The sequence below is a fragment of the Balaenoptera borealis genome (genome assembly GCF_965194805.1).
Source record: "Balaenoptera borealis genome assembly, chromosome: 8".
NCBI lineage: Eukaryota > Metazoa > Chordata > Mammalia > Artiodactyla > Balaenopteridae > Balaenoptera > Balaenoptera borealis.
The window spans coordinates 59,542,041-59,614,129 of NC_138865.1; the positions used below are offsets into that span (position 1 = coordinate 59,542,041).

Consider the following 72,089-nt stretch of genomic DNA (forward strand, 5'->3'; position numbering starts at 1 on the left):
TGCCACTGAAATTGTGTGACGCATACCTGTGCATCTCTTCTGACACAGGATCCAGGATCCCAACATGCCCACGAAGACCTCTTCATTTTGAAAAATATAATGTAGCAGACTATAGACAACTGACCCAGGAATTCAGGTTTTGGTATTTAGTTTCTGTCAAAGGTTCCACTTCGGGTAATTCGTTCCAAAATTAGCAATGCTAAGTACTCCCATGCAGCAGACCCCAAATTAAGAACAGACCAAGTCTTGGCCTAACAGCAGTAGAAAGAACAGGACTAATAATTAGGGCAGATGGAAAAGCAGTATTTTGGAAGAACAACCAAGTCAACAATTAACTCTGTCACTGGCAGCAACCGTCAGTGCCCCAGACTGAGCAACACTGGCCTTATTTAAAACACTTGTAATCAAGGGAGAGGCTCACTGACCTCTCTTCTTCTTCCTCTTCTTGAGTGAGCTGGAAATTTTTTTTATACCTGAACTTTCTTATTAAGGATTTGAGGGTTTTCACTGAAACGTGTGCAAGTCCTGGAGGCTTTTGAAAAATTTGGTAACTAAAGACCAAATGCAAGCTTATCACTATAGCCACAAAGAGCAACTCCATGAATCATACTTTTTCTCATATTATTTGACTCCTCCAGTTTTTATATCTAGCTTATTTTCCTCTTGGTTATAGTTCTATGTTAGTTCTAATTTAATATTATTACAGAAAGACTTTATGAACACCATAATTTAATAGCTTTCAATTTATTATCTTCATTTTTTCAGAAGAAAAAAACTGAAGTTCAGAGAAACAGGAATTTGCCAAAAGTGATGTAACTAAGAAGTAGTAAAACTTGAAGGCAGATTTTTCTGATTTTAAGTCCATTGCTCTTTCCATGTACATGGCTTTGGGATACAGTGTGAAAATTGATTATATTAACTCCATCATGTTTGTAGAGATTCAAACTTGTTCTCAGTCTGTGGTCAGGGCTTAGTCTCATACATAAAAAAATCAATTAGTTTGAGAATAAATTTCTAAACAGAAACTGAATCAATTTGTTGTATATCCTTGTTATTGACATTGCCTGACTTCTTAACGCTATTCTTCTACCGGTATGCAATCCATCCCAAACAGAATATACCTATGTTACCCTAGCAAGAGGTGAAAAGATAGGATACTTCTAGAAGAGAATGTTAACTTCATTAGAGTCTACTTCCTAAAGTGAGTGAACAGAGATGAAAGATATTAATATCATCAAAATATAGCATAGTGAACTGTGTTATCTACATTGAATAATCTCAGAAGCTTGTTTAAAGCTAGATTGAATGTTTGCATATTTAATAAATGAAGGACAAATATATATTATCTGTTGCATCCACAATCTTCTATTAAGCACTGTAGAAACAAAAGCAGTTATAAAACATGGTCTGGAAATTAAAAACCTAATGATCAAGTTGATGCAACTGTGAATGTATAAAATATAAGGGATATATAAATTATAAGCCCACATACAATTATAAGCAATAATTTCAGGTATTATAAAAGTACAATCAGTGACACATAACTCATAAGTTTTCTGATAGAATTTAAACAGTCTATAAACACTTGGTTCATCTCATTCTAGTTTCCTTAATTAAATTACTATCTATAAATTAGGAATGTCCAGTTTTTTCTCATAACTTTCTAACCTATATGGCCAGCTGCTTACTGGACAGATCTATTTTGCTACCACATAGAAAACTCAAAGTCAGTGTGTTCAAAACTGGACTGGTTGTCTTACCCTCCAAAGCTACCCCTTCCTGTCTTGTAATTCCTTCCTCAGTGAATACACCACAGTCTAATTAATTGCTCAAGGTATTGCCTGGTTACTTAGCTTGATTAACTGAAGATTGTAACACCGGGGTAATATTTTAATTCTCCATCCAAATTCTTGACACTCTCAGAATTAACCAAATGCCTGTGCTGATGACCCGTTAGTACTATATACTTGCATGAGTTCTTGCTTTCTCACCTTCCATGGGCTTTTCCTCCAATTCAGAGAACCCACCTACTTCCATGATCATATTCTGACATTGTCATCAACTGAAACTGTTCCATCTCTGAAAATCATCATCCAAACATGCCATCGTCCTATCCTTCTGTCTTATTTACTGCAAAATTTTATGTCATGGTGGCCTCCAGTTTATCATCTTAATCACTTTCATCCTGTCTGTCCCCTCTTCTCACAACCCACGTTATTGGACTTAATTCCCATCAAATATTAGTAAAACCACTCATGCATATGTTTTCCACACTTTTGTCCCTTCTTCTTTTTGTTGTACCCCTTGGAAAACACTTAGCCCTGGATGAACAAAGCTATTAGGTTCCTATATATCTTCATCTTAAGACTGAGTATTGTTAGAAAAAAAAATACAACATGGCAAATTGATATCACTCACAAATTCATGGCTGCTAACCCGAACTGGATACTCAGTATTACTAAGTGATGTTGCAACTTTTCTTTGGTTTGATCATATTTCCATTCTTGTACCTTTTCACTTTCCTCAATACCTCTGTAAACTCCTCACTCATCCAGATGGTAGCTCCCCTAAAACAGCCCATTAGTCCTTCCACTTAGTTCTCTGAAATTACTCTGGTTTCTGTTCTCTTCTACATCTGATTCTTCATGTGTCAAGTTGATAAGGTGCATTTTGGAAAAAATTAATCAGTTTCTGTTTAGTCAATGAACTCCAATATGGAAAATTATAACTACACATAGGTATAAGTGACATGTGTAGAATTGACTGAGAAGGAGTTAGAGTGAAGGCTCTAGTATTCTAGACTGGAGAGTTGGTGGTTCTTCTAACATAGTAGTGAAGCAGCTGGTTCAATTGTCACTTATTTTTTGCTCACTGATATTAAAACATTAGGAAATTTGAAAAACATTTTCAGAAAATTGGAGTCGACGTTTTTGTGCTATTTCAGAAAGTCCTTTATTTTGCTATTTTCACTGAATATATCCACATCTGTTAAATGTAAATATTTTGAATTTTTGTGCCTTATAAAATAGCTAACTTAAATCTTACTTTCGTGGACTAAATAATGGAACACAAATATATTTTGGTCCTAATCCCTAGTATTTGTGAAAATTAACCTACATGGCAAAAGAGACTTTGCAAGTGTGATCAAGTCATGGAACTTGAGGTGGGAGATTATCTTGGATTATCCAGGTGGACCCTAAAGGTAATCACAGGTGTCCTTATAAAAGGGAAGCAGTGAGAAATTTGACTCCAGAAGAAGGCAGTGTGACAATGGAAACAGAGGGAGAAAAGGTGAAATGATGTGATGAATGGGACATGAACCAGAAGATAGAAAAGGCAAGGGAATGGATTCTGCCCTAGAGATTCCAGAGAAACCAGCCCTGACTACATCTTGATGTTAGCCTTGTGAGACTTGTTTTGGGCCCCTGACCTCCAAAACTACATGAGAATAAGTTGTGTCAATTTCATCCACTATATTTGTAGTAAATTGTAGCAAAGGTAAGTATATTCCCTTTGCCTTCTGTACTTCCTTTTTTACTCGAATATACTTTTGAAATGTTTCCAGGTTGACTATGTACACCTAATTAATTCTTTTGAACTGTCATCTAATATTGCAAATATAAATGAACTGCAGTTTGTTTTCCTTCTTAGAGACAGTTAGTTTTGTTCCAAGGATATCTTGCATATGTCTTCAGATACTTGAAGGTAGATATATAGAAATGGAAATACTAGAATGTATTGAATATTAGTTTTCAATTGCTGTAAACAAAGTACCACAAACTTTGTGGTTCAAAGCTACACAAAATTTTTATCTTCTGATTCTAAAGGTCAGAAGACTGAAATGAGTCTCACTGGGCTAAAATCAAGGTATTGTAGGGCTGTATTCCTTTTAGAGGCGAGGCTTCAGGGAAAAATCTATTTTCTGACCTTTTCCAGCCTTTGTAGGCAGCCCACATTCCTTGGCTTGTGGCCCCCTTTCATCTTTAAAGCTAGCAATTGAATCAGTCTGAACTCTGCTTCTGTCATCACATATCCTATTTCTCCTGCTCCCTTCTTTCACCTACAAGGACCTTTGTGATTACATTGAGTCCACCTGGATAATCCAGGAAGCTCTTCCTATAACAAGATCCTTAACCATATCTGCAAAGTCTCTTGCCATGTAAAGTAACATATTCACAGGTTCCAAAAATTAGGATGTGGATGTCTTTGGTGTACGATTATCATGCCTCACACATAGTCAATAACATATGTACACATACAATTTTACTAGCTATTGCAAACTTTCTTTACAAATTGGTTGTTCTAAATATTCTTACCCTAAAATTAGATGAATTTTACTCTTTCCACACATTTTGTGTTTACAGGATGTATAATTTTGCCCAGCTAATACATATAAATGAATTCTCATTATTTTAATTTGCATGCTTTCTGAATGCTAGTGAGGTTTGTCATCTTTATATATATATATATTTAACAACTTTATTGGAGTATAATTACTTTACAATAATGTGTTAGTTTCTGCTGTATAACAAAGTGAATCAGCTATACGTATACATATATCCCCATATCCCCTCCCTCTTGAGCTGCCCGCCCACCCTCCCTATCCCACCCCTCTAGGTGGTCACAAAGCACCAAGCTGATCTCCCTGTGCTATGCAGCTGCTTCCCACTAGCTATCTATTTTACATTTGGGAGTGTGTGTATGTTCATGCCACTCTCTAACTTTGTCCCACCTTACCCTTCCCCCTCCCCATGTCCTCAAGTCCATTCTCTACCTCTGCGTCTTTATTCCTGTCTTGCCCTTAGGTTCTTAAGAACCTTTTTTTTTGGATTCCATATATATGTGTTAGCATACGGTATTTGATTTTCTCTTCCTGACTTACTTCACTCTGTATGACAGAGTCTAGGCCCATCCACCTCACTACAAATAACTCAATTTAATTTCTTTTTATGGCTGAGTAATATTCCATTGTATATATGTGCCACATCTTCTTTATCCATTCATCCATTGATGGACACTTGGACTGATTCCATGTCCTGGCTATTGTAAATAGAGCTACAATGAACATTGTGGTATATGACTCTTTTTGAATTATGGTTTTCTCTGGGTATATGCCCAGTAGTGGGATTGCTGGGTCATATGGTAGTTCTCTTTTTAGTTTTTTAAGGAACCTCCATACTGTTCTCCATAGTGGCTGTATCAATTTACATTCCCACCAACAGTGCAGGAGGGTTCCCTTTTCTCCACACCCTCTCCAGCATTTATTGTGTGTAGATTTTTGGATGATGGCCATTCTGATTGGTGTGAGGTGATACCTCATTGTAGTTTTGATTTGCATTTCTGTAATGATTAGTGATGTTGACCATCCTTTCATGTGTTTGCTGGCAATCTGTATACCTTCTTTGGAGAAATGTCTATTTAGGTCTTCTGCCCATTTTTGGATTGGGTTGTTTGTTTTTCTGATATGGAGCTGCATGAGCTGCTTGTAAATTTTGGAGATAAATCCTTTGTCAGTTGCTTCATTTGCAAATATTTTCTCCCATTCTGAGGGTTGTCTTTACATCTTCTTTATGGTTTCCTTTGCTGTGCAAAAGCTTTTAAGTTTCATTAGGTCCCATTTGTTTATTTTTGTTTTTATTTCCCTTTCTCTAGCAGGTGGGTAAAAAAGGATCTTGCTCTGATTTACATCATAGAGTGTTCTGCCTATGTTTTCCTCAAAGAGTTTAATAGTGTCTGCCCTTGCATTTAGGTCTTTAATCCATTTTCAGTTTATATTTGTGTACAATGTTAGGAAGTGTTCTAATTTCATTCTTTTACATGTAGCTGTCCAGTTTCCCCAGCAGAACTTATTGAAGAGGCTGTCTTTTCTCCATTGTATGTTCTTGCCTCCTTTATCAAAGATAAGGTGACCATACGTGCGTGGGTTTATCTCTGGGCTTTCTATCCTGTTCCATTGTTCTATATTTCTGTTTTTGTACCAGTACCATAGTGTCTCAAATACTGTAGCTTTGTAGTATAGTCTGAAGTCCGGGGGCCTGATTCCTCCAGCTCTGTTTTTCTTTCTCAAGATTGCTTTGGCTAGTCGGGGTCTTTTGTGTTTCCATACATATTGTGAAATTTTTTGTTCTAGTTTTGTGAAAAATGCCAGTGGTAGTTTGATAGGGATTGCATTGAATCTGTAGATTGTTTTGGGTAGTATGGTCATTTTCACATTGTTGATTCTTTCAATCCAAGAACATGGTATATCTCTCCATCTGTTTGTATCATCTTTAATTTCTTTCATCAGTGTCTTATAGTTTTCTGCATACAGGTCTTTTGTCTCCTTAGGTAGGTTTACGCCTAGGTATTTTATTCTTTTTGTTGCAATGGTAAATGGGAGTGTTTCCTTAATTTCTCTTTCAGATTTTTCATCATTAGTGTATAGGAATGCAAGAGATTTCTGTGCCTTAATTTTGTATCCTGCTACTTTACCAAATTCATTGATTAGCTCTAGTTGTTTTCTGGTAGCATCTTTAGGACTCTGTATGTATAGTATCATGTCATCTGCAGTGACAGTTTTAATTCTTCTTTTCTGTATTGGATTCCTTTTATTTCTTTTTCTTCTCTAAATGCTGTGGCTAAAACTTCCAAAACTATGTTGAATAATAGTGGTGAGAGTGGGCCACCTTGTCTTGTTCCTGATCTTAGAGGAAATGGTTTCAGTTTTTCACCATTGAGAACGATGTTGGCTGTGGATTTGTCATATATGGCCTTATTATATTGAGGTAAGTTCCCTGTATGCCTACTTTCTGAAGGTTTTTTATCATAAATGGGTGTTGAATTTTGTCAAAAGCTTTCTCTGCCTCTACTGAGATGATCATATGGTTTTTCTCTTTCAATTTGTTAATATGGTGTATCACATTGATTGATTTGCATATATTGAAGAATCCTTGCACTCCTGGGATAAACCCCACTTGATCATGGTGTATGATCCTTTTAATGTGCTGTTGGATTCTGTTTGCTAGTATTTTGTTGAGGATTTTTATATCTATGTTCATCAGTGATATTGTCCTATAGTTTTCTTTCTTTATGACATCTTTGGTTTTGGTATCAGGGTGATGGTGGCCTCATACAATGAGTTTGGAGTGTTCCTCCCTCTGCTATATTTTGGAAGAGTTTGAGAAGGATGGGTGTTAGCTCTTGTCTAAATGTTTGATGGAATTCTCCTGTGAAGCCATCTGGTTCTGGGCTTTTGTTTATTGGAAGATTTCTAATCACAGTTTCAATTTCATTGCTTGTGATTGGTCTGTTTATATTTCCTATTTCTTCCTGGTTCAGTCTCAGAAGGTTGTGCTTTTCTAAGAATTTGTCCATTTCTTCCATGTTGTCCATTTTATTGGCATATAGTTGCTTGTAGTAATCTCTCATGATCCTGTGTATTTCTGCAGTGTCAGTTGTTACTTTTTTTTTCATTTCTGATTCTGTTGGTTTGAGTCTTCTCCCTTTTTCTCTTGATGAGTCTGACTAATGGTTTATCAATTTTGTTTATCTTCTCAAAGAACCATCTTTTAGTTTTATTGATCTTTGCTATCATTTCCTTCATTTTTTTTCATTTATTTCTGATCTGATCTTTATGATTTCTTTCCTTCTGCTAACTTTGGGGGTTTTTTGTTCTTCTTTCTCTAATTGCTGTAGATGTAATGTTAGGTTGTTTATTTGAGATGTTTCTTGTTTCTTGAGGTAGGACTGTATTGCTATAAACTTCCCTCTTAGAACTGCTTTTGCTGCATCCCATAGGTTTTGGATTGTTGTGTTTTCATTGTCATTTGTTTCTAGGTATATTTTGATTTCCTCTGATTTCTTCAGTGATCTCTTAGTTATTTAGTAGTGTTTTTTTTAGCCTGTATGTGTTTGTATTTTTTACAGATTTTTTCTGTAATTGATATATAGTCTCATAGCACTGTGGTCGGAAAAGATACTTGATACAGTTTCAATTTTCTTAAATTTACCAAGGCTTGATTTGTGACCCAAGATATGATCTATCCTGGAGAATGTTCCATGAGCACTTGAGAAGAAAGTGTATTCTGTTGTTTTTGGATGGAATGTCCTATAGATATCAATTAAGTCCATCTTGTTAAATGTATCATTTAAAGCTTATGTTTCCTTATTTATTTTCATTTTGGATGATCTGTCCCTTGGTGAAAGTGGGGTGTTAAAAATCCCCTACTATGTTTGTGTTACTGTCGATTTCCTCTTTTATAGCTGTTAGCATTTGCCTTATGTATTGAGGTGCTCCTATGTTGGGTGCATAAATATTTACAATTGTTATATCTTCTTCTTGGATTGATCCCTTGATCATTAGGTAGTGTCCTTCTTTGTCTCTTGTAATAGTCTTTATTTGAAAGTCTATTTTGTCTGATATGAGAATTGCTACTCCAGCTTTCTGTTGATTTCCATTTGCATGGAATATCTTTTTCCATCCCCTCACTTTCCGTCTGTATATGTCCCTAGGTCTGAAGTAGGTCTCTTTTAGACAGCATATATACGGGTCTTGTTTTTGCATCCATTCAGCCAGGCTATGTTTTTTGGTTGGAGAATTTAATCCATTTACATTTAAGGTAATTATCAATATGTATGTTCCTATCACCATTTTCTTAATTGTTTTGGATTTGTTATTGTAGGTGTTTTCCTTCTCTTGTGTTTACTGCCTAAAGAAGTTCCTTTAGCATTTGTTGTAAAGCTGGTTTTGTGGTGCTGAATTCTCTTAGCTTTTGCTTGTCTGTAAAGGTTTTAATTTCTCTATCAAATCTGAATGAGATCCTTGCTTGGTAGAGTAATCTTGGTTGTAGGTTTTTCCCTTTCATCCCTTTCAGTATGTTCTGCCACTCCCTCCTGGCTTGCAGAGTTTCTGCTGAAAGATCAGCTGTTAACCTTATGCGCATTCCCTTGTATGTTATTTGTTACTTTTCCCTTGATGCTTTGAATATTTTTTCTTTGTGTTTAATTTTTAATAGTTTGATTAATATGTGTCTTGGTGTGTTTCTCCTTGGATTTATCCTGTATGGGGCTCTCTGTGCTTCCTGGACTTGACTATTTCCTTTCCCATATTAGGGAAGTTTTCAACTATAATCTCTTCAAATATTTTCTCAGACCCTTTCTTTTTCTCTTCTTCTCCTGGGACCCCTATAATTCGATTGTTGGTGCATTTAATATAGTCCCAGAGGTCTCTGAGAGTGTCCTCAATTCTTTTCATTCTTTTTTCTTTACTCTGCTCTGTGGTAGTTATTTCCACTATTTTATCTTCCAGGTCACTTATCTGTTCTTCTGCCTCAGTTATTCTGCTATTGATTCCTTCTACAGAATTTTAAATTTTATTTACTCTGTTGTTCATCACTGTTTGTTTGCTCTTTAGTTCTTCTAGGTCCTTGTTAAACGTTTGTTTTATTTTCTCCATTTGATTTCCAAGATTTTGGATCATCTTTACTGTCATTATTCTGAGTTCTTTTTTAGGTAGATTGCCTATCTCCTCTTCATTTGTTTGGTCTGGTGGGTTTTTACCTTGCTCCTTCATCTGCTGTGTGTTTCTCTGTCTTCTCATTTTGCTTAACTTACTGTGTTTGGGGCCTCCTTTTCACAGGCTGCCGGTTCCTAGTTGTTTTTGGTGTCTGCTCCCAGTGGGTAAGGTTGGTTCAGTGGGTTGTGTAGGCTTCCTGGTGGAGGGTACTGGTGCCTGTGTTCTGGTGGATGAGGCTGGATGTTGTCTTTCTAGTGCACAGGACTACATCTGGTGGTGTTTTTTGGGGGGTCTGTGAACTTATTATGATTTTAGACAGCCCCTCTGCTAATGGGTGGTGATGTGTTCCTGTCTTGCTAGTTGTTTGGCATAGGGTGTACAGCACTGTAGCTTGCTGGTCGTTGAGTGGAGCTGGGTCTTAGTGTTGAGACGGAGATCTCTGGGAGAGCTTTTTCTGTTTGATATTATGTGGGGCCGGGAGGTCTCTGGTGGACCAATGTCCTGAACTCGGCTCTCCCACCTCAGAGGCTCAGGCCTGACACCCGGCTGGAGCACCAGGACCCTGTCAGCCACACAGCTCAGAAGGAAAAGGGGGGGAAAAAAGAAAGAGAGAAAAATAAAATAAAATAAAGTTATTAAAATAAAAAATAAAATAAAAGGAGAAAAAATAATTTAAAAAGAAAAGGGAAGAGAGCTGCTAAATCAATAAACAATTCTACCAATGATAATAAGCACTAAATACTAAACTCAGATAAACATAAAACTAGAAACAAATTAGACACAGAAAGCAATCCCCAAGTCTACAGTTTTCCCCAAAGTCCACCACCTCAATTTTTGGATAATTCATTGTCTATTCAGGTATTCCACAGATGCAGGGTACATCAAGTTGATTGTGAAGATTTAATCCGTTGCTCCTGAGCTGCTGGGAGAAATTTCCCTTTCTCTTCTTTGCTCACACAGCTCCTGGGGTTCAGGTTTGGATTTGGCCCCGCCTCTTCATGTAGGTCGCCTGAGGGTGTCTGTTCCCTGCCCAGATAGGAGGGGATTAAAGTATCAGCTGATTAGGGGGCTCTGGCTCACTCAGGCGGTGGGGGAGGATGGGGTACCAAATGCGGGGTGAGTCTGCGGTGGCAGAGGCTGGTGTGATGTTACAACAACCTGAGGCACGCCATGTGTTCTTCCGGGGAAGTTGTCCCTGGATCATGGGACCCTGGCAGTGGCGGGCTGCACAGGCTCTTGGGAGGAGAGGTGTGGAGAGTGACCTGTGCTTGCACACAGGCTTCTTGGCGGCTGCAGCAGCTGTCTTAGCATCTCGTGCCCATCTCTGGTGTCCATGCTGATAGCTGTGGCTCTTGCCCATCTCTGGAGCTCTTTTAGGCTGTGGTCTGAATCTCCTCTCCCCACACACCCTGAAACAATTGTCTCTTGCCTCTTAGGGAAGTCCACAGTTTTTCCCAGACTCCCTCCCAGCTAGCTGTGGTGCACTAGCCCCCTTCAGGCTGTGTTCACGCAGCCAACCCCAGTCCTCTCCCTGGGATCTGAACTCCGAAGCCTGAGCCTCAGCTCCCAGCCCCCACCTGCCCCAGTGGGTGAGCAGACAAACCTCTCAGGCTGGTGAGTGCTGGTCAGCACCGATCCTCTTTGTGGGAATCTCTCCACTTTGCCCTCCGCACCCCTGTTGCTGCGCTCTCCTCCGTGGCTCGAAGCTTCCCCCCTCCGCCACCCCCTGTCTCTGTCAGTGAAGGGTCTTCATAGTGTGTGGAAACTTTTCCTCTTTCACAGCTCCCTCCCAGGTCCCATCCCTATTCTTTTGTCTCTGTTTTTTCTTTTTTCTTTTGCCCTACCCAGGTACATGGGGAGTTTCTTGCCTTTTGGGAAGTCTGAGGTCTTCTGTCAGTGTTCAGTAGGTGTTCTGTAGGGGTTGTTACACATGTAGATGTAGTTCTGATGTATTTGTGGGGAGGAAGGTGATCTCCACGTCTTACTACTCCACCATCTTGAAGGTCCCCCCTCTTTTTTATGTTTCGATTAGGCATACACATGTAACTTTCCTTTATTTCCTTTCATATCCTTTGCCTCGTCCTTTTGGTGTAAGTAGTCTGTCTCTTTTGATATAGGTTTTAGGAGCTTTTAAAAACATAATTTAAAAATGAGTCCTTTGTTATAATACTTGAAAATATTTCTTCCCCATTGTGGCTATCAGCCACAATGATGATAAGTGAAGCTGATTTTCACTTATACTGTACATTTAATCATACTGCATTTTAAGTTACTCATTGATAATTTTTTCCTTGTGATTTCTGTTTTTATCTTGCTTAATAAATGTCCAAGGTATTTTCCACATATTATTCTAATATATTTAAAATTCTTCTTTTCATATTTTGCTGTTTTATCTATTTAGAAATATTTTTATATGATGTGAACTAGAAATAGCATGTTTATGGTTCTTCAATAAGGATAATTTGTATACAGAATACTTTTCCTCTCAGTCATATAATAAGCACTCATAAATACATTAATCCTGTATATACGTGAATTGTTGACTCTATTCAACTGGATGATTTTTTTTTCATTACCAATACCATAGTATCTTAATTACTATAGCTTTATAGTGATCTTCATATGTAGTAAATCAAATCCTCCTTTGACCTTGCTTATCTTCTCCATTTTTCTTCATGATTGCTTTTGCTTTACTTGGACTCTCTTTACTGTGAATTTTGAATGTTTGCTTTCAATCTTTTAACGATTTAAAGCAATTATGCTTCAGACTTTCTTATAAACAGAACATAGATGGATTATTTTATATTCCAATTTAAGAATATATTGTTACTGATGAATTTTGTCCATGTATATTTATTGTGATTATCTTGATTGTTTTCATTTTAAAATTGAGATATAACATGCAATTTTCAGTATAAAGTTTGATGATTTTTTTTAACATCTTTATTGTAGTATAATTGCTTTACAATGGTGTGTTAGTTTCTGCTTTATAACAAAGTGAATCAGCTCTACATATACGTATATCCCCATATCTCCTCCCTCTTAAGTTTGATGATTTTTAAAATATATCTTATGAGTTGTAGTTAATCACAAGATATGGCACATATGCAGAACCCCAGAAGACTCGTTCTTGTCTTATCTAAGCCTATAATTCCTTGTAGTGCTAACCACTAATCTGATTTTATGATTATCAATGAGTTTTGGCTACTCATAGTTTTTTATAAATGGAATCATAAAATATTCGATAGATACTCTTCTGTGCCTGGTTTCTTTTGTTCATTATAATACCTGTCAGATTTATCCACGTTGTGGCATGTACTAGTAGTTTTTTCGTTGTTTATTTTTGTTTGTTTTTTTAATGCTTTTTTGTATTTTATTGTGTGACTATATCACAGTTTATTCATTCTCCTATTTATGGGAATTTGGGCTGTTTCTATTTGAGGCCTTTTTGAATCAAACTGCCATGGACATCCTTCTTCATGTATTCTCATGGGCATTTCTTATTTCTTAATATACCTACGAGTGGAGTTGCTGAGTCTTATGAAAGCATATAATTACATTGAGTAGAAAATGCCGATTTTCCAAAATATTTTACCATTTTACACTCCCAGCGGTGATGTAGGAGAGCTTCAGTTGATTCACATCTTGCCAATACTTTCACATTTTAGTTATTCTGATGAATATGTAGTGTTGTCTCATTGTGAATTTTTTTTATTGAAGTATAGTTGATTTACAATGTTGTGCCAATCTGCTGTATAGTACAGTGACTCAGTTTTACACATATATACATTCTTTTTTTAATATTCTTTTCCATTATGGTTTATCCCAGGAGATTGGATATAGTTCCTTATGCTGTACAGTAAGACCTTGTTTTTTATCCATTCTAAATATAATAGCTTGCATCTACCAACTCCAAATTCCCAGTCCATCCCTCTCTCTTTCTGAGGAGTAATGATGTAAAGTATATCTTTGTATGCTTCTTGGCCATTTAGATAGTATCCTCTTAGTGACTGTTGCAAAGTGCCTGCTCAAGTCCTTTTCCTTTTAAAAACTCAGTCTTTTTCTTATTGAAGTTGTATATTCTGAAGACTAGTCCTTTATTAGATATATGTGTTTCTAACACCTTGTTTTAGTGTCTGGCTTCCCTTTTCACTTTCTCACTGGAGTCTTTTGATGACAGAATTTTTTGACATTTATAAAATCTAATTTATCTTTTTTAATTTTTATAATTAGTGCTTTATTTGTGTGGCATTTAAAAATCTTTGGTCACCCAAGTTTCTGAAAATATTTTATGTTTTCTTCCAGGAGCTTTATAATTTTTGCTTTTACATTTATGTGTATGGTCCATCTTGAATTGACTTTTGTGATTAGTGTGAAGAAGGAGTCAGGATTTATTTTTTTCCATATGGCTTCTATACTTCAGCATCATTTATTGAAAAGACCAATCTTTCATCAATAAATTTTATTAGTGTTTTTCTCATATATTAAGTGACCATTTAAGTGTGGGTCTGTTTCTGAGCTTTCTATTTTGTTCCATTAAAATATTTGTTCACTTTCTGACACTACCATTTTGTCATACTAATATAGTCAATCTTTGTAGTAAATCTTGAAATGGTATATAAGATCTAGAAATTCACTTTGATATGCCAAGATTGTTTTAGCCATTATTCTAGATCCTCTGCATCCCCACATAAATTTTAGAATCAACTCATCAATTTACCTACACACTCAAAACTTCTGGCATTCTGACTTGACCTTATTAAAGTTCTAGACTTGATGATATTAAGTCTACCAATCCATGAATATGCTGTATTGCTCCATTTAGTTAGATCTTTTATATTTTTTTCAATTACTTTCTGTTGTTTTCTTTAAAATTTAAATATTTAAAATTTAAATAGTTAAACTTATTTCTAAATATCTAATTTTTTCAATGCTATCATAAATGGACTTATTTAAATTTTTATTTTCTATTGTTTTTGTTATAGTATATAGAAATATAATTTAATTTTTATCTATTCTAATAGTTTATAGATTGTTTTGCATTTTCTTTTAAAAGTAAAAACACAGTTTTGTGTCCTCCTTCCAATCTTTATGCCTTTTATTTCATGCCATATTATTTGACTAGGACTTCTACAACTGTTTTAAACAGGAGTAAGAAAAAGAAGAAATCCTTGCCTTGTTTCCAACCTTAGGGTGAAATTCAATATCTCACCATTAAGTATAATGTTAGCTGAATTTTAAAAATAGAAACTATCAGATTAAAGAAAGTTCCTTTTACTCTTAGTTTGCTGATAAATTTGTCATGAACAGGTACTAAATTTCATCAAGTTTTTTTTCTGCATCTATAGAAACAATAATTTCTATATATAAAATTTTTTCTCCTTCATTATTTTAATGTGATAAATTACATGATTGATTTTTGAATGTTAAATCAACCTTTCATATCTGGAATAAACCTCCTTGATCATGATGTATATATCGCTGTGGTCTATTTTCCAATATTTTATTGAGACATTTTTGCATATATCTTTACAAGGAATATTGATCTGTAATTTTCTTTTTTATTAATCCATGTCAGTCATCAGCATCAAGGCTTCATAAAATCAATTGGGAAGTGTTCCTTCTTTTTCTCTTTCCTGAAGGAGTTTGATAACATTGATATTATTCCTAACTTAAATGTTTGGGAGAATTCATTAATAAAGCATCTTGGCCTGGAGTTTTCTTTGTGGGGAGGTTTTTAATTATACATTTAATTTCTTTAACAGATATGGCACCACTCAATTTTTTTCTTTTTACTTGTGTTAGTTTAGGAAGTTGTGCTTTTCAAATTATTAGTTTATTTCATTTAAATTGTTGAATTTATTTATTATCACTTTTAATATCTACAGAATCTATAGTGATGTCTCCTATTTCATTGCAGAGATTAACAATTTTATGTTTTCTTTATTCCTTGCAGTAAGATATCTTTTACTATGGATTTATTTTTACATTATTTATATTAATGAATTTATATCACATTTTCACCAAACCAACTTTTGATTTGTTGATCTTATAAGTGATCTCTAAAGTCAGTTATTTCTGCTCTTATATTTACTTCCTTCTAGTTATTTTTTGTTTAATCTGATGTTATTTCTCTAATTTAAGGTGGGAATTTGTATCATTGAATTTCTTTATTCTAATATCTACATTTAATAATACATTTTTCATAAGCACTCATTTATAAGCTTCATATTTTGATGTTTTCTATTTTTATTATTGTTCTGATCAAAATATTTTCTACTTTCCATTGTTATTTGTTTTCTGACCCTTGTATTATTTTTAGTGTGTTGTTTTAATTCAAAACATTTGTGGAGTTTTTACTTATCTTTTTTATAAATTATTTCTAATTTGTTTCAATGGATGTCATACTCAAATTGTCAATTTTTTGAAATTTGTTGAGACTTGCTTTAAATGTCATCCCATTGAGTTATGGCTTTTATAGTTACAGTTGTGAATTTGGACTTATAATAATTTTTGTTGATTGGAAGGTAATATATCTTTATTCTTTGGATGTTTTTATATTTTTATTGTTTTATTTATTTATTTATTTATTTTGGCTGTGTTGGGGTTTCGTTGCTGCATGCGGGCTTTCTTTAGTTGCGGCGAGCGGGGGCTACTCTTCGTTGTGGTGCGCGGGCTTCTCATTGCGGTGGCTTCTCTTGTTGTGGATCATGGGCTCTAGGCACATGGGCTCAGTAGTTGTGGTTCATGGGCTCTAGAGTGCAGGCTCAGTATCATATGGGCTTAGTTGCTCTGTGGCATTTGGGATCTTCCCAGACCAGGGATTGAACCCATGTCCCCTGCATTGGCAGGCGGATTCCTAACCACTGCGCCACCAAGGAAGTCCCTGTTTTATTTGGTTTTTAGTAATTTGTCTATGAGATGTCTAAGTGTAATTCTCTTTCTAATTATCCTGCTTAGGTCTCCCTGACTTTTTTGAATTTGTGTGTTGATTTCTGTAATCTGTTTTAGGAAATTCTCAACCATTATTGCTTCAAATATTTCTTCTGCTGCATTTTCTATGCTCTCCTTCTGGGATTCCAGTTCCATAAGTGTTAAGGCATTTGTCCATATTCTACATGTCTTTTAAGCTCTGTTCTGGTTTTTAATATTGTTGTCTCTCAATTGGATATTTTCTCTTTACCTGGATTCAGATGAGCTTGGAAAAGCTTATGGGCCAGAAAGTATGAAAGTGCTCAAAAATTTTTCAGGCATGTCTGAAGGATACTATAGCTGCCAGTGGCCAAATATGGGACACTTTGAGCAACAAAATAAGTAGTGATAGTGATGAATTAACTCATAAAATAAAATACATAACCTTGAGTTCATACTGATATACATAAATGGCTAAATCAATAAATAAATGATGAAATAGATAACTGTTCCAGGCAGCAGAGTTCCAGTTAATTAGTGCAGAAGGAATGATTGCAATAGAAATAAAATCCTCATTTGGCAAACAACACGGTAATAATTTTTGTAGATGAAATCATCAGTGGTTGATGAAATTCGTAGGTGAAAGTCTGATGAGAATCAGAATGTTTGCATGGTCTCAGAGTATTTCCCCACATGATACTTATTAATTACAAAGGGAAAATAATAACTTTATACTGGAGAAACCTGGTAGACACTCCTTTAATCAAGCAAAATTTACATCAGCAGTAATAAGGCATATTGACATCATGTCCCTACTGATATTATGCAAAGCACAGGGTACAAAACAACTTCAGCGATGTTTTTGCCATCAAAAGTATAGCCTCAATCCAATCATGACAAAGCATCAGACAAACACAAACTGGGGAACATTTTACAGAATAACTAGCCAGTATACTTCAAAAGTGTCAAGCTCATAAAAGACAAAAAATACTGAAAACTTGCTTTTGATTAGAAGAAACTAAGAGATGTAAAAAGTAAATGCAATGTGGGATCCTGGATTGGATCCTGAAACAGAAAAAGAAAATTAGTGGGACAGTTAATGAAATTCACATAAGGTCTGAGTTTAATAATATTACATCAATGTTAATTTTTTGATTTAGAAAATTATACGGTGATTATATAAGATGAGATGGTAACATTGAGGAAAGAGGAGTGAAGAGTAGAAGACAACTTTGATATACTATTTCTGCAAAATTTTGTAAGTCTATAATATTGCAAAATAAAAATAATTTTAAGAATTAAATACTTCTACTTAAAATATCTAAATCATGACAGAAACAAGATTTGTTTCTGTTGTAAATTGTTTTTCTTGATTTCCAGTCAATGTGCACTGTTTTAGCATGCCTTTTGATTTTTGATGTAGTGTCAATGTGCATGAAAAATTGTTAAGATTCTAGCAGATGTTATTTTCTTCCAGTGTAGGTCAATGTTTTTGCAGGCAAATGTAACACCAGTGTATCTATTAGCTCCTGTGCCAGAATTGGTCAATAAAAGGGTCAGATAGCAAATCTTGCAGGTTTCTGGGGAGGTAGAAGTTACAGGTACTCAACTCTGCTGCTGTAGCATGAAAGCAGCCATAGACAATGTATAAGCAATGGCTGTGTATAAGCTTCTCCCCGCTTATTTCAAGTCTCTATGGCAGCCCCAAATCCCTGGTCTTTTCAGTGCGGTTAGATGCCTTCCTGGCCCACAGAGAACTGGGAAGTGTCCTTAGAGGAAAGGCCAGGTAAATGTGGAGCTTACCTAGTAAACTTCCCTTCCTTCAAGAACTGTATTTCCTATAGTTTCTGCCTACTTTGGATGTTCTCTAATGCCTTCAAAGGATCAAGGGTTTTATTTGTTATATTGTGTTGTGGAGGTTTTTTCCCTTGGTTTTTTTTTTTTTTTTTTGGTTCAACTTTTATCATTTTTATCTGTAAATGATGAGTCTATTATAGGCTACTCCACCATGACCAGCACTGGGACTCTTGCTTAATTATTTTCTACAATGTTATTTTGTACTTTTTGTTTACCATTTTTTCCCCTCTCTTTTCCTGCATTTCATTGGATTGAGTTTTATCTTTTCATCTCCTTTATTTTCCTTTTCTTTGCAAGTTGATCATTCTCTTTCTATTCTTTTTGTGACTGCCATTAAGGTTTTCAAAGTGTAAATTTAATCAATACATTTGCCTTCTGTATCAGTCAAAAGTCAAAAGGAAAACAACAACTTTCAAACTAAGTTCATATGAAGAGGATTGATTCACCAAGGGGCTATTTACAAAGATGAGAGGGGTTATGGGTTTTATATTAGAGAGTGAAAGAACCTGGGTCAAGCAACAGTGGAAAGGTCATTATTTCTAGTCTCAGAACAAAGAGGGAAAATTGTTAGGAACCTGGAAGCATCTCTTTCCTTGAGTCCAGCAGTGACCTTATTGAAAGATACAGACAGTCCTAGGTGAACCCACAGGAAGAGAACAAGGGAAATAAATACACTTGACCTCCCTTTTCCCCTCCGTCTGATCTTTTGCCAGGATTACCAATTGGCTGAACTCAGCCAGAACCAGAGGACTTAGGGTCATGATGATGTAATACATTCAAGTCAGGCTTTAGGGCAGAGGGTAGGTAAAGAAGTGTGAAGACTGTATCACGTGGAGCAAACAGAAGATAGCAGCACAACCCCTTCTCAGCACAAAATGCTTCAATACTAATTACCTGTCTCCTGACATCTAGATTATTGTTTTTCATTATTTTCAGCTTTATTTTATTCCCCCAAATTAGTAGTAGTAGTAGTATTTTATATAGTCACTGCTTATTTAGGTTTATCCATATGCTTATCATTCTTTGCTATGTTACTATTGTTTCTTGTATCACACACCTTAACTGAGTTTACATTTCTCCTTTCTGACTTATATGGTATAGTAGTAGTTCTTTCAGCAAGGGTTTGAGAGCATTCCTCTCCTTCCTTGTATGAAAATATCTTTATTTCACCCTCTTTCTTAAATGATGGTTTAGCTGGGCATTCCAGGCTGGCAATTATTTCCTCTCAGCTCAAAAAAGAAATGATTCTATTGTTATTTGGCTTCTATTCTTGTTGTTGAGAAATCTCTATAATTTACGTTCCTTTGAAAATTATCTTTTTACACTCATTACATTTACAATTTTCTCTTTGTCATTCAGGTTCAGAAATTTTAATAAAATAGATGTGGATTTATTTTTACTTAGTCTATGTAACTTACTGTACTTCTTTTCTCTTGCTCCTTACTTCTCTTACTTACTCCTTTTCTCTCAAAGCCGTTTCTTGCCTTTCTTGATTTTATTCTGTATCTTAGAATGGCTGATTCCTGCAAGCTGCTTTTCTCAATTCCTTAATTTATATCTTTAATAATTTTAATATGGTTTTACTGTCATTTTTAAAATATATTTCTATTAACTGTAGTTCTTGGTCATCTGAATTTCATTTCTTTGAATCTGTCAATTCATATTCAAGTTGACTGGGCCCTTGTGTGCAATTTAAGAATGAAGCTTATACCTATACAACCCAGGTGGAGAGAGTGCCCCAGTAGAGAGGTTTTGTGTTTCATGTTTTGAAGTATGAATAAATAAAACAAAATCTGTTGGAAGATAATGGCTCTTGAAGATGGATGGTGGGTATTTAAAGGTTATACTGTTCTCTCTACTTTCATGTATATTTAAAATTTTTTAATGATATTAAGATAAAGTAATTTAGTTAGCTAGTTCACTTCTTCCTACTGCCATGGAAATTAATTTTTATCTACTAGGTAGTTTTTGCCTAATATATATCAATGAGTCACATTCTTAGGCTAATATACTGTATGGTAATAATAAGAACTTCTTATGCCTTCCTTCACTTGTATGTTCATTCAGTAAGTGCTCATTAACTGCATCATGCTAAGTGTGAGCAACATCAGCGCAGTTCTTCCCCTTGTAAAGTTTATCATCTGGGAAGGTCATTAGATTACAATCATTAAAGATTATATACCGAGGAGAGAGGAAGAAAGCTGCAATATAAAGCAGCAAGTCAGGGAAACTCAGTTATCGATTGAAAGGGAATATGAATTGAGAGACTGTTATGTTTTAAAAACCTTGTAAGATACTGTCATTAAGATGAGTTATGTAGAAGTATGAATGTCTTGCTGGCATTACTCAGTGAAGTCAATTCAAGCAATGAGGTAGAATAGTGCAGTTTTAATAAAGAGAAAACATCCATGTTGGTGTCCTTCTTGATTGCCACAATACTGTAGGCACTCTGCTAGGGCCTTTCCATCATCATGTCCAGTCCTCAAAAGACACGGCAAAGTAGGTGTTTTTAAATTGAGAAAACTCTAACTGAAAGAAGTAACTGCCCAAGTTTATGGAGCTATTTACTGTATGAGGTAGGATGGGAATTCAGGTCTATAAGCCTCTAAATTGTGTTCTTTCCACTACATCATGCGGCCTCCCAAGTAGATGAGTGCCTTCTCCATGGAAATAAGGGATCTTTAACTGCCCGGATATTTTAATATTGTGAATTGAAAGCCTGCTTGATGTAGGTACTGGGAAGCATTTAATCCATTACAATCATGTCTTTCTTCTTCAAACATATTTCTATTTTTCTGATTACTTGCCTTGATCCCATGTGAAGGACCTTTGGAAAGTGCCATGCTGGAGTGTCAACATCATAGCTAAATTCTAGGTTCTAAATTTTATGATGAAAATATTTGCCATATCACCAGAGTAACCATCCAGGTCTTGTCCTGGTTTTAGAATCTTGGGCTCTGAAGGCAAAGGAAGAAAGTAGAATAAACTTCCACTGTTTGATGACAGCATAACACGGCTAGGAAGTTTTTGCCCCTCTTACTGTCCAAGCGCTTACTTTCTTGACCAGAATGTAGTTGGTAACAACGTTGTGATACCCAACACCAGCCTCTCAGAACATACACCTGTAACTTACAACTTTCTTCTTGTCACATGACCACCTTTGACCTTGTCTCACTTTAACCCTACACTGACCACCTTTGGAGACAAAGGAATAGCCCATCAGTGTTTCCCCACAGAAAATAAGAAAAGTAATCACATACTTGAATGAAAAATCAAAACCTCTAACAGTTTAAATCTTTCTCCAAGCAAGAAGAGATTTCTGGAAAAGAAATAATCTACCAGATATTTTTTCCATAAACTCTCACTTCATTATCCCTGTAAAAGAGTTTAAATGGTTGAATTACCTCCTTCTGTGGTGTGTCTGTTTAATTCTGTCAGTGATGTTATATAGAAACTCTCAGTGTCCAAAGCTTGGAATTTATTAAAAAGTAGTTGAAAACAGTGCAAATCCTAGCCAATTACCAAAAATAGAGAAGTAAAAAAAAAAAATTCTTGTTCTGACCTAGCTCAGCCCTATAATTTAAACCATTTCTAAAAATCTCAAAAAGATTCAGTTTCAATAAGAGCTTATTCTGATGCAGTTTCCCTCAATTTTTCTTATCTGACACATGGAATTTTGGAGAATAACATATTTCTTTAGACTGTCAGATACATAAGGCATTACTCTATTTGCATAACATTTTGCTATTTTAATTAGAAAAAATGAAAATTCTCAATTATTTATATACATACATATATTCTTCATTGGGGCTGCTTTAAAGTCATTACCTAAGATATATGCCAATATGCATATAAGATATATGTATATATCTTAGAAATGATTTTAAAACAGCTTCAACAAAGGGATTACAAACTGATTTTATACATTCCCAGAAATTTTTATGTGAGCTTCCAGGATAACATGGTCTGTAGCTGAATAGCGTTCATGAAAAAAAAAAATTGCAGTAAAATTATTTTAAATTTGAGAACGTGCACATTTCATGATTTTGCTTTCACTTTTCAAGGAAAATTCTTAGTTTTGGTGCTTCATTGAGGCGATTTTTAAAATATTCTATTAAACTGATTAAGATGATTCACTGCTGCAGGTGTTACCCTTATACAGTCAACTGTTAATAACATAATCATTCACACTTGCAAAGTGATTCAGCATCTGGTTCAAAGCTCCTTCTTCTAGAGGGCCTGATAGGTGCTAGAGAATTATTCAAGGGAAAAATAAGTAATATTACTAATGGTATGTGCCACAGTTGTCATTGAATGTTTACTGTTTCCATCTCCACTTTGTTTAACTGCAGAGGCCCTTGTGAAATGTCAGTGGTGAAGCTGATGATAAGATATTGCAAGTCCCGTAGCCCCCTTCAGATCACATAGTGTCCTTTTGAGCACTGATTAGCAAAGTCACAGGAATAGTCAGGAAGATGGGGAGTGGGCATGGATTTGAAACACACTTCAGAGTGAGACTCAAAGCAGCAGTTTACAGCAGGAAGCAAAGAAGATTGTGTCTAATTAGAACTTCAGGGGTGATTTCAAAAGGCCTAGTGTAATTACCTGAGTGGGAAGGTAGCCAGATGGAGGGTAACACCTCTAGTCGGGAGAAAAAGTCCTATTTATATTCACGAACTCATTCAACTATAATTCTAAGTGCCCATGAAGGAAAATAAGATTTCTACCTTTCAAAATGTTGTGTTAAGTATATTTTAAGCTTCCATGAGCCATGATTTTTACTGGAACTTTACATCATTAAACAACAAATGACCTGTTAATTCAACATTAAATTTAGTCCCATTCTGAGTTAAAGGTACAAACTCTGAAATCTCTATTCTAAAGGGATCTTGCATGAAAACCTAATGAAAAATATCTACAAAGCCATTACACTGATCATGTTTTAATCAGTGCCTGTGTTAAAATGGTTTTCAGATTCAATTTTTATCTAAGCAAACTCAAAAACGTAGATTGTAGGAAACTATAGTATAAACTGGCAGATTTAATGTAAAATTTACAAATATGCTAATTTCCATTAATTCATGATAAAGGTAAAATATGCTTGAAGAGAAAATGAATATGGGATCAGTGATTAGTTTTAACTTTAAATAGCGGTGTGGTCAAGGTAATGTACATGCACGTTTTTGTTTTCTGGTAGACACACATGTATCATCTTCCATGTTTGTGCTTACAGGAAAGAAAAGCTTGCTTTGAAACTTAATAGAGCAATGCTGACAAGCAATAAAATGTTAGGTCTCTTGATACTTAACATATAAAGTATATTTAAATTCTAGGCAATTTGTTTCATATGCTAAGACTAAAGAGAGCAAATAATTAACATTTTAAAATGCTGTGCAGTGTAGGTGCCTGTTGCTTTTATATTCAAGGTGGAAACAATGGAGTCCTCTGCTTTTACTCTTGAGGTCCCTAATGTGGGGTGGCCAACTGTGATATGAGTTTTACTACTTTGTCTGGTTAGTGATTTAACTTGACACTAGGTCAAGGCCATGGGGCCACTCAGATCTCTTTGAGGAAGAGAGACATTAGCTTTGTTTACTAGTTTGTGCTTATTGTGTGAGGCAGCTTTACTACACGAACTACTATTGTCTACTAGTCATTGGAAAGTCTCCCTAATCAGCAGTGTTAAACATAGTTGCCCTGGGGAATGAAGAACAAGGACCAGGAGACCTGCAGGCAAAAGTGTGTCCTGCTGACCGGAAGCAGACATTTGGGCCTTGCAACAAGAGCTAATGTCACCTTGGAAGCTTAGAGAAGCATGGTAAGGGAAGCAAGATTAGTTATGGTAAGAAAGTGTCATGAAACAAGAGAAGGTAAGAAATAAGAGAGTCAGAGGTTTGCTCTCCCCTACCATGTCTTTGGCTTTAAAAGTCAAGAAAGTGACATTTCCAGGAAGGACCTTTGTCTTCGGGATTCTTTCTCCTGGTTGCAGTCTCTTTCCCTGCCTTACAGGAGGCTCACTACACAAAGAGATGGAAAGGAGCAAAGTTTAGAAAGTTCATTTCCAAGCATGACCCAAATTCCCAAGTCTAAGTCATTTGAGTAATAAAAGATGTAGATGTCTGATTCTGTGAGTTCTCGTGTCATGCTCCGCTCTCTTTCTGTTCAGATGCAGGCGTCACTGTCGGTCACCTTCCAGGAAGCTCCCACTCTTGACTTCTCAGCTGTCATAAAAAGAGCATTTGGTAGGCAGGCATAGGAAGGAACCCAAGAAGAAATGGTCAAAACATTTGGTAAGCGGTCATCTCAGGGTTTCATGAAACCAGCTCTTGCATCCATAGTCAGGCAAAATTTAAATTGCAATTGCTCTGACAAGGGCTTAGAATGAATGAGAATAATGAAAGTGGACATTCCATTATTCTGCATTTTAAGTCTCTTCTTTAAAGTGAGACCTTTGGCTTACTATTTCTGACTCTAATTCCCCTTTCTCTTAACTATAATGAAAGCATATATTGATCGGCCATTGAGTATGTAATAGCATTTCACTAAAATCGGCGTATCTAGGAAAGATTAGAAGTATTTACTGGAAAGCTAATTTGACTAAAAGCAAAGCATCTGGCAAGTTCCTGACTTCTTAGCATAAGATTTCTAGACCCAAAAGGCAGAGAAAGTATAATGATCTGAATATTTAGATCCTCTTTTTGGTGGATTGGGATAATGTGTCCAAGCAGTCTTTAGTAGCTTGATAATTAGGGAAGGGAAAGACTAAGCATGTTAAATGGGCCCTTTCGATGATATTAGGAAGGTAGGAATGAAAAAGTCAAAACAAACACACAATAAATACAGAAAAGGGCTACTTCCATGGCCTAAAAATATCTCAAAAATAAAACTGGCTATAATAGTAGAAAGATGTCAACATTTAAATCCTAATTATCTTATTACACCTGATCACGATGAGGAAGGAAAGTAGACGCATATAAAGCAGGAGGATTTCTCCAGTAAGTCCAAACTAGAAGAGTGTGTGTGAAAGGTGACCAGGAAGGCTTCTAGCCAGGAAGACTTTAGAAATGGCATATACCTTTAAGAGAGTGTCAGAATAGGCTAGATTCTGGCATGTGCTAAAGCATTGGAAAATTAGGGGAAACACATAGAAGAATGCTTTTAAACCAGTAAAATCATTTTCAGAGTTAGAACAAACTTTATAAGACAAAGCTATTTTATTTTTGATCATAGGAATATAGTGCAATCACTTTTTTTTTTAAAGATGTGGAAATTGAGACCCAGGAAACGAAGTTATAACCAACAGCACACAGCTGATATGTGGAAGAATCCAGGCCATACCCCAGTTCTTCTTTTCTCTTTTTTTTATTGAAGTACAGTTGATGTACAATGTTATATAAGTTGCAGGTGTGCAATATAGTGATCCACTATTTTTAAAGTTTATACTCCATTTATAGTTATTATAAAATACTGGCTATGTTCCCTGTGTTGTATACTATATCCTTGTAACTTACCTTATACAGAATAGTGTGTACCTCTTAATCCCCTACCCTTCTATTGTCCCTCCCCGCACTGGTAACCACTAGTTTGTTCTCCATATCTGTGAGTCTGCTTCTTTTTTGTTATATTCACTAGTTTGTTATATGGGAAAACATAGGCAGAACACTCCAACATACGTTGTAACAATACTTTTTTGGATCTGTCTCCTAAAGCAAAGGAAATAAAAGCAAAAGGAAACAAATGAGACCTAATTAAACAAAAGCTTTTGCAAAGCAAAAGAAACCATGGACAAAACAGAAAGAAAGCCTACTGAATGGGAGAACATATTTAAAATAATATGACCGATAAGGGGTTAATATCCAAAACATATAAACAGCTCATACAACTCAACATCAAAAAACAAACAACCAGATTTAAAAATGGGCAGAAGACCTGAATAGACATTTTCCCAAAGAGGACATGCAGATGGCCAACAGGCACATAAAAAGGTTCTCAACATCGCTAATTATCAGCAAATGCAAATCAAAACCGCTACAAGGTATCGACCCACACCTGTCAGAATGGCTATCATCAAAAAGAACACAAATAACAAGTGTTGGTGAGGATATGGAGAAAATTGAACCTTAATACACTGTTGGTGTGAATGTAAATTGGTGCAGCCACTGTGGAAAATAGTATGGCGATTTCTCAAAAAAACTAAAAATAGAACTACTATATGATCCAGCAATTACACTCCTGAGTATATAGTAGGAAAAACCAAAAACACTAATTCAAAAAATATGTACATTCCAATGTTCACAGCAGCATTATTTACAGTTGCCAAGATATGGGAGCAACCTAGGTGTCCATCAACAGCTTAATGGATGAAGAAGATGTGGTACATATATACAATGGAATACTACTCAGCTATAAAAAAGAATGAAACTTTGCCATTTGCAACAACATGGATGGACTTGGAGGGTATTACACTAAGTGAAATAAATCAGAGAAAGACAAATACTGTATGATATAATTTATATGTAGAATATAAAAAATACAACGAACTAGTGAATATAACCCCAGTTCTTCTGAATGTGCATCCTGTGCCCTCCTCACTGCTGAAATATGAGCATCTCACAGGTGACCTGCAGTATATAAGGGGCTGTTCTTAGGACTATAAACCAACTAGATAAGTACTGGATAAGGGAAACCTGGCTTAAGAGAAGAATGTTTGAAAATAGCTTTTATAGCAGACTTACTATTCTATTCCACACTCAGCTTAATATCATGTAAATAGTCCTTGACTATACTTCTCCTACTGGACTTTGGCTAGTCAACTTCGGGAACACTGTATTCATTTGTGGGTTACATTTAAAGTAAAGAGGGCTACGAACCTCATTCAGAAGAGAGACCAGAATTAAGATTTGAAACCACGTCCTCTGTGCAAGTTTTAAAGCAAGAGTTAACCATTCAGGCACTTACAGTAGCCAGGTCAATAATATTAAATAGCTGAAATGGAGTAGAAGCAGAGATATATTTTTCTACTCTAGGGGAAGAATCAGCATAAGCCTGATAGTGAAAGAAACTGGCAGCCTGCCTCGGGATATACCAGACAATGGAGAATGATGGGGACCGTGGTGCACTAGACAACTTAGGCCTGTTCTAAGGAAGACAAGCACCACCCACCTCTAGCTAATCATTGCTATGTAGGAATGCTGGCCCAGTGGTACCAGAACTCCTGATATTTTAAAGTGAAAACTGAATTTTGAATACTTATGCAAAATCACCCAATTCTTTTGTATTAGTCCAGTTGATAAAACATACTGCCAACAAGAACAACAAAAATCACTGTGTGAAATGAATAAGCTGTCTCCAAGCTTGATCAAGCCCACAAGCCAACAATTTGCTACCTCTGAAGTAAAGGACTGAGGGATATTTATTCTGAAGAAGGGAAAATTCTAATGGCAACCTCCATTTTTAAAAAGGGATATTAGGTGAAAAAGGGAATCAATTACTCTTTCTATATGCAAGTGAAGATTAACATTTCAGGGTGGTATCTAAGCCAGAACCTTCTAAAAGAGATGTCTGAAGATGTTCCCCAAAGGTGTTGCTTCAGTGAACTGCTGTTACTGCTGCTACTGAAAGGGATAATGCAATTTTGGTGACGATCAGGAAAGATCTATGAAACCACAGGAACATTGTCTTGTGCATGTACAAATCATGATGGACCTTCTCAAATAAGTATAGACCATCAACCGCTGAAATACAAAAGAATTTGTAATTTATCTGAAGAAGGAAAAGAGAAAAATAAAATACAATGATCAAGGAAAGGGTGCTACTCCTTTCAAAGAACAAACATAAAAGATAATGTTTAGTCTGTAAATAAGAAGTAGAGGGTACATAATTAATAATCAACACTTAATATGCTCACATGCAGCCTGCATTTCTTAAGGGGTTATGATGCTTTCCATTGCCCTGACTTATTTGCCCATGTCCATTGGCTCCTCTTACCCTTATGCTCTTTAGTGACATTTGTGGAATTTGTAATTCCATGGAAAACACTTGGGAAGCTCTGCCATAGATCATAATCTTAGAATATTTGGATTATAGGAACTCAGAGATCATCTAGTCCAATTTCTCTCTGATGAAGAGCTCTGTAGAATTAAGTGATTTTTTACCTGCTTCCCAGGTAGAGGCAAGGAAACTACAGTGCACAAATTCAACCCTACGCCATTACTTGATGCCGTATTTCCTCAGTCTTTAATCATCAACTAGGGGGCCAGCTGAATGTCAACTTCAAATCAATATAGTAGTAGGAGGCCACTTCTTGAGATTAAGAAAGAGAGACACAGAGAGAGTAGTATAAGATGGCAAAAGCACCAAGAACACTAATTAATGAGAGCATTAATTCATACTGACCCGATCGCCACGCTTGTCCACCCAGGACACCTGTCACCACAGATCTATTCAAGAGACTTCTTGTCCAGCCTCCTGATATCAGATATAACCTAAGTAAATAATAGCACTCCTGAGCTCAGGAAGATGTAAAAATGTTGAACAGAAAACATTGTAGTATTCATATTTCTGCTCAGTGGGAGATCAATTTACAGATTAGATGCTAAGCAGGAAATGAGTCTTCTCATTAAATGGTGTTTAAGTGCTCTTCCTTTTAGCATTTCCTGTGACTAAAACCTCCCATCTCACAGGAGAAAATATGTAGTGCAGAAAGAAGACAGACATAGAATGTGAAGGTAGGAAAAGTTATAGATGTACAATCACACAGATATGTTCATTAGCAAATTCAACAGGTACACAGCTTTTGTCAAGATGTTGGGAGGTAGGGAAATTTATTTGCTCATTCATTAAATATTTATTGAGCTGCTACTATGCGCCAGACACTCTGGGTATGTTAGAGCTAGCATAGTGGATAAAGCAGATATAGTTCCTGTTCTCATGGAGTTTTAATTCTTGTTGGGAGGGAGGAAAGGACCATACACAAATAGAAAAATAAATAATATGAAGTCAAGTAATAATAATTGTTAGAGAAAAATAATGTAAAAAAAGTGAAGCAGGAAGTATGCACTTTCAGACGTGATATTTGATCAGAGATCTAAACAACATAAGAGAGTCAATGAACAAATAAAAGGAGAAAGAATTTGTGGGAAGAGAAAACAGTGATTACAAAGGTATATTCTAGGAACAGCAAGGAGATTGGGGAAGTGAGCAAAGGAGAGAGTACTAACACTTGAAAACTGATAGATAAGACTGTATTTTTAACACATGTATAAAAAAACTCAGAAGTTAATAATAATATTCTCAAAGCAGGATTGAAACCCCAGATTAGAGCAGTTTATGGAGAAACAAGTTTCATGGAGCAAAGATAAGAAATGCCAGAATTAGAACTAGTTATTCATTGTTATTACTTGCAGATTATTAATGATTTCTTTATGTAGCAAGAATTGGAAGTTGCTATCATATACATACCCATGTATGATAAAAAAATGTATAGAATTTTAATACAGAGTATGAGTATAATAATTCTTGACCAATTCTTAATCTTCACAAAATTCAGGGTAAAGAATTCCTTTAGATACTTTTATTTGGTGATTCCTAAACTACCACAGCCATTGTTCCACTACCTACTTTCATATGCAGTTGGAGTGTAGATTGATATAAATATTCTGGCAAGCTATTAGACCTTAGCGTATAAAGAGCCTTGAAAAAATTTATGCCATTAGAAACAATAATTCCACTTCTAGGAATCCATCCTAAGGAAATAAACAAATACAGACAAAGATTTATGGGCAGGGATATTCACAATAAGAAAAAAATTAGAAACAGCCTAAATGTCCAACAACAGAAATTACTGTACATCCATATGATGGCATATTTTGCAACCATTGTAAGCTCTGATTGTAAAGATTTTTAATAAGAAGAGAGAATTCTAATGAGCAAAAATAAAATGAGAAAGCAGTTGAAAAGTTATATATACAAATATACAAAAGATGTACGTGTCCATAAATACCATGGAGAAAAGACTGAAAGAATTTATACCAAATAGCTTAGAAGTGGAAGGATGGATAATTTTTATTTCCTTTGTTCTACTTGTTTTTTAAATTTCCCACAGTGAGAACCTACCATTTCTATATATGGGAAAAAATGTTTTAAAAAGTATGTGAAGATTTGGCTATCCTTGGACAGCTCCCCTTTGATGGGGGGAAATTGACTACTTCTTTTAAGTCTCCAAGTTTTCTATAGAAGATATCCTGGCACATTTGTCTTGCTGATGTCTGTGTCCAGAAGTTGTACTTGTCTTGAGGCTAAGAATTTAGATTTTAAAAAATGCCTACATTCCAGCTAGAGTTTTCCACAGTTTGTCCCATTGTGTTTCTAGGAGATGCTCTTTGAAACAAATATTTCCTTGGTAAAATAAATTTGGGAAATGTTATGCAGTTTGTTCTCCTCTTAAAAGTCACGATGCATATTAAGATGTTAGAGTTTCCAGGATGTATATAATATAGAAAACTGACTGAACTTGTTTACCCAACATATAACAAACTTGATGAGAAAAAGGTTTTTTGTTTGTTTTTCCTCACATACTTTCTTTTAAACTTTTTCAGAACTAGCGTTCCATGGAAAACTCTCCATGAAGTACAGAACTAGATAATTTTGAGACAGGCGAATGGGTAAAGAACTGTTTTAGAAGATGGAGCACTTCGGGGAAAGGTTTGCAGAATTATTAAGACAAAAGGCTTTCAAGTTGATGGTAAAATGTACAAATATGGTTCAGTTCAGTGTTTCCATTGTGCTTCTATTAGAAACCTGATTCTCAGCAGGATCAAACCATATTGCCTGTTTTCTCATAGGCCTGACATATATACTGAGAATGATTCAGTTTATTTCAGTGAATTTGATTGCACTGTCTTGGAGAAAGGCAACACAATTTAGTTATAGACCCCCTTTCTCTATGTGCCTAAATATAGTGAAAGAGCAGCATAGTAATAATTTAACATTTGTCAATAGAATGAGTGAATTTAAAAATATGTTATTCTTATCCATCACCTTGAACACACCAAGAAGACCACAAACCTCATTTCATTTTTGTTATGATTTGATCACTGGAAAAATCTTAATGTGGTCTACTACAACCGTTTTGTCTCCAGTGACCAGAGTGTTTTTTGTTAACCTCATTTTCAAGTGAAAACCAAGGAGGTTAAGTGATGTGCTCAAGATCACACAGCTATGCTTAGTCTTCATCTAAGATTTCTTGGCTCTTTGCTTCTGAAAAGGAAGAAATGGAGGTGGCTATCTGAGGTGATATGACTGGGAGAATAGCCAGCCACTGGCCCCTGGAAAACATCTCATTTTCCATCACCCTGACAGTTACCAAGTCAGCCACTGAAGATGCAGAATTCAAACCCATTTCTCCAACATCCCCTTCTGCTCTGCTGTCCTTAAAACTAGTATTTCAAAAATGTTCAGGTTTTTATTTTATTTATTTATTTATTTATTTTTTAATGTTCAGGTTTTTAAATCAAGATTTATTCTGTCCTAAATAAAGCAAAAAAAAAAAAAAAAAAAAGGACGCAATCTGAGGGTGAAGGTAAGCACAGCCAAGATCTCCCCTCCCCATTTGGAAGTTACAACTCTCCCTCCTTCTTGGGTCAGAGTCACACTGGAGCAGGAAACACAGCTCTCAGGACTCCTCAGACCCTCCTTTTTTGGCAACTTACAGCTTCTAACCAGAAATCTCCCTCCCGCCTTCTTCGTCAGGATACCTCAGTGATATCTTGAATGGTGTTGACCTAAAACAAAGAGACTGCCAGTTATTGCTCCAGCAAAACTGGATTTAGTCGGGATCAACAAAGAATTGCAACTCAGGGTCTGCAACCATGGCCAGCCTTGGGCAAAGTTCCCCAACAGCGAGGAGAAGAGAACACTTTTTTTTTTTTCAACATCTTTATTGGACTATAATTGCTTTACAATGATGTGTCAGTTTCTGCTGTATAACAAAGTGAATCAGCTATACATATACATATATCCCTGTATCTCCTCCCACTTGCATCTCCCTCCCACCCTCCCTATCCCACCCCTCTAGGTGGTCACAAAGCACCCAGCTGATCTCCCTGTGCTATGCAGCTGCTTCTCACTAGCTATCTATTTTACATTTGGTAGTATTTATAAGTCCATGCCGCTCTCTCACTTTGTCCCAGCTTACACTTCCCCCTCCCCGTGTCCTCAAGTCCATTCTTTATGTCTGTGTCTTTATTCCTGTCCTGCCCCTAGGTTCTTTAGAACCCTTTTTTGTTTTTTTTTTTGATTCCATATGTATGTGTTAGCATACGGTATTTGTTTTTCTCTTTCTGACTTACTTCACTCTGTATGACAGACTCTAGGTCCATCCACCTCACTACAAATAACTCAATTTCGTTTCTTTATATGGCTGAGTAATATTCTGTTGTATATATGTGCCACGTCTTCTTTATCCATTCATCTGTCGATGGACACTTAGGTTGTTTCCATGTCCTGGCTATTGTAAATGGAGCTGCAATGAACATTGTGGTACATGACTCTTTTTGAATTATGGTTTTCTCTGGGTATATGCCCAGTAGTGGGATTGCTGGGTCATATGGTAGTTCTCTTTTTAGTTTTTTAAGGAACCTCCATACTGTTCTCCATAGTGGCTGTATCAATTTCCATTCCCACCAACAGTGCAAGAGGGTTCCCTTTTCTCCACACCCTCTCCAGCATTTATTGTGCGTAGATTTTTTGATGATGGCCATTCTGATTGGTGTGAGGTGATACCTCATTGTAGTTTTGATTTGCATTTCTCTAATGATTAGTGATATTGAGCATTCTTTCATGTGTTTGTTGGCAATCTGTATATGTTCTTCGGAGAAATGTCTATTTAGGTCTTCTGCCCATTTTTGATTGGGTTGTTTGTTTTTTTGATATTGAGCTGCATGAGCTGCTTGTAAATTTTGGAGATTAATCCTTTGTCAGTTGCTTCATTTGCAAATATTTTCTCCCATTCTGAGGGTTGTCTTTTCATCTTGTTTATGGTTTCCTTTGCTGTGCAAAAGGTTTTAAGTTTCATTAGGTCTATTTGTTTATTTTTGTTTTTATTTCCATTTCTCTAGGAGCTGGGTCAAAAAGGATCTTGCTGTGATTTATGTCATAGAGTGTTCTGCCTATGTTTTCCTCTAAGAGTTTGATAGTGTCTGGCCTTACATTTAGGTCTTTAATCCATTTTGAGTTTATTTTTGTGTATGGTGTTAGGGAGTGTTCTAATTTCATTCTTTTACATGTAGCTGTCCAGTTTTCCCAGCACCACTTATTGAAGAGGCTGTCTTTTCTCCATTGTATGTTCTTGCCTCCTTTATCAAAAATAAGGTGACCATGTGTGTGTGGGTTTATCTCTGGGCTTTCTGTCCTGTTCCATTGATCTATATTTCTGTTTTTGTGCCAGTACCATACTGTCTTGATTACTGTAGCTCTGTAGTATAGTCTGAAGTCAGGGAGCCTGATTCCACCAGCTCCGTTTTTCTTTCTCAAGATTGCTTTGCTGTTCGGGGTCTTTTGTGTTTCCATACAAATTGTGAAATCTTTTTCTCTAGTTCTGTGGAAAATGCCCTTGGTAGTTTGGTAGGGATTGCATTGAATCTGTAGATTGCTTTGGGTACTATGGTCATTTTCACAATGTTGATTCTTCCAATCCAAGAACATGGTATATCTCTCCATCTGTTTGTATCGTCTTTAATTTCTTTCACCAGTGTCTTATAGTTTTCTGAATACAGGTGTTTTTTCTCCACAGGTAGGTTTATTCCTAGGTATTTTATTCTTTTTGTTGCAGTGGTCAATGGGAGTGTTTCCTTAATTTCTCTTTCATATTTTTTCATCATTAGTGTATAGGAATGCAAGAGATTTCTATGCATTAATTTTGTATCCTGCTACTTTACCAAATTCATTGATTAGCTCTAGTAGTTTTCTGGTAGCATCTTTAGGATTCTCTATGTATAGTATCATGTCAACTGCAAGCAGTGACACTTTTGCTTCTTCTTTTCCAATTTGGATTCCTTTTATTTCTTTTTCTTCTCTGATTGCTGTGGCTAGAACTTCCAAAACTATGTTGAATAATAGTGGTGAGAGTGGACAACCTTGTCTTGTTCCTGATCTTAGAGGAAATGGTTTCAGTTTTTCACCATTGAGAACCATGTTGGCTGTGGGTTTGTCAGATATGGCCTTTATTATGTTGAGGTAAGTTCCCTCTATGCCTACTTTCTGGACGGTTTTTATCATATATGGGTGTTGAATTTTGTTGAAAGCTTTTTCTGCATCTATTGAGATTAAAATCATATGGTTTTTATCCTTCAATTTGTTAATATGGTTTATCACATTGATTGATTTGCATGTATTGAAGAATCCTTGCATTCCTGGGATAAATCCCACTTGATCATGGTGTATGATCCTTTTAATGTGCTGTTGGATTCTGTTTGCTAGGATTTTGTTGAGGATTTTTGCATCTATGTTCATCAGTTATATTGGCCTGTAGTTTTCTTTCTTTGTGACATCTTTGTCTGGTTTTGGTATCAGGGTGATGGTGGCCTCACAGAATGAGTTTGGGAGTGTTCCTCCCTCTGCTGTATTTTGGAAGAGTTTCAGAAGGATAGGTGTTAGCTCTTCTCTAAATGTTTGATACAATTCGCCTGTGAAGCCACCTGGTCCTGGGCTTTTGTTTGTTGGAAGATTTTTTATCACAGTCTCAATTTCAGTGCTTGTGATTGGTCTGTTTATATTTTCTATTTCTTCCTGGTTCAGCCTCGGAAGGTTGTGCTTTTCTGAGAATTTTTCCATTTCTTCCATGTTGTCCATTTTATTGGCATATAGTTGCTTGTAGGAATCTCTCATGATCCTTGAAGAGAACACTTTTAAAGAGGGAAAAAGGAAGTTGGGAGGGCTCTAGTAAAAACAGAGTCCATTGGAGGAAGTGAGAGTTAGAAGAATATTGGTTTTTCATTGGCTGAATTGTGGCAGTCTCTCATTGGTTAAGCTCTTGGCAGTCAAGAAGATAAAGTTTTTCTTCTCCCTGTTGGGCTCTGCTATCTGCTAGGGCATGAGAGCTCCCCCTTCTGGCCTCTGGACTCTATTTTAATTGAGATTTGTTTAATAATTTTTACAATGGGTTTAGACTCTACCCCAAAGAGGAAGAGCCATTGTCTTCAGGCTACTTCTCCCTTCAAAGCTTCCAAAAATTCCTAAGGTAGAAAATATAAAAGGTCAAATACCACTTGAAATTGGGGAGAGGAAAAATAAAGGGGGAATATTCAAAATAAATAGTAATAACAATAACCTACCCTGTACTGAGAGCCTTTTGTCAGTCACCTCAATAAACACTTTTCCACTATTTTATGTAAGCCTACCTTATGAGGTAGATGTTATAGATGACAAAAATGAGGCTTAAAGGAATAATAAATATCTAGCCCTACCTAAATCACCCAGCTAGTGAGATGGCAGTGCCGTTCTCTCTCCTAAGCTCACACACTTATTATCTGCATTACTCACTTCCAGGACTTCAGAATGGGACCCTCTCCTCAAAAGGTAAGGTGGCAGTATGTTTTGTATCAATAAAATTGGTTCGTTCTTAAATTAATGGCATCAATGGAGCCAGATATCAGAGGTCTAGTACATGTGTAGGCCTGTTGATTTTTCTCCTCTGGCCAAGATTGGGTCTCTAATCTTAGTCATTTGGCCACCATTTAAAATGTGCTATTAAGAGATTAGATAGTGAAACACTCTAGACGACTTTGTGAAATCCACCAAAACTACACAGAAAAACTACCTAAGGTGAAAGTACTGCTATTGTTGGCTGTATGATTACTGCCATACTGTATGATTGTTGCCATCATCTTTGTATGAGAAGGACAGGGTTATATAAAACCTTGAAGTTAAGTCCATCACTAAGGAACTCAACAGGCCAAGCACAAAGCTCTGTTTGTTTATGACGTGGCCTTAGTGGAATAGTCTGTTTCTCGTGGTTATCTGTCCAGTTTGGGAAAACTCCGATTGTTGCACTTTACCAGATGTGGTTACAGACACCAAGCATACTATAAGGAGATGCTGACTCATGCACTGATGGAAATGGGATGATTTCTTAAAATTTCCGCTAACAAATACATAGGAAATGGGCTTTTTTTTCCCTTTAGTTCCATGAATATTAAATCAGTGTTGGGAATAAGGATATATTAGTTTTCAGCCTAAGAGTGTAAAAGGTTCATATGAGGTGTTTTGGAGTCAAAATGTGGCAAACAAGAAATAGAAATGTTCTCTTTTTATTCATATAGAGATATAAAAGTAAATTGGAAATTGCCTGGAAATTACACTTGTTTTCAAAATGAAAAAAATTAGGCTTACCTGATATTACCTGAAATGTAATTGACACTAATCATATAGTACATAATATTTCTTCTCAAACTTTTAAAAATTTTATATTTGGTTGTAAGAATCTGCACAAACATAATGGAATCAAAGTAGCTTGACATCGTAAACACTTTGTGGGTTTTAACTTGAAAATACTTGAGCTTAAAATACTAGTTTGCAACGTACTTAGTTGAAAGTATGGTACACCTTGAAGGAAAACATGGACATAAGTTCATAACCAGCCTCTTTCCTTCTTGAATTTAGTGAGTGATATTGATTTCCACTCAGCCATTGGCCATGCACAGCCTCTAATGACATCTTTGCAGCTGTTGTAATCTAGTGGTCCAACAAGCCATGACTTTCAAATACTTTACCCAAATTGCCGTTCCATTTGAGCATCTCTTTTTTAATTAAAAGGTTTCAATGAAAATGAAGAATGTATTTCTGTGTGTTCGCAATGTTGAAAATAAAAAGGAAAAGGATTAAGCACAGAAAACTCCAAGCACAATTCATCAGATGACAAAGTTTTTGCCAAGTGCTTGAGAACCCAAAGCTTTTCTTTGCTAAATCTAAATTGACATTTGTCAGAGGCTTTTATTTCAGACACTGTACTTCTCATCCCCACCTTAACGTAATTTTTTTCCTTTAAACAACATTTCTCCATATCCACCTCTTCAATAGTTGGGAAAAGGCTGCCTCAGAATGTACAGAAGCACCTTAATGCTGGGTTAGAGTTAGCACTTCATCCGTAACTCACTTCACTGAGCCCTTCTAACCTTCCTTAACTTTGAATTTCCTGGCTTTTGTCACTTTCAACCAGATCCTTCATGTTAGTTAGATGTAAGCCCCCCTCCCACTTTTGGGGTAAGGGGTAGGGTAAAGAATTTAATGTTATTTTTAACTGAGCTATCTTGTTAACCTTAGGGGACATCCCTGGAGCTGAAACCCATTTGAGTAATAATAGCTCAGCATCTCATTCCCTGCAAACTGGCTCTGCAGAGTCAGTCTGGAAAAGCTCTTTAAAAGCACAGTCTGCCTGGCCCTTTTCTTTTGGTTTCTGTGGAATTTTTCTTAGTAACAGTTTTTAGCTGAGGGGGTTACCAAAGATTGTAAATGAAGGAGGACTGGGAGGGCTGCTTGCTGCACTCATTAAACAAAGTCTGCTTGTGTAAGCTGTGTCCCCTGGCTTGGTGCAAAGGGGCACACAGTTCTTGGAGTCGGCAGGGACTGAGATTTTAAAATACTGCGAAAAGTAATGCCCCTTTGTGGAGGATACTCGCCTTGCCATTTACTTTTAAATTTTGTGCGCTGAGCCACCTTCCAAATGCTGTTGGCCTCACAGAGGGCAGGGCAACCTGTTATTACCAGTCTACCGTGATTCTAGTAAGTTGCCCGGACAGTATTTCGAACGGATGCTGGTTCTGTGCCTGAACATATCAAGCCCGCAATCTGGTGCCTCTTTCCTCTTTAGGAGGGAGATAGATAGAATTGTTCTTGCCTCTTAATAGCGCACAAGATTGAAAGTGGAAAACAACAAAGCCAACTTCCCGGCCCTGTGTGTGCAAACAGCAGAGAGCATGTAGTTCAGCCCCGATCCAAAAAGACTTGTCAAATGAAAGAGAAATGCACAGACATGTCTGTGCTTTGTCCCCTGAATTTTAAAAGCATCTAATGTTTCAGAGCTCCTGTGAACCTTATTTAAAGCACAGCCATCCACAAAGTATTCACTTTATGGTTTTAGTGGCTGTCCTCTTTCCTTGCTGTTCACGACTGTGATTATTTTATACGCCCTTTTGTAGCTCGGCTTATTTGACTTCAACTTTTCAGTGTAGCGTTGCCTCTGACAGTACCAGAAGTATAATGCCAAAGGAAGACTCTGCATGAGGGGTTGATGCAGGAAGCAGGCACATGATTTGAAATAAGGTGTCTTGGGAAGACAGTCAACTTATTTGGTAGTTTCTCAGTTTTTCCAATGTGACTATCTATAAAGCTGAATGCCAAGTTTTGATTCCTAGGTTTTATGAGGTTGCAGAGGTACAAAACTAATCCTTGGCTAGGTGTTCTTTTTTTTTTTTTTTTTCTGATGAAAAATGCAGGCATGAAAAACAAGGTGCAGCATCCGTTTTCAATTTAAAAAAATGAAAATGTAAAACCTCTCCCTCTGGGCCTGGTGCTGAGCCAGGTGAGGGAATGGAATGGGTGTGGTCACTAAGAAAGTAATAAGATGAAAATACCCTTCTGCTTCGAGTAACTTTATATTTCAGAGGGTCCCCCCCCTCCATTTCAATAAAGGAAGTTACACTGTGCTATCATTTTATTTCAAATGTTTTTTCTTTAAAAATTCATTTACTTTGAAATTTTACTAATTCCCAAGGACACTAGATTTGATCTCTGTTTTCTCTGTCATCTCTGATTTCTATTCGATCCCACAGGGGTAAATATTTGACATGCAGCCATTCCCAGGGGGGGGCAGACCAGTGTACCAAACACAGAGTCATTCACTTCACCGAGAGATGAAGTCAGGCTCCAGGGGATAAACAGCCGTCCATAAATAACCTCTCAGAAATAGCCTAAGGAACATGTCCTGCAAAGAAATCCTGGCTCAGTACATTCTATTTTGTTTATTTTGCATAAAAGTTTTCTTTGTCTAGATCTGTACCAGCATAAAAGCACTTGCAGAAAAACATGCAGTTAAAACAAAACCAAGTGAAAAAAGAAAGTCCCACCTGAAAGAAAACGGACTGTCCCCTTTGAAATGTCAAGAGGAAACCAGCTTACCTGATGTTCTAATGACTAAAGGGGAGTGAGAAAAGGAAAAGGACATGGAGGGAGCTCCATGCCAAGTCTGGATATTCAGTCTCTTCCTGAAATCTAGGTTGTGTAGGCTACTTCTAGAGGCACATCTAACTATTGTCAGTAATGACACATGCTTCAAGACTTAACATTTGGCCAAGATAAAACTGACCCATCAGTACTGTGAGGTAGCTTGAGTTTCTTTTGGATAATCTGGAGGAAATTTACTAATTTACAATGTTCTTTGGGGACTTCAATCTGCATTTTAGTGAGATGGATTAAAGCAAAGGGACAGAATGGTGGGAAAGTGTCAGGTGAATCTGGACCATATATTTTATTCGCTTTGAGCATTGTCATTTAGCTCAGTTTCACTTTTAGCAGCTAAAGAAGTGATCCAATTTATATATTTGAATGACTTATGTATATATACTTAGCCAAATTCAGAGGATTTATAAAAATAGCATGAACTTCAAAGACCCCCACCCCAGGGGTCAATTAGTAAGTGCAATTTTTATATTAACAATTACCTCCTAGCTTTTCAGTAGTCAAATACTTGGATTCTCATGAATTTTAGTAATTTTCCTTCTCATTTCGTTGGTTTCTGTCTTTCATTTTTTATTATCACCATCCTAGGTCACATTCTTACCATTTCAGAAATGTATCATTAATATAGCCTTGAACTGGCTTGACTGCCTTCAAGCTTTCCCCACCACTATATCCCCATCTCCACCTCTGGATCAGTTATCTTAAAACCATGCTTTACATCATGAATTCACCCTGCTCAGAATTTGTGTTGGCACCCCATTTCTAAAGGAGAAAGTTACACCTCTAACTTTCCTCTGCCATTCTAATTTCATGCCTACTTACTTCTCTAACCAAACCCGATATGAGCTATCCTTTAAAATCTTTCATGTTCCATTGCCTTCGCTTTTATTTACATGCTGTCCCTGCTCAGAACGTCCCTTCTTCAATTTGACGTCTCAAGGTCTAATTTAAGCCTGACCTTCTTCCACAATGATCTCTACTTTTTCTGATGTGCTGTGAAATATTAACCACTTACTTTGGATTATTGGGTTATTTTGCTTATGTACCTCATAACCCTAACAGGAATGTAAATTTCTTGAGAACAAGAACTGGGTCTTGCAAAATCTTTTTATTCCTCAAGTATTGTTTGTCCACAGTTAGCATGAAGAAACAATTCTTCCTTTAGGAATGTGCGAACTACTTTATTAATATAGGGTTATCAAGAAGAACACTCTTTTGTTGAGATAATTTCAGTTTCCTAAAGAACAAGGTCATTCTCAGCTTCAATAACTCATGGAAGGGATGGGCTCTCCAACAGGAAGTATTCGTAGGGCAAAATCTGTGGAAATGGCAGAAAAAAAGCTTGTCCATTTTCTTGTGTTCTCCACTCTAAAGAGTCCTTTTATCCAAGAAGGAATTCTTACTTAGGATATCTGTCACATGAAGAACCCAACAAGGAAAGAACCTGTATAGTCGACAGCTGGCTTCAACAAAGTAGCCCTATTATATATCGCAGATTGTCTAGATTCTACTATTAGTTTCCTTTTGCTATCTTCAAGCCTTTAGTAAAGTTGTCAATACGTGGAGTGTCACAACCATGTGTTAGATAAGCTATGGGAAATTAAAGGAAGGGTCATCTGTCCATCTGTTAAAGGGAGAGTTTTTCCCATTTGTGGCCGATGTGATGGTGGCAACAGTGGATGGAGAGACAGATCAATCTGAGAAGTATGGTGTCCAGATCTCCTCCTCACTGGGAGGCATCAACATTAAGAGTTTTGGGATTTACACTATTTTTAATTTTATTAAGAAGAGTAGCATTTTCTCTTTAAATTCTTATTAAAAGGTGTATAATATTGATGACTTATAAACAGACATTATTATTATTCACATACTGGTTCACGTGTACCAGGTTTAAAATCTGTGACATATAATACAGACATATAGAGAGATATTTTCATTTTCTATAACAATATCTGTTCATAAGCTCCTATTGCCTAGTTATGGAAAGAATTTTAAATTTTCCCCATCAAGTAATTAGTCACTTTTGGTTTAAGTTTTGATTGAGACTTTTCCAATTTAAGTCAGCCTTTTAAGGTGAATACTCAGTTCAGCTTTTCTCCTCATCTTTTCCTTTCTCTCTGGGCAGTGTCTGGGCACAGAAGAAATCTCCTTAACTTCTTAGACATAAGGGGATGAGGTTGCATCACTGGTCTGTGATTCTTTACCTCATGTCATATAAAAAATTAACTCAGAAAACAGTCCCAAAATGTAAGTGCCTAAACTGAAAAGAAAACCTACTGAAAACATAGGAGAAAATCTTTGTGCTTTGGGATTAGGCAGAGATTTCTTAGAAAGGACATAAAATGCAGAAACTATTAAATAAAAATATTGATATATTAAATTTTATCAAAAATACAAAACTCTACAAAAGACAATTAGGAACATAAATAGACAAGTCATAAGGGAGATAATATATACAAAACACTTATGAAGACCTGTATCCTGAATATATAGAGAATTATTACAACTAAATAAGAAAAAAATAATTTAAAAAATGAAAGATTTGAAAAGAAAACTTACCAAAGAAGTGATACAGATGTCAAATAAGCATATAAAAAGATGCCCAACATCATTAGTCATTAGGAAAATCAACCTTAAAACCACAATGAGATACCACTTTTAAGAATGTCTAAAATCAGTGACAGGCGATATCAAGTGCTGTGAGCATGTTGGGAATGCACAATGGTACAGCCACTCTGGGAACTGTTTGTAGTTTCTTAAAAAGGAGACAGTTTCTTAAAAGTGGGGAGAGGCTACCAGTGTCTCCCCAGGTCTCCATTCTCCAATGCTCCCATAGTAATAGTTGGAAGTGGCAATAGGCTTGGTCAGAAGACCACATTCTGCAATCTCCCTTACTAGTTAGCCATGGAGCTGACTTCTTGTCGGTGAAATGTAAGCAGAAGTTGTTGGGTGGGAATTCCAAGGAAGCTGTTTAAATCATAGCATTCAACAGAAATAGAAGGCAAGCCACCAATGAGAGCCACATATGTTATTTACATTTTTCCAGTAGCTACATTAAAAAAAAAAAGAAACAGATGAAATTAATAATATACTTCAACCCAGTATAGCCAAAATATCATTTCAACACAAAACCAACACAAGAAATTATCAATGAGATAATTTACATGCTTTGGTTTTTTTTTAATTTTTTTGGTGGGAAGTCTTCAAATTCTGGTGCATATTTTGTGCTTTCAGAACATCTCGGTTCAGACTAGCCACATATCAAATGCTCAGTAGCCACATGCAGCTGGTGATTTCTGTATTAGCACAGTTTTAGATAAATAAGCATTTTTTGTCCTGCTTGTCTTCCTTCTACTGAAATGCAATGTATCTGTGTTGGCTGGAATTTCACCAGCTCTCCTGCATTATGAATCTTCCTTCAGGTTGCAAACTATGGAACAGAAAGATATAAGAAATCTGGTTCTGGATCCTTTGCAATTCCCTTACCAGCCATGGGCTGCCAAATTCTGGACTACTTTTACACGGCTACAGTAATATCAGACAATATAAACCATGGTAAAAGTTATTCTGAATGATAAAAAGGGTCGCTAGATAATAACAGAATATAGAAGACAGTATAGTATACCAGATAAAAGTACAATTTTGGGAGCATATATCTAGGTGCAGATCCTGACATTGCCATGTACTGATGGGTAAGTTATTTAAGCTCTCCAAAGTTAAACTGTTGCCTTAACTATATAATGGAGGTAATAATATATTTCTCCTAAAGTTATTGTAAGGACTGAAAAAGTTAATATATGTAACATACTTAGATTATGTGTAACACGTAGTAAGTTCAGACTCAGCTGTTATTCATTAGGAAAATATAATGATCCCTAACTTGTATGCACCTGAGTGTAAGCTCCAACTATATAAAGCAAAATTGACAAAATTATACAGGCTGGTGGATAAATCTACAATTCTAGTTCAAGAGTTTGACACATTTCCCTGTAACTGACAAATGGAGCAGACCAAAAAATGAAAAAGATTTGAATAAATGAATGTGATTAACATGCCTTGGATAAGCTTCAAATTTGGTAATCCTCACATTTGAATCTGAGCTTCCTGAAAACTCTTACAAATATGAAAACGTATCAGTTTGAATGATTTTTATTATTGGGAAAAGGAGAATGCTATTTCGTTAGGTTTACCATGTTACTTATATTTGAGTAATCATGGTGGGTGAAACATCTCTATGCTCTACTTTTTCCTTTCCTTCCATTATGTTCACACACTAAATATATAAAATATATATTTTAATTTGACATAAATCATTAATTTCATGATATATTTATCACATAAATGTGATGTTTCTGGTTGCAAATTCTTTAACTCACTCTGTATATCCCTTAGCAAAACAGCACGAGCAAATGAGTGGATAATGCTTTCTTTGGATGCTGATGAATGTTCTCTCCACTGGGAAATTTCTAGCACAGCTTTTTTTTCACCCTCTGGGCAGCTATTTCCTTAGACTGTCTCCTACTGAGACACAGCAGGTGGAAATAAACCCAGACTTCCTAAGTGTTAGGAAGGTGTTGCAACGATTCCTGTTTATAATATCTCCTTTAAAATTTGAGTGTTTTTTCCCCCAATTTTGGACTATATTTTAAAACATTACCATCTGTTTGTTTGTTTGTTTGTTTCAATGAGATAATTTTCATCATTTATGAAGAATCACATTGAATAGGATTTGTTATTTTAAAAAAAATAAGCATTGGCTAACTATTAGACTAGAGTCAGAGAGATGGAAAAAGAAACAAGATTCAGCTCAAACTTACTAAACAATCTCAATAGTACAGGAACTCCAGGCAACTAAAATACCCTCTGGAGAGTAACATTTCATGCATAGGAAGAAGTTATTTACTTCGTGCAGGAAAGTACTTTGGTCCAAAGAGGGGCCCTGGCTCACCATAATATTGGGTTTGGCCTATCATGGGACTAGACTTAAAATATTTTATGTTCTCAATTTATTTTCTCTCACATCTGGATTAAGAATAATTTTTCTAGACCTGAATTATGGAAAATTTCTCTTGTCAAATATATATGCCATATACTTGACTGTAAACATATTGGTCTAATTGCAAAACTTACCACTGGAAAAGCTAATTATTTAAGGTGTGGGTCCAAAGTAGAATTTCCCCACCTTTATGTAAACCACAAACACATATCTCTGGGAACTTAAAGTGTTGAACTCCACTGCCTGGCAAAGAGGCACTTCCTGCTGCGCCCTCCCATGGGGAGGCTTGGGCCTTTGGCTAGGGGCTGTTTCCACAGGCTGGAATCTATTTTCCTGGTTGTGGAGGTCCCCTTAAACACAGGGGAATTGTGGTGACCCTTTGAGGTTGCAGAGGGAATTATTTGAGTGCCTCCTTTCAGTTTCGCTCATATCCCTGAGTCTTGTTGGAACAGGGAGCCCATTCTCTTGTTAAGGGCTTCTTTGCCAGTGCCTTAAGGCGAGCTATTGCTGGACGGCCTCCCGTCTATACCCCCATGTTTGCTGGAGCCAAGAGGGCAGAAGGGAGGGATTCCCTTTTAACTCTGTGCCAGGTGCTTTTACAGTTCTGTCTTGTTTTTGTTTTTCCTAGCAGGCAAAAATTAGAAGCTTTTATTGTCTCAAAGTACTACTCCTCAAGCTCTAACTTTAAGGCATAAACGAAAATCATGCATATTACCAAAATAGAAATAATATAGCTTTCATTAAAAAGACAGTGCCAAAGCAGATAGCAAATATGAATGCTCATCAAAGATAGATTTCAATTATACCATATATGGAATGAAACTTTATATATATTATTTAGTATATAATATACTGTCACCCAGCAACTTTCATAGGGGCAAGGTAATTCCAAAGTAGAAGGTTTGGGTCTCATGATGAAGATCAAAGTTATCTTCAAAGGTTGTGTGCAGAGCACAGAGGAAGTATAATGTTTCTTGGATGTACTTCAGTTAGCAACATACATCCCTACAACCATGAGAGCACTTAACCACCACTTGTTTACAAAACTAGCTTCAGAGAATGCCACTCATGGACCAAAGCCAGTGTGCTCCTTTCTTTCTCCAGACAATATAAGGAATAATAGGCCAGCAGTTCTGTATCTCTCTACTTTTAAGACAGGGTTTCCAGCCTCAGCACTGTGGACATTTTGGGCCAGATGATTCTTTGTTTGGGGGACCATCCTGTGAATTGTAGAACGTTTAGCAAAACTCCTGGCCTCTACCCACTAGATTCCAGTAGCACTACCCCCTAGTTGTGGCAACCAAATTGTTTCCAGACACTGCCACATGTCTCTGAGGGGACAAAATCAGACCCAGTTCAGAACCACTTCATTAAGGTAACCTTATTTCAGGGTCCTGAGTAAAAGCCACACTCGTCTGTTCCACAGATTTTTATAATCGCAATCTCAAAGAGACAAGATTGAGATTTTATTGGGCCTCTCTCCTTATTCAGGTTTGCCTGTTTACTCCCCAGCAGGTTGTGTAACAGAACGAAGGGCTTATTTACTAAGTCAAACAAAAGGTCATATACATCTTTTTCCCAGGGCCAACAACCTGCTTCTCTTAACATTTACAAAACTAAGAAGGGTCAGTTAATATCTGCTCCAAATTGATGACCTTAACCCAGAACACATGGTTGCTTCTTGTAGGATAAAAAGAAAAAGAAAAGAAACTCTGGTAGGGCATCTCATTTCATTACAATTTTATTGAATATCATATTCCACCTAGCATTTTTCTAATTCAGCCCGTTATAAATGAATCACATAGAGGTTGTATTTTTATTTTTTATGTTTAAATATCATGCCTTGAGAGGTTGAATACACTTTTCAATGATAATCACTGATGAGGGAAGTATGCTGGCCCCTGCAGTGATTCTACAAATAGATTGCCCAATATCTCCTGTAGGAGTTGAGTAAGGAGAGGTAAGTAAACAGAAGGTAGTCTTCCTGTGTTTCTTGAAACGAACTTTGAGAGAACAAAGGTAGTAATTAGGATTCATTTTCTCTCCTCATCAAGACCCTCTGCTGAGCAAGCATTTGCGAGAGATGGCATTTTTAATCAGTGATTGATAGCATCCACAGCTTTCAGGCAGGAGAATGTTCTTAGTGACCTCTGCCGACTTGAGGTACTGAGTTATGTTTCAAAAGCATGACAGTGCTAAGATGTCCAAGCTTGGGAAGTTTCAAGATCAGCATTACCATGAATTGGTTGATGGTTTCAAAATGCAGATTAGCTCTGATGATGGATTGGAAGCTCCAGGAAGAAATTATGGGAAAACAGTAGTTCTGAGTTAAGAAAAGGCTTTTGATCCTGTTTTTAGAAAAAGCAACCAAGCTTCTTTCGTTGTCTGAAATCTTCTTTAAAGTGGTCCCATTGGATTTTCCCTGAGTTTCCCAAGTTCTGTCCTCGACCCCACATCTTTTCTCTCCACCTCTCTTTTCCCTTAGTGTTCCCGTATATTCCCATCTCTTAAAATACTAAACCCTTATATGCATGACTCCAAAATCTGTCTCTTTGGAAACCAGACTGTGCCTTTAACTGCCTACTGTATGCTCCCTCAGGTGTTAGGTACTTGAAACTCAACATGCCTAAAGCTAACTGAACGCCTTGCCTTCCAAATATCTTCCTCTTTGTCAATGTCATCATCTACTCCTCATCCATGCCCCAAGCCAAGGACTCACCCCCTTTTCCTTACACTATCAGGAACCATGTTTCCTCACGTTGCCAGGGACTGTAGTTCATTATCCAATCAGGGACAGTGTTCTGTGGATTCTACTTCCTAAATATCTTTCCAGAGTTTCCATCTCCATCCCACTTGCCACCTCAGCCGCAGCAGCATGCCTTGCCTGGATTATGGAATCTAAATTGGCCTTTCTGCCACAACTGTCTAATCTCTTTTTTCATCCTTTGCATTGCTGCAGAAATTACCTTTCTAAGTGAAACCCGATCTGATTGTGTCCTTGCCCTGCTTTAATATTTTATGTTTCCTTTGACTGCCAGTCTAGTCCTTGGCACCTATGTATTGTTGGTGAAGCTTTTACTGACTTAAGGGAAAATTCTCTTGCCATCAGTATTGCATCTTGACACACACAGGGTTGTTTCCCTCTCTCTTCTTTGTATTGCCATCAACATTACAACGCTTCTTTTAATTTTTTTTTTACATTATCACCTAACCTTCATTTATTTTATTTATTTAAGAAAAATTTACCATATACCATGTGCTCTCCTAAGCACTTTAGAAATACTAACTCGTTAAGTCTGAAACAACGTAAAACAAATTTTCCTGAAACTAAGTTGAAATAAGTATGAATGGCACTGCATAGAGACACCCACAAAAACATATTTTACTACCAGATATTATTCATCACCTAAGCAAGAGTTCTTAGAAGCCCTGAGAGGTTGGGATGATGTCAGGACTTAATCTTGGGATTTGAAATTCCTTCTATTAATGTACTGTCCTTCCTTTTTCCCATCTGGCAGACTTTTGCTTACTAACTGTATCGAGGATACTGAGCTCAATGGATTATACACATAAATCGGTCATATATTTTCTGAACATTTGGTGGCATGTGATTTGGGGCATGGAATTTAACCTCTCTGTGCCTTGGTTTCCCTTCTGAAAGACAGAACAAATCATGTTACCTACCTCATAGAGTTGTTTTACAGCTCGAATGTGTTAACACATATAAAATGTCTAAAGCAGTACCTGGCACATAGTAAGCACTCAATAAAAGTTGACCATAACTTTTATGCTCCTGTTTCCTTCTCTAGACCACAAGCTCTTTGACTCCCAAGAGCTTAGATAGCGTCTGGCACATAGTAGGTGTCTCTAAAATATTGGTATAATAATGGATAAAAAGTCATCAAAATAAGGATTCTAGGAATTAAACAGAACTGAAGTTGATTTGAACACATAATACCTTTTACCCTGAGGATTTCAAAATGCATTCAGACAATACTTGATTCTCTTAGGAGACAATGACTATAGCCAATATCTCCATAACAGAGGGTATAATATAGCTAAATTCAATCACAGAGAGATTAAACTTCCTGGGACTAATAGAAGAATTTGAAACAGCTACTTCACTGGTAGACAGTGAGAATTCTAAATAGTTTAAGATGGCAGAATTAACCTTTGTATATTTCCTTTACTGGTTTATCCCGGACATTTTTTTAAAGAGTGGCAATGGAATAGACTTTAAAGATAATAATTGCACTGAGCTCTGCAGGCTTTTATAAGATGTTTCTTTTTATCAGGTGCTTTGGAAAGCAAGTAGATCATGTTACCTACTTCCCATAGGCATTTTCCAGGTACTCAGATGGCATCAGAGCCCAGCTGTATCACAACAGAAAAACAAAACAAAAAATAGGTTTGTGGGGTTTTTTTTTCCTACTGCATTCTAACAAATAAGCAGAACTGCTGGTTGGGTATAGTTTAATTTGTCATAAGTGTCCTCCATTACTGTTTCTCTAAAGGTCATGAAAACAAAACCAAAATTAAAAAGGAAAAGTGAAATCAATCATAGTTATCTTTCCAAATAGTCAAATATTGGTAATATATAGACTAAACATCTAGGTGATGGTTAAATTTTTCCCCACTTTTTATCTACATTTCTACCCAAAGATTGAACCCTGTATGGAAAAGCTCAACCATTAGCCTACAAAAGCTGAATCAACAGAGTTAATCATCACAGAAAGTATAGTTACTTATTGAATTAGAGGTGGTCATGGGGGTAGAAAATGAGGAAACCTTAGCCAAAGTCAATGGTTTTGTGGCTGGATTTTTCTGGATTTATACGAATGAAAAAAAAAAAAAAAGTGCTTCTGTCCAGAAGATCAATTCCAAAACAAATAAAAACACTGTCACACTAGCCTTAAAGAGATGCCCTCACTTTCAATAAGGGCCTGGGAGGAGGAAGGTCCTTGGAGAATTATCTAGGAGTGGATGACATACAATTTTGTTTGCTAAACATTCTTGACCTTACGTCCTCTATAAAAATAGTTTCTTTCATTGCAGCTGAGAAAGCTGTGATTTTTCTGTCTCGTCAGTCTAGGCTGGCCTCCTTCATCATGGTGAAGATGGGTGTGATTTTATAAAAGAAAAAGTTGGCAAGTTTAGCCATCTCCTATTCTAATGACTCAAATACACTGTTTCTTCCTGCCCCCATTTGGAATCCTTAACCAAGAAAGCACATCATATGATTCAAGCTCAAAGTTTTTGAGGGCGTCTGAGACCCAGAGCATAAGCTATTTCGTTGTTCCTGTCTTGTTTGACCCCCTTTCCCCACCCCTGACCTATTAGGTTCCACGCTGCCAGGAAGCCCTGTGGTATCAGGCCGAACATTTTGATGTAATCCCACCACTGTTGCTATAGCTATCTAAGCTGGAGGATTTATTAGTTGTGAACGTTCATTTTTGTTTTTTCTGGTCCAGTGCCAGTAAATAAGTCACCCAAACCATGGCTGAGTGTCATTTGATAGGAAAAGGCTGGGATCACAAGGAAGCTTTCTGTCTTTCAACCGAAAAAAAAAAAAAACAAAACTGCTGAGGTAAGCAGTGTCAAGCCCAGCTGCATCAACATGATGGTGGTAAGACAAATGTGAGCTTTCACTGCTGGATATGGGGCTAGAGGACAACCAACCTGTAAACCCTCTGCAAGCCCAAGAACAGCTGAATTAATGCAAGTAGCAAAGTAGCAAGGGATTGCTTTTTCAAACTACTAGCTCTGAGAAGGAAAATCCCCCGTCCATTGCCATCTCTCTAGTACATAAACACAGCTCATCTGAAAGGACTAGAGATGAAAATCTCCTACACACACACATATAAATACACACACATGCACATACATACACACACACACACACACATACACTGTTGTTTCAGCTCCATTAGAAGAATATGATGAAATCAATCCCGTCTGTGAGTTGGGGACCCGCTGGCTGGACGGTGTGGAGCAGGGAGGCCAGAAGTAGGACATGGCTTTGTAAGAGGCCATTAGGAGACCCAGGATGGGCGAAGCGGAGCAGGAGCGGGAGGAGGTCTGAATTTGGGAGGGGACCACTCTCTCGCCACAGGCGCGCCAGCTCCCTGTGACTGTTGCCCGGGCGATGGCTGGGGGATTATCAAGAATGCTTGGAGCCGGTATCCTTCTTTTGGACTCATGGATGGAGCAGAAGGGGGTGGATGGCTTTTCTCTTTCTGTTTCTTCCTTTCATATTCAGCAGATTAGAGCGGCGGGTTGCTGTGGCGACGACACGGAGGAGGGCTCCCCGCACACCTGCACCACCAACGGGAGCCCGCCAACGTGGACTTAGGCTCTCCCGGGGGGCAGGTTTTTTTTGCTGTGGGAAACACAACAACAACAGCAAAAAGAGTAAGGGAGAGAGAGGGAGATGGAGGAGGGAACGGAAAAAAGGGAGGGAGAGAAGAAAAAAAACACACTACCGGTTCAAGCAAGGGCACTCATGCTCTTTGATGAAACAGGATAGGAATCCATGAGATGAAGAGATGGTACCCCAGAACCCCTGCCCAAGTAGCCTTGTGGGACTGTTTAGGGATGACAATAAGTAGGGAGACAGACACCCACATCCTAGAACCACCAACTGCATACAGCATGGAGGAAAGAAATCCTAAAAGCACGGAGAGCTTGAAAGCTACAACTTAGTTAAGAGTTTACTTTACTCTTACCTAAGAGTAAAGGAGTAGAGGGCTAGTTGGAAAGTTACTCCATGACTATCCAGAACTAAAAGAGACTCACCATTTCTGCAGATCGACTTTCTAATGGAAAGGAGTGCTTTCTAATGTGGAAAAAAATAATATTATGTGCTTTCTTTTTAAGTTGAGAGAGAGAGAGAAGAGGCGAAGTGGGTGCTGGGGAGGGAGGGACTGATGGGCTCCCGAAGTCTCCAGTATAGTCCTTTGAAATGTTCTGGCATGGCTCCAGGTTCTGCTAATGAAGAAGTCAGCTCTACACAGTGTCCCTGCCTCACCTCCCTCCCGTACCCTGGGTTCTGCCTTCAGTCTGCCCTTCCTCATCTGTCTCCTCCTCTTCCTGTCTGGTGATGGCCTTCTGCATTATTGTCTCTGTTTCCATTAACAAAACATCACAACACTTTAGCCCATCCAAAGCGCTCTACAATGACAATATTTACAGAAGGTTAAATAAAATATGGATAGAGTGATTGATAGCGAATATGTCATGGACCTTTTGAACTTAGAGCATGCTGGCTTTGTTTGTTTTTTAAGCTCAATTCTCCAGGCAGTTTCAGCTATTTTAATATCTCTTAAACAATCCACTTACAGGAAGAGATGATTAGAGAGAAACATTCTTTTAATTTTTTATTCTCTTTTCCAAGCAACATGATTAGCAGACAGTGGACCTACGTCTTCCACTTTCTGCCTGGCTAAAACCAAGAGCATTTTCTTGGGAAACTGTGTCACAACAGATGGAGATGAGACAATTGACTGTCCCATCAGCACATACACAAATGACACTGTACTCTTGTTCCTGAAGTCTTTACTTATCCTCATATTGACTCCAGCTGAATGAATGTAGAAAGAGGATCTAATCTCAGAGTATAGCTTGCTTTCATGGAAGTATATATTTGTCCGTTTCTTTAATAGAGAGTTTATAAAATATTTTCACAAGAAAGATAGCTACATATTAGATCAGGGCTTGGCAAACGTTCTCTGTAAAGGGCTAAATATTTTAAGCTTTGTGGTCCATGAGGTCTGTAGCAACAAAACTCTGTTATTGACAACATGTTAATGAATGGCACGGCGATATTTCAATAAAGCTTTATTTACAAAAATAGGCAGCAGGCCCATTTGGCCTGTGTGCTATTGTTTGCCAACCCCTAGCACTAGGTCTGTCCTCTTCTAGGTGTAAGATACTGATTAGGTTAGAATCCTCTGTAGCTCTCTCAGAAAATGTCACTATTCCAGTACCATTCTTTTCAGTTCCTAATCTTATCCTGATATTCAGTAACCAAGAACAAATAAGCAGAACACTTGTCCAACTAAAGTAAGTATCCAACCTGCCCAGGGACTAGAATCTAGGGGCAGGACAGGAATAAAGACGCAAACGTAGAGAATGGACTTGAGGACACAGGGAGGGGGAAGGGTAAGCTGAGACGACGTGAGAGAGTGGCACTGACATATATACACTACCAAATGTAAAATAGATAGCTAGTGGGAAGCAGCCGCATAGCACAGGGAGATCAGCTCGGTGCTTTGTGACCACCTAGAGGGGTGGGATAGGGAGGGTGGGAGGGAGATGCAAGAGGGAGGGGATACGGGGATATATGTATACATATAGCTGATTCACTTTGTTATACAGCAGAAACTAACACATCATTGTAAAGCAATTATACTCCAATACAGATGTTAAAAAAAAAAAGAAAAAAAATCAATAAGAATACAGTGTAAAAGGACAAAACACATTTGAACTATTGCAGTATATGATTGTCTAGTCTTATAATGCTTGATCACTCATATATAAATGACTATTTAGAGTACATTTAAAAAGAGTAGAATTTGCCCTTCTTGATGGTCATGGATTTCAAAGGCCTATTTGGTGCCCGATTTTCTACAGAGTCTTATGCCAAAATGTCTATTATAACAGGGAGGCAAACAGTGCATTTAAACATGTTTTGTCGACTGGGCACCATATGTAAAAGTGACGGCCAGGACTCCTTGCCAGTTCTCTTTCAAAGGGGAGGATGGGTCTCCAAAGATTCAAGCATCTTGCAGTGTAACTCATGTTAGAGAAGTCAGCAGGTAAGGGCTTGCCTGTGTAATTCTACGTTTCATTCTGAAAATGATTTCTTTCCTAAATAAGGATTTTCATTATTACTATCTCTGAAATTTATCCTTTATTTTTAAGAGTTGTATATGTTATGTTTGCTGTAATTTTGCACAGAGACAGCAAAAGGAAGTGGGGACATATGTTCACCTCATTCCAGTGTATGAATTCCAATGTGGATTATAATGTTGAGGCCCCATATGTGGTGTTATTCAAGACTAAAGAGCCCATTCTTTGGAAATTACATTGATATCTGATCATGGATTTTTGAAAATTTGCCCTGTGGAAACCTGGAGAACAGTTACCTTTGTCCATAGGGTTGGAATTTGTCCAGAGAAACATTTCTACTGCCTATTACTGGGCAATAAATAAGGATTGGGAAGGCTGAATCCCAAGCAGAATAGTTATGATCAACAGCATTCCCACCAGACTTGGTGGTAAAAAACAACAAGTAAAGATTGGAAGAATGGATTTGAATTTCTTGAGAAACATCCCAGTAATACCTGGGGTAGAAACTTGAGGAAAATCTAGGGTTGTCTTTTATTTTTTTTTTTTAGCCAGTTTGGGATTCAAATTATGGCGATTTTTCCCAACCTTGTAAATCCAGGGACATCGAGTTATATTACTTATTATGGTCCTTCCTTAAGATGAACCAACTTAAATGTATTCCCTTGTTGCCACGCGAAGACCCAGGACTGCTTCATCTGGGACATCAATATAGACAAAGTAGCCATTCAGTCAATAAGACATGTGAAGATGAGGATTATATAGGAGAAAGGATGGGGTTCCGTTTTCTGAAAATAGTAAGTGTACAAAAAGGTTCAGAATGGGAGCTTCCCCTCCCCCAACTGACAGCTTGTAAAGAGGTGGAAAGATGCAAGAGCTCAATCCTACCCTTCCAGTCAATCAGTATTAAATGTAAGGTTGAACTAAGTTAACCAGAATATTATGCATAAAAACCAGAAACAACATGATGCTCTCATTTTTGATTTGTGATCAACACAAAATAATTTGGGATTAAGATTAGACCTAGATAATGCCTTTAATTTTATGTTAAAATGATGAGGAATTTTGAAATAGGACCCATTCCAAGAAGCCATTTTCCAGATGAACTTATAATGGCGAGGGCTTTGGACAGACACTTTTGATGTCATTGATAAAGTCATGTATCAGTAAAGTCTTACTCATGGAAATATTGTGGGCCTTCCAGAGACTTGGCCTTCCTTTTCAATAGTTAAGACTGATTTGGGAAGTGATGATCATGGCGCCATTTTAGCGCTTTTCTGAGAAAATTTTAAATTGTGTGTGGGGTAGGGAGGATTGCATCTAAAAGTTATCATTTATGGAAATAGATTATAAAAGAAAATACAGTGTTAGTGTTTCTTTTTTCTGTGTTGCTCCAGGTTAACTTTGGGGCAGATACTTGGTGAATCATTGTCTGATAGGAGGGGTTGCTTTTGGCACGCGGACACTGGTTGCAATCCGCATCCAGTTCTGTCCCACAGTGGACTGAACTGCTCCTGCGTATCAAGACTATAACTGTCTCTAATTGCTATTCCTGTCTGTTGTTAAAAAGAAAGAAATGTTTCTTCTTTTTGATAAAAGCAGAAAAAATAATAAACAATGTGCCAAAAGAAAAACCACTTCTCGGGCAGTCCTAATACCAATAGTCAAACCACATGCAAGGGGGTCAATTGAGAACTAAGAAATGGGTTTTAGTAACTGAAGTTGGATTCTTCAATGTAAGGGCTAAAACGAAATTGGGAGTAATGTCTAATGGAGAATGTTTTGCTGGGGAAAAATAGAGAGGGAAAGGCGAAGAAAACCACACTGTTTACCAACTACGTGCCAGGCACTTTTAATAACATCTCTCTCTAATGCCTATAGTAACCCTATAAAAATAGGTGAGACTACTGTATACAGACATAGAAACTGAGGCTCAGAGAGCTGACAAAATTTGCCCAGACCTATAGTTAGCAAACAGGGATTCAAGGAAAATTGGTGAATTGGAGGTCTTTGGGACAGTCTGTCAACAAGAGTAATAATTTCCTAGCTTCAGTAAATCTTGTAGGAATGTAACTATTTGCAAAGGAATTTAAAAAACATCATCTCTGTCAGCCAACCAGAACTATCATAAGAGACAAAGAAGTCGCAGTTTCATAAATACAGGATTACAACTGACAACAACAAAATATAAATATGTTCCTGGTTCATTAATTTGTTAATAATTGTTACTGCATTAATGACCCTAATCCAAGTTCACCACTTGCTGAGACAGGGTGACATACATAAATAACAACAGACAGAAAAATATATCATTGCTTTCCAGGGTGAATTCAAGATGAAGAGCACGCTTTTTTGAAATTGTGTAACACATGCAAAATACTATGATGTAGGGCATATTACAAATGCCCTTACAAGGGGCTGAGAATTAAGTGTTGTTCTACTAAAAATAATGACAACTGAATTTAAATGATTGTAATTTCTGTTAAAAAAAAAAAAAAAGAATAACTCAATGGATCACATAGGAGCCATTGGAAAAAAGTCCATTTTCCTTAGTAAGGTGTAAAAACTGTGCATTGAAAGGATATTATCAACGGTCCTTTAAAACCTCAATAAAAGGGGTGACAAATTTTTCTTGAAATATGCAGTGTCCAAAAATATGAAGTTAAAAGTTCTGGAGCCTCTGTTGATTTCTTTGAGGGAGAAAAAAACAGCCAAGGGGAACTCAAACTGCCTTGTCCTTGAGATTCTAACCACGGGCTAAGTGAAGTTTCCAGGGAGCCTGGTAGTATAGGAAACACAGGCTGCAAGGTGGTAAAATGCTGGGTACAGCCCTGGTGACCTTGTTCATCAGTGGCTACAGGTTCTGAGTTTGGAGTAAAATTCCTGAATATTCCTCTCTGTAGTGGGAAAGTCAGGGAAATGGAGCAGATTGATGAAAAGACTAACTACTGGAAATATTTGCCTCACTTCTCTTACCTTCAGATTGTGTATCCCTGCATTTTCCTTCTTCAATTCAATTTGAATCCCCAGACATGGGTGAAGCTTCTTGTCAGGTACGATTCAAAAGCTCTGGATTGATAGGGAATAGTCTCTGTTGTCAGGGATCTCAAATAGCCTGGAAGGGGGCAAGTAACAGGCCTGCCTCTAAAAGTTCGCAGGCCCAGGGCAATACCACAAACCTAAATGTTTCAAATATGGAAGTCAAGCTAATGACTTTTAAATTAAATATGTTGTATCTTCCAACCTTGAAAAAAATCTTTACAATGATCTGGAAGAGCAGGTACATATTTACAAGTTTGAGACTGCTTAGAGTTACTGCAAGGAACATGGTGGCTTTCAGAGAGTGTGAAATGGGCCTCCAGTCCATTCGGGGCTCCTTCCTGCCCCATGAGGGGCCTCATGCATCAGCAGACACTCTGGCCTGTTCTCGCAAGCTCTGTCCACTGCTTTCCTCCATGTATACTCCCTCCATACTCCTGAGGGAAGGACCAGAAGAAGAGGCCAGCACAGGCCTGCCAGTGGGCTCAGGGAACTCTGGGAAAGAAATTCTGGAGTCTTGGGTACCTGGAGTACGGTCTAGAAGGGGAGGCGTAGGTGACAGGTGAGAAGGAGCCCTGGAGGCTCATTTGCCTACCTTGGTGGAGGGGCGTGGCCTGAGGAAGGCCAGAGTTGGGCATTCCCAACATGGGGCCCAGGATAGGGGCACTCTTGCTGGGGTCTGAGGGCAGTATTGACAAGCCAGGTATTAAAAGTGGACTAATATTATACAGTTCTTCTATTATCAAAAGACTCTATTTCAGGTTGAGTTTTGTTAGATTAGTATTCCTCAACTTTATACTGACCCTCAAACCCAAATTTATAAAGATACGTAGCCACTGACTGGTTTGGTGACTCAGTTTTTGATAAAATAAATGTAACAATCCCAATCATCAGGTGATTTTTTTCTTTAAACTAGAAATTTTAGGATTCCAGGTCATTTTTAGAAACATAACTGTGAGCCTTCTACATTTTTTTCATAGTAACTGGCGTAGAAATTTCTCCAAATTTCTTCAAAGATTCTCTTTTCAGACTTATTTCATAGTACAATACTTTCCCCTTTCTGTTTATCATGGCTGTTGATACTTTATGACTTCAGTCTTTATCTAACCAAATATTTGATCATCGTGTTCATGTTGTTTTCAGGTCCCCAAATGATATAATCACTCCATTGCCCTTGTTTTGAATTACCTCTTCTTTCTCTGCATTTTTTAAAAATCTAGTCTTAATTCCCAGCCCTGACTTTTCTTGTCCCAGTTACAAATTGCATGTTATATCCTTTTCTCCAATATTACCTTGTAAATCAACCAAAGATTAGCTTGACTTTATTCCTCTTTTTTCCAGACATAACTTTTTGTATTAACAGTATTAAGGTCCTCTACTTATAGATATATTCATCTGTAATTTGAGACATGTTATTCAAAATTTTAAATAGGTTCTTCCAAGTTGTTTATTAGTGTTGAATCCCCACTCTATAGCTCTGATTTCTAAAAATGGATCTTGTGCAAATTTCATTAATTCTTTGTTTGGCATACTCATGCTCCTTACCAAGTGCATTAAAATGGGAAGAAAATGATTCCTCATTTTGTCAATGATTTTAAATGTGATATTGGCTAAGACCCTTACTGCTAATTACAATCTAGTCTCATTAAATTCGAGCCAGCCCAGCTCCTCCATCACTCCCTGGTGTAGTCTATAATGAATTCAAGGAAGATAAATTATTGTTGTTCAGTGGTATAGAGTTAGTATATGGGATTTTGGTCTTGGTTTGGAAAAGTAAATTAGGTGAACTAAGGCACCAAGTTCAGATTGAGGGTTGGCCCTTAGGTAAACTAGGTAGAAGAGGTGCAACCTACGAAGTCTTACCTAAGTGTTGCTGCTGACCCCTCCCCTTCCCTCCTTAGGAAGTATCAGAGGAAGATTACTAGTCTTAGATCTGCGTCCACATTTCATTTCTGATCTATAGAAGTTTCCGGATTAGGACAAATTATCTAACCTCTTTGGGTCTCAATATCGATGGATTATAAAATAGAAATTAGATTATCCTGAAGGTCACTTTTAACTTTTATAATCTATTCCTCAGCTGTTCTACCAGGTCTGAATTTGTTCCCCATTAATTACTAATGAGTCGCTGATAGGTTGGTCCACAAAGATTGGACATTATCTTTCTACTTCCACAGGTAAAATGCACAGAGCATTTTAACTGAATTTCGATCTTGGTTCAAATTTGAATTTCCATCTGTGGTTGGTTGAATCCGCGGATGCTGAACCTGTGACTGCAGAGGGTCGGCTGTATGCGGGGACACTTTATGTAAGAGATTTGGGCATCCGCGGACTTTGGTATCCACGCTGGTCCAGGAACCAATCCCCCGTGGATACCGAGAGGCGACTGTATTTTCAGTTTAATGACTTGAGTCACTGGAAGCAGAGAGCTGAGAGCCCAGCAGCTTGAGAGCCTCGAATCAGAGAGAGTGGGCAAAGGGAGTAAAGATGAGAATGTCAGAGGAAAATGAGGAGCTACCAGACATCTTGGCTAGGGACCTTCCTGGTGCAAGTGATCTGCCAGTCTTTGGCAAGCTGTGAGGTTCCTAAATCAATATGACTGAGATAATCAATAGTCACTGTGATAATATTATTCATTTTTGTCTTTCAATATGGTAGCAAATGGAATTTAAAAGTACTAGAGTATTTTTCTCTTGAGTCTGCTTTGCTCAGTCCAATAAAAGCTGTCTATGACTAATCCTATACTGCCAAACTAAGATACCCAGAATGCTTCTTCCCACACTCTCTCTCAGCAGAAAACCGTATCCATCATTAATGCTCAACTCCAAGGCTAATTTCTTCAAGTCTTCGCTCAAATGTCACCAGGCAGAGTTGCCCTCCTCTTCGTCCACATGCTGACAGCATGTTACTACCATTTCTCAGGGTTTTCTTTCATTCTGCTCCACATTAGCTGGTGCAGTTGGGGTACCTGTCTCACTCTTGCCTTCCCCACCCCTGCCTGCCATCTATGTGAACACCTTGAGAAGGGCAGCAACCCCTGTCTTCTCTTTCTGATTCTTTCCAATCAGTGCTCTCCTCCCCTCCAGGCTTGCCTTTTAATTCTCTAGAGACTCATTGAGAAAGCCAGAAATGAACATGAATTTTCTCTTTTCCTCTACATTCTTGCTATTACAATCCAATCTCACCTTCAGGCAATGTAAATAGTTCTAACTAATTAAGGGAAAGTTGGAAAGTGAAGGAAAGTAAGAACTGTACAAAGACGAATATTTCTCCATCTTATCTTGCTACATTTCTGTGACAGAATTGGGCTTCTAGCCTCTTATTGTTTTGGTTTTTTGGGTTTTTTTTTTTTTTTTTTTTGGTAGTTTTGGTAGGAGACATCTTAACCAGGGATTTGCGTGAAAGTGTCAAGTAGTTTTTAAAATCTACATACCTGGGCCCAATGCTGGAGATTCTGACTCAGGAGATCAGGGCTAGTTCTGATCTATATCAACGTATTGAAAGCTCCCCATGGAGCTGATGCACAGCACAATATTAGGTGAGAACTTCTTATAACTCAAAGCTAAGGGCTCTGGAGCCACAGGCGTGAGTGTGACCTTGGGTGAGTTATTTTCCTTCTCTGAAGATTATATATATATGTATATATATATATATAATTTGATATTTATATTCATTTTAATATATTTGATATTTATATTGATATATATCAAAATTGATATTTGGTGTATGCATATATCAGTTTATATTTTTTAAAATTGTGCTAGAATTTTCATCTGAGAGGATTAGAATAGATGAAAATAACAGTTTGTTTCAGAAAACATATTCCAGTTTGTTCTTAAAGCAAACATTTGAAAACAAGTGCTAGAGTTTTGTTGTTGTCATTGTTGTTTCCAGTTTTATTGAGATTTAATGGTCATACAACTAGATTTTATTTATAACCAAAATTTGATTTGATCTGATATACAACACCAATAATCAGTTTTGGATTTAATGAAGTAACGTGGTTTGTTCAGATTTACCTCCCTGGCAATCATTGTTTTTTGTCATATCTACCTAGAGTTAACCCACCAGCACCAATATACTTGGCAATAAGTTGGGTGTTTTTTTCCCCTGCAGGATTGCTTCCTGTAATATTTTCTGTAATATTTTCTTTTCCCCTGGAGGATCTCATTTTGTAATATTTGTGACTTTGAAAGAATGTGTACAGGTTGATGGTTCTTTACAAGGGATAATACTTCTCTTTCTGAATCCACTTCCATTTAGTTTCTCAAGTGTTTCACACTTCCCAGGAATACTCTTTTTAGCATGTGTGTGTATGTTTGTGTGTGTGTGTGTGTGTGTGTGTGTGTGTGTGTGTATAACAAGAGATCTCTTCTGGCAATTGTGTTAATAGTTGATCTTCTGATTCCCCAATTTGAACATGTTATTTTTTAAAATTATTTTTCCATCTCTTTATAAGCTTTCCTCTTCTGACCTACAGTATTCCTGCCTGATGCTCTTTCTATCTAAATTGTTCCTATTCTTCAGGTCCCATTTTTGATAAATCTTCCCTGATCCATTCTGCTCCAGGAAGCCTTTCTTTAATTTTGTCTATGAGTTATTTTCCCTACTGGGCCTTTAACACTTATGCTGTGTCATAGTTTAATATATTGCTTCATTGCTTTGAGAATAATTTAGGAATTCTTCCTAATTCTTTTAAGCATTATACTAATGGAGTCTCTCTGGAATATTTCTGTGTCTCTTCCTCAGTGCCAATCAGTGCCTTGCAAATAGCATGTGATATTATCCTCTGAGGAGTGCTGATGAAGGAGTATTGTTCTTCTATGTAGTAAATAATCATACAAGGTAATATTCAAGAAAATAGAGCGTTATTTATTTAGGCAGAAACAAAGGATCCCTTCCTCCTAGTGTTGACTCTTTTGGCCTAACATTCTGCTACCAGTGAGAAGTACCACACAAACCTGATCACGGGAAAAGTTAAGATTATCTACCCTTGACATTAGGATTAACTTGGCTCACCCCACTTAGTCAGAAATAAGAGACCCATGTTGTGTCTTCTTTCCTTCCTGTAGAAAAAAAAAAAAAAAAAATGACTTTCATGTCTAGTTCCCAGCCTGTTATTTCAATCGGAGTTCAATAACACTGCTCTTCCTAAATGCCAAACACCTAGGTCCTTCTTTTGTCCTGGTTTGGTCACTGCTCCCTCTGTCCGAAGCTGAGGACTCCCCATACATTCCTAGAAGTGTATTTCTTATCTACTTCCTTTCCCAAGGCCTCTGGCAGCTTTGCACAGTGGCCAGAGCTTCTCTTGCAGTTCCTGATATTGTTTCTTTTTCCTTTTCAGAAGGCAGGGGAAAGCAAGGGATCTGTTATTTAAAGGTTCACAGTTGCTGCGTTTGGGGGTGTGGGTAGCAAGGACTCACTAGCAAGTGAGAGCCTTTCTCACTGAAACTCTGTTCAAGGCCTTATCTGCTTATAGAGACAAAGCCATTGTTCTCGGCACTGTAACCTTAGCACCCATCCTTTTGCATACCATGCAGTTGGCAACTGACAGGTAGTACTTGTTGAATAAACCCAGGAGCTCAGATGCTATCTCTTCCAAGAAGGCTTCCTTGGTCTACCGAGTAGGACTGAACAGTTCCTCCTCTGTGCCCACGGCACCATGCCCCCTCCTCCTGTTATTGGATTTATCTTAGTGAATGGTACTGATTTGTATACCACAGATTTGTCTTTCTCAGTGATTCCTTGACAGCAAGGCCTGACTTTGTATTTTAGTATCTCCAATACAAAGTAGGCACAATGCTTAAAGAAACAGCCCTGTGAAACTACTGTGTATCTTCTGTAGAGGTATCACTAGAAACCTTATTCATTACATTTCACAGCATCCTTTTTCTTTTTCTTTTAATTGAAGTATAGTTGATTTACAATGTTGTGTTAGTTTCTGGTGTACAGCAAAGTGATTCAGATATATATTCTTTTTCATATCCTTTTCCTTTATGGTTTATTATAGGATATTGAATATAGTTCCCTGTGCTATACAGTAGGCCCTAGTTGTTTATCTATTTTATATATAGTAGTTCGTATTTGTTAATCCCAAACTTCTAATTTAGCCCTTCCCCACCCTCTTTCCCCTTTGGTAACCATAAGTTTGTGTTCTATGTCTGTGAGTCTGTTTCTGTTTTGTAAATAAGTTCATTTGTGTCATATATTAGATTCCCCACATAAGTGATATATATATATATATATGTGTGTGTCTATATATATATATATATATATATAGACACACACACACACACACATATATATATATATATATATATATATATATAATATGGTATATTTGTCTTTCTCTTTCTGATTTATTTCACTCAGTATGATAATCTCTAGGTCCATCCATATTGCTGCAAATGGCATTGTTTCATTCTTTTTTATGGCTGAGTAATATTCCATTGTATATGTGTACTACATCTTCTTTATCCATTCATCTTTCGATGGGCATTTAGGTTGCTTCCATGTCCTGGCTATTGTAAATAGTGCTGCTATGAACATTGGGGTGCATGTATCTTTTCAAACTATAGTTTTCTCCAGATATATGTCCAGGAGTTGTATTCACAGCATCCTTTTTAGAAGATTTATCCAGAAATATGTCTCTGTAATTCTATCCAGAATACATGTGTTTCTCTTAGACAAGATATTTGCTTTCATTCCTTGAACACTGTATTTTGTGTCTTTCCAGTTATATTTGGACTCATCCATGGTAAGAACTCAATGGCGAATGCTTTTGTATTAGCCTTACTTCCAGGTCTAATTCAGGTACCTACCATTAGTTTTCCTTTGTATTTTCCACCTACTTCTGATATATGCTATTTTGTTGTATTTATGTGTCATATAACCTTCCTTATATATATTCTAAAATCCTTCTTTCAGAATAGGTGGAGTAAAAGTAATCACCTATAAAATATGTGTCAATTATATTTACTCGTTCATTCAACAAAATGGAGCTAGGAACCCCTGATAAATCAGAACCAAACATAATACACTGCCCTAAATTCTTCTGACTTGAAAAAGTTAAAATCAGTGAAATTTGAGATAGATTGAATATGAGAGTGAGGGATTAGGAGGTGTCAAAATTCATGCAAATATCTGAATGGTGCCATTCTCTGAATTAGGGGAGTGAGGAAGAAGGCCAGATTTGAGAAGGCTTTGCCAAAAGAAATGTAATGTGAATAATAATTATTATAACTAACAGCCATATAATCCTGTGTGGTTCACAAAGCATTCTAAGACAAGAAATAGTTACAAGAATAAGCCATTGTATGGTGATCTAAAGCTCATCAAGATTACTTAGTTTGTTTCTTACAAGCCTATGATTTGACAAGGACCGATGTAATGTCTTTCACATTTTGCAGATGAGGAACCTAAGTTTTGGAGGAACTAAACAATTAGAAGGAAATGATGGAAGGAGGTCTTAGGGGTTATGATTTGCTGTCCCATGGTCTACCCCTCATTTTTCTGCTTCTTCTAGAATCGGAAACACATCATAGCTAGAGTGAGGAGTGCAGGGGTAATATAGCTCTCAGGCTTTGTAAAGGAAGAAAACTCATGAAGCAAACATTATTACTAAAAGGTGTCCTCTTTACTTAAAATTTTATGACCCAGTGGTGATTTCCTGTGAACTGCCTGCAACAGTGAGCTGTTCAGTGTGACTGTTTCTCGGTCTTCTGGGTAGGAGCCCCATTCAGTAGAAGTGTGACACACCTGAACGCTTAACTGCATCCGTAATTCTAAAGGCATCTTAAACAACAGTAATAAAATGACATTTCTGACACAATTTTCCTGCTTTTGAATAAATTATGAGCAGGCTGTGATAAGCATTAAATACTGATTGATTAACATGTAGGTTTCATAGAGAAAACTAATTGATGGCCAAGCCTTGGAAATATTGTCAAACTTCTGCTCAGAGATGTTTGTGCACACCAGGAGCAAATTATAACTGCTAGTGTGCGTGTGTTTGATACAAAGGGATAACTTTCCAGTTTGATCTTGGTACCTCTATAGTAGATGGCCAGAAAAGAAATTGAACCCAGGGGAAAGAGGGGGGAGTCAAACACCGTGACATGATTATACTTTCATTGTATGGCCTATTCTTGGGAAGGACACTTCCTGATTTCTCTATCTTATCCATATTGCTAGATCAAATACTGAGCACAAATCCTCATTTGTCAAAAACCCCAAGTTCACACACCTTCTGACATAAGATTATGATTATTGTAAGATGGCCACCACAATCAAAGTGTCCCTGTATTGTTTTCTATGTGCTTTTTTTGGTAGATTTTGAACTCCAGATTTGAGAAACCGATGATTAAGAAACATTTGCATGTGCTAATTCTTGTCCCTGAATCAAAAAAGACCATGGAGGCATCAGATAAAATATAATGCTGACTTGGTTTTCAGACAGATTTTCTGGAAATGTGTGACCTCCACCAATCTTAAAAAAATTAATTAAAGTACCGTACATTTCTGGATGCTTGGGCCAGGCTCCCTTAGTCAGTTTTGTATTTTTCTTACCACGCAAAGACTGAAGCATTTGGCATACGTGGGATCCTAGTATTTTAGAGCTGGAAGGGAAGTTCTCCCACCCTGGTTTTATCTGTAGGCTGGATAAAGGTTTGGGATTTAGCAATAGGCTTTGCTAGCTCAGCTTGTGAAAATCACATTCTTTATCAACTCCCCAGATGGTTTAGATCATTAAAAACACAACAAAACAAAACAAAAGCTCTTCAGAGTGTACACTGTGAAGATATTCTCTAATTTCCAAGAAAAATAAATATATGTCGAATTTCTCACAGATTTCTCACACTTTCTCAGTATCCAGCCTAAATCGCTGTGCTGAATGGAGAACATAAAGCCATCGTTTTTGAAACTGCAAAGCTTTGTGCTGAATACTTAACTTCCAACAGCCCCTTTGCCTTTCTAGCTTGTCCGCAGCCCCCAACTCTAAGTCAGTATTTATCTATTGGGGCTTAGCTTAAACTGAGACGTGGATGTCTTTATTCAATGAATTTGGGGCAACTGGCTCTCAATAAGCAACAAAAACAAAAAGGCTGTTTCAAGTCAAAGAAACCTCAAGAAACTCTCCCACCATCTGCTGAGGAGAGAGAAATGAGCCTGTGGGCCGAGAGCTTTGATTGAATAGAAGAAATAGTATTGTCATCTAAATTTTCTGCAAGACTCTTTGGATCAAAATATTATAATCACAGCAAATAGATGCAGCAAATAGATGCGGCCACACTTAATGGATACTCAAAGGGCCAGACCACTGCTTGACTGGGATCGTTTACTGTCATTTGGAAGGAAAATTGGGGGGCTGAGGGGATCCGGGTTGGAGGGAGAAAGGGAGACCTGACGTTCAGCTGGCATGCACCAGTGGATAAATGGCTGGCATTTGCAGAGCTGCATTGCAGGGGAGCTTTTAGCATTTCACCACTGCCAGCTGATGTCTCTGTGAACATCAGTGCCAAGAAGCCAAAAATGAAAGCAGGTGCAGGGGCAGAGGAACTGAATGTTGGGGGCGGGGGGAGGGGGGGATTCAGCAACAGAACTTCTGTTGTTAAAAATTGGTTGCCTTCATTAAAACCTAAACAATGCCTCACTTTAACTCTGCATAACATTTTTAGCCAGCTAGAGTCCTGCACACACACTTAAGGCAAGCCTCTTACGTTTATGCACTGGGCGAAGAGACTGTTTTGTCTCTCTCCCTCCAAAGCTGCGGATTGTCTGCAAGACTGCTGAACTCTGATTAGAGCGGCTTTCCTTCCGAAGCCGGGAGCATCTGCTTCTGAAAGTGCCCTTTACCTCCCCTCCCTCCCAGAGTGCCCCCTCTTCAGAAAGTCCCACTTCTGCACAACCGGGGCCTGGGAACAGGGAATATTCCTGAACTCGGGCATGTCTTCGCAGAGCCCTGTCGCCAGTTCAGCTCTCTGAAATGCTGCTTTCCTATGAGAAAACAGACGGGACTCAGTGCCGCCTGCAATTTACATTTCCCTCAGAAGCTCTGTGTTCCTGCAACATTGTTCCACAAGCCCACTGCAAAAGACAGCAGGAAAAGAAACGATAGGGATAAGCCGGAAAAAAAAAAAAAGGAATAAAGGTCAGGGTTCAGGACCAACTGAGGAAAAGAACTAAGGCTTGCCACTTAGCAGTGTGCCCTTAGAACTAAGGGCACACTACAAATCGAGAGTAAAACAGGAAAATGCCTGCTGCCTGCCCAGCTGGCCTGCCCGGCTGAGCCATTCCCAGCAGGGACTTGGTCACTGCAGAATGTGAAAGTCATCTTTCAAGGAGATGGCACAAAACTACAGATCACATGCAGGCTTCTCACAACTGGGATGGAGAGAGAGCAAACCGCAACAAGAGGAAACTGCAGGCAATCTGCGCTTGGTGGAAAATACTGGGGTTTTTTTTTTCCTAATGGACATTAGTGCAATAAGGGAAATAAAAATATGTTTGCTTGCTTTTACAGGCTTTTAGAAAAAACAGACATAGCAAAGTTCATTCTGCAAGTCAGATGTTCTGCACAAACTAGAAAAAGCTCCATCTATTAAAACTATGATGCCACAACTTTGGGGTCAGCAATTTTAATTATAATTTAAGATGAATAAATATAGTGACTCTTGGGGAATGGTAGTGAGAATTAGGTTTGTTCTATGACCTCACGCTTGGGGAACGTTTATATTTAATCTCTTTTGCTTCTACCACCAAGTGCTACTGTCTTGTCCACATGTAGGTTTGGTTATTAAAAGCTTTTAAAACCCAGAAAAAAAGTTTAACAAGTTAAACCAGAAACATAAGCGAGGTCACGTGCCGAAAGAGTCCCTGGATGAAAAGGAACTTAGTTCATAAAGCAAGTAGAGTCTGGGTTTTAGTTGGAATGAAATATACTGAGTTGAGACAATAGGAGACTGCAAAGCTGAGAAGTCTGAGAGAATGAAATGCTCTAACAGAAAAAAACAAGAAATTGGCCAAGGCTAGGAAGAGGCATTCCAAAAAAAGAAACAGAGATAGCTAATAACATAAAACAAGATTCAAGCTCTGGACTAAAAAAAGCAACATTTGAAAGAAAAAGCCTTGTTCAGCTGCAAAATGTGCAGATTAAAAAATGTACTCAATACTGTTGAGAATTTGAGCAAAATAAGCTCAAATCTTGAAGGGAAACTGAAAAAATGTGTATCAAAAACTTTAAACTTTTTCACTGATAGGAATTTGTCTCACTCAAGTATTAGGAGATATATTTATGTACCAAAGAGTTCATTGTGGTAATTTTTAAATATTTAAAATATAAAAATATGCTAATTGTAAAAATATAAGAGATTGGCTAAGAAAATTTGGTATATCCATAAATCATGTTTTAGAAAAATACTCTCTGACATGGGAATCTTCTTGCAAATATATTTGCTTAGGGAAAAAAGAGTTGTAAAATAGTTTATCCAAGATGATCTTAATTCTGTGTGAAGCATCTACTTGGAAATGTCATAAGTAGTTATTCTGAGTTCCAGGATTATAGGTGATTTTTCTTCTTAATTTTCTTCCCATATTCTTTCTTTCAAATTTTTCAAAGTGAAAATTTATATATTTTGAATTTTTTATTGAAGAGTGCTCTGTATATGGAAAAGTACACAAATAAGAATACAGCTTAATGAATTCTAAGAAATTGAAGACAGCCATGTAACCAGCACCCTCATCAGAAAACAGAAGATTCCTAGTTCCTGGAATTTTCCTCTTGCTCCTTCCTGTTCTCTACCACTCCCACAAGGTAAACTCTATCCCCGCGTGTAACACCATAGATGAGTTTGTCTTTTGTGTACTTTAAATAAAAGAAGCTTACAGTATAGGATCTTTTGTGTCCAGCTTCTTTCATTCAACACTGAAATATATCTTGTTTTAAGCCAGGAGGAACTAATGGGAAGTTGAGACCATTTGTGCAGGGCAGTTGGTTGTATCAGGGCTTCTTAGGAGGGTTCCAGGCCCCATTCCTATCCACCTCCCTAGTGTGTGCTCTGAATCCAGTATTGGGCCTAAATCTATTGAGATCTCTTAGTTGCAAATGTTTTTTCCTTTTCTGAACTCTTATACTATGTGCATCTTCTATTGGGAAATTAATCGGTTATTATTTACTGTTGCACCAAACTTTTAATCATTTCCTCTATGTTTAATTCATCATGTCTTATTCATATTTAACTACTAGTTGTTGGATGCGTAACATGTGCCAGATACTCTATGTCTGTAAGATAATACTATCCCCATTTTACAGAGAGGGTAAGTGATTTCCCCTAGGTCATAAATCTAGAAGGTGACAAAATACCCATCTCTACCAAGGTCCTTGGATGCTCTATTGAATGGTCTCTCTCCTGTACTACATTCTCTCCTTCGCTCATATTTTATATCCTCACTGGATTTGAAGGTCCTGGAGAATAAAAAATATATTTCCCTTTTTTTGGATTTCCCCTCCTAGCACCGTGCTTGATAGTGTTTGTTTACTGACCATAAGAGAGATGATTTTTAAAAAATATTTATTTATTTATTTATTTATTTATTTTTGGCTGTGTTGGGTCTTTGTTTCTGTGCGAGGGCTTTCTCTAGTTGTGGCAAGCGGGGGCCACTCTTCATCGCGGTGCGCGGGCCTCTCACTATCGCGGCCTCTCTCGTCTTGCGGCGCACAGGCTCCAGACACGCAGGCTCAGTAGTTGTGGCTCACGGGCTTAGTTGCTCCGCGGCATGTGGGATCTTCCGAGACCAGGGGTCGAACCCGTGTCCGCTGCATTGGCAGGCAGATTCTCAACCACGGCGCCACCAGGGAAGCCCAAGGCCTGGGATACTGATTCCAGTCGTTCTGTGGAGAAAATGGGTTTAATAACTGGCGTGGCCAACAGATCGAAGTAGCAAAGAGGATAAGGTGAACTGGGGGCCACAGTGTAACTAGTGTATCTGAAATGAAGAATGTATCGTCTTCTAAACATCATCCTCCTTCATATGAAAAAAATTATTTTATTAATAATTATGTTATAAAATGAATTAAAGTAATGATCAGAACATACCTGTAGAAAAAAATAAAATTAGAAAACAAAATATTTCAGTACAAAATAAGAATAAGTAGTGATTTAAATCTTTTCTATAACATTAACAAATTTTTTAGAAGAAAAGATAAAAATGTATACCTATGTGTTGGTCTGATGTAGGAATGAATAATAATATTACAGGTTTTTTCTCAAGCTTTAAATTGTGCAAATTCATTGATGACGTTGTCAGAACTGATCATCACATGTTTATGTTCAATATACAGAACAGGAAAATTTGTCCATCTAATTTTGTGCATAGTTGATCAAAGAACACTTTTTATTACATTTTAATTTCAACAAGTTTCTTTCAGATTAGCATGAAGTAACACCAACAATTCCAGATATTACAGTACTGTTCATGTCTTTGGGATCAATTCTAGCAGCTTTCAAATATGTCAAATAATTTTAAATACACATTCTTTTCCTTCTGTTTAAAATTTTTCCTACTAGTATTAAAGGAACTTAAGTTTTGTAGCTTCATGTTTAGAGTCACTGGGTTTTCATTCTCTAGTTCACATTTTTTTTTTTTTAAATGCAGAAAATATGGTATCATAGGGGTTGGAGAAATGAACTCTGTGAAAGCGAACTCTAATGATTCCAAACTATTAACAAACTTGAGTCACATGGTGCCATGACCCCACTGTATAACTGGGACTCTTGAATTAATTTCCGTGTAGAATACAGTATTTACAAAGGAATAATTTATGAATCCAATACGACTGGTGTCGTTACAAGAAGAGGAGATTAGGACACAGACAGACCCAGAAGGAAGACCACGTGAACACGTGTATGTTTGAATGTACGGTTACAGGCATAGGAAAAGACTGGAAAAATGCTCACCAAACTCTATTGGGCAGTCATCACTAGCAAGAAGAGAATGGTGATTTCCATATTACACTTATGCCATTTTATATTGTTGGGATGATTTTTATGACATGCATGCATTACTTATAAAATTTCAAAAGGTAATAAATAAAAATGAGATCAATAAGTGAGAGTTTTTGTATAATATAATATGAGCTACTATTAAAATCAGAGTAGCAAGACCTGAATATACAGGTTATAAGAGAATCCTGTATGTATTTACAGGGAAGAGCTAGAAACACTGTGTGGACATTGTACGGAGGCAAATTTGGGGATCAGTAGGAAAGATAAGTCCTTTGCCATCTAATGATTAAATAGCTTAGCAGCATTGTTTATATTGCCAAAAAAAAAAAATGTTGCAATCAACCTAAGTATCTTTAACAGAAAACTGACTAAATGAAGTGGGGTGTATCCATACAATGGAATAAAATACAGCTGTGATAATGAGTGACCCAGAGCTAGCTTTATCCACATTCGTAAGTCTCATAAACATATTGCTGAGCCATAAGAGCAGGTTGCAAAAGAACACACACAACACGATAACATGGATAGGAAGTTAGGAAACGTGTCACCCAGTACTCTGCATTGTTTATGGATAGGTATTTATACAACAAAATTATTAAGCGATGCATAGGAATGGTGAGTACCAAATTTAGGATAGAGGTTAGCCTTCAGGAAAAAGGAGAAGTGGGATTAGAGAAGGATACCTGGGAACTTGAATTATATCAGTTATGCTTTGTTTCTTATGCTCGTTGGTGGGTACGTGATAATAATCACGCAACTTATATAGCTTTATGTGTGAAATGTGTCATAATAATAATCATAATGATATCAATAATGATATCAATAACAATAACTTACTTAACACTTACTATAGGTCAGCTACTATGCTAAGGATTTAGTATGTATTAACTTGTTTCTTCCTCACAAAAGCCTTGTCAGACAAGCACTGTTATCAACCTAATTTTACAAATAAGCAAACCAGACACAAGGAAGTTAGGTAACAAGTCTAAGATCACATCTAATTAGTAAGGAGCAGTGCTGAGATTTGAAGTCAGGCAATAGTCTGTGGTGTACCATTCTCTTAAAAATGGAAAGGGTTGTCTTGTGAGGTAATGTCTTTCTTTTTTTTTTTTTTTTTATAATGTAACGAGTCACCTGGTGAAGTAAATGTAAATAGACGACCAAGTCCAGGATTGCTATGAGTGGCATTACATTGCGATTTGTGGGAAGGTAGACTGTATAAATTGCATTTTCCTTCCAATCCCAAGTCTAAATTTTTAATGCCAGGAAGAGTTTGTTTGGGGGCAAAAGACGAGGAGTTCTACTTTAGGCATGTGGAGTTTGAGGTAAAAATGTGGCTAGTAAATAGTTAGAAATGACGGGATTCAGTTTATGTTACAGCCAGGAATTTGTTAACAGAATAGTCCAAATATAGAAATGGATGTGATTACCCAAGAAATACGAAGAAAGGAAAAAAATGAAAGGCCCACACCTGCTGGGAGAAGGAACAAGAAACTTGCTATCTGTCTATTGCTCACTCTACACACATGTGCACACTCACACACACACACATACAAACCACATACCACATGCACACATGCTCACATCCATGCATGAATTTTGTTCCTTATAAACAGTTCTCTTTCTTCTTTTCATATATGTGGAAGCAATTCCCAAATATGTGTCAAGAGATGAAGAAATGACCCCTTTGAGACAGGTGTTACATACATTG

At 37.2% G+C, this 72,089-nt stretch overlaps 1 long non-coding RNA gene across 1 annotated transcript; it reads left to right on the plus strand.

Annotated features, from left to right (window-relative positions):
* Window positions 1–11,030: 11,030 nt before the first annotated feature.
* On the plus strand, window positions 11,031–32,187 carry LOC309633193. Its single transcript, XR_014247376.1, has 2 exons — window positions 11,031–31,720; window positions 31,764–32,187. It is a non-coding gene; the product is annotated as an uncharacterized lncRNA (long non-coding RNA).
* Window positions 32,188–72,089: the final 39,902 nt, after the last annotated feature.